The 72,089-nt window shown below is 43.5% G+C and overlaps 1 protein-coding gene and 1 long non-coding RNA gene across 2 annotated transcripts; one reads left to right on the forward strand and one right to left on the reverse strand.

Annotated features, from left to right (window-relative positions):
- Nucleotides 1-10,254: 10,254 nt before the first annotated feature.
- On the reverse strand, nt 10,255-32,372 carry LOC144273499 (uncharacterized). Its single transcript, XR_013347763.1, has 2 exons — nt 32,299-32,372; nt 10,255-19,453 (listed from the first exon to the last, which is right to left on the reverse strand). It is a non-coding gene; the product is annotated as an uncharacterized LOC144273499 (long non-coding RNA).
- A 160-nt stretch (nt 32,373-32,532) lies between these two features.
- On the forward strand, nt 32,533-59,519 carry EIF2S2 (eukaryotic translation initiation factor 2 subunit beta). The gene is made up of 9 exons (XM_077831784.1): nt 32,533-32,718; nt 46,686-46,866; nt 48,667-48,770; nt 50,033-50,168; nt 50,544-50,644; nt 52,876-53,024; nt 54,777-54,833; nt 56,385-56,470; nt 57,526-59,519. Exons 1-9 carry the CDS (start codon nt 32,704-32,706, stop codon nt 57,699-57,701), a joined length of 1,005 nt encoding a protein of 334 aa, XP_077687910.1. The 5' UTR covers nt 32,533-32,703; the 3' UTR covers nt 57,702-59,519.
- The last annotated feature ends 12,570 nt before the right edge of the window (nt 59,520-72,089 follow it).

The raw sequence follows: 72,089 nt of genomic DNA on the forward strand, positions 1-72,089 counted from the left end.
GAAGTTACTGTATCAAAATGGGACTCTTGACAGTTTTGAAACTTTTTCCCCAAATGTTTTTCAAAGTGAGAAATGGGCAGACCCCCAACCCTTTCTTACCAACAGTTTCAATTTTCACAAATCAGCATGCCGTATGAAAACACATTTAGCCAACAAATTCCTGACCAGCTCTATTCAGTAGTGACCTGTCTGGTCAGAGTTCTGAACTCTCCTGCCCAGGGGGTTGCAGTGACAAGAAACACACAACCCACTTCAGCCCCATCTGTTCCTGTCACCTGCTTCCAGCCTCACAAGTTCTGCATGCATAGCTCTGCCTGGTGCCGAGGGCTGTGGGGAGAGGAGCATGTGCAGGCATAACTACGGTACTCCCTAAGGTACAAAGATATATATGTCAACGTCAGGAAAGCACTGGCGAATCTGTGACAAACCAGAGACGGGGCCCATGCCAGGTAAAGGTGAAGGGACTGAGGCAAACTTACCAAAAGGTAGCAGAGCACAGTGTGAAATCTGGAGTTTGGGCAGGGCCACTGTGCTACCAGAACTCTTGCCAGTGCAACTTTCTAGTGGAGACATGCCCTAAAGATCAGCTTGGGACACCTTTGCTCGCATTGAGCAGAACATTGCTACGCAATTAAGACACTGGGGCAATTCGTGGAGGAAGATGCTACTCAACACAAGTAAGGGTGACAGACTGTACCCCCAAGGTCAGCATTTTTAGAAGGGCTCATCGGCTCCCGATTAATTACCAAGGTCAATGGCCAGCTTTTCAGAAAAGCTCATCACTTCTTTGGGTGCATCTTGTGTACTGGGTGCTTTTGAGAACAACAGCAGTATGCTGAGCTCTTTTGAGACTATGGCTCCTGTTTAAATGACTAAACGGACGCTGAGCACTTGAAAATCTGGCTTTGAAAGTATAGCTAGTTACTGGCAAATCCCAAACCTGCTGCATTATCACTTTTTCTAAGCATGTATGTTAATTGCTGCCTCCCCCCCACAGCCTATCAGAACATGAGAGGAAAAATAGGGGACCAGACTCTGATTTCTTCCCAGAGCATTGAGAACCCATTCAAAATGTCAGTTCAGCTGCTTGTTTCCAAAGAGTACATTTCCAGTCTGTTGAGAAATTCTATATGACAAGATATCCAGGCTTAGCAAAGGTGTTGCAATATTAAACATGCGCAGGTAACTGGAGGAAACAGAGTCGATATTGCACACCTGAGCCCAGTCTATTCTAGCATTTCCACCAGCTCTGGTGCAACCACACCCATGCAAGAGCAACAGGGAGGCAGTGTCACAAACACCTTTATGTAGACAAGGCCTGACAGGCCCTGGCTGGAGAGAACAAGGTAAGCCAATTACTTGGATGCTGGGGGGTGTAGTGATCCGCTGCAAAATGCTTGGCAATGGTGTTACCGAAATGATCAGAACAGGGATACCCTGGTCACAACGGCACTCAGCAGGCATTAGTCCTATGCCTCTATCTATCCATCCCTCCCCATAAATACCCTGCTATCTGTCTATCATTAGGGACCAGCCTGAAGCTATTTTCCTTGTTGAGCTGGCTGTGGGCAACTGTGGTCTCCTATATTCAGAAATCAGCCCCTCCGGTTCATTGCCAAAGAGCTGAACTTTCATGGCATGAGCAAGGGAGACAGGAAACCTCTGAAAATGTGAAAATGACTAATTTAAAAAACGCCTGGCCATGAAATTGACCAAAATGGCCTGTGAATTTGTTAGGGCCCTACCTATCACATATCCCACCTGCATCCCTAATCGCTGCAGTCCCCAGCAGTCACAGAGAAGAAGCAGCCACATGCTGCATCAGTGGCAAACGCAGACTGGAGGAGGAGAGAGGAAGGAGCACCTCGTGACTCTTTTCACTGCACCCAAGTTTCTTTTGTGGCCCTCCTTTGCCTGTTGTTGAACCCTGAGCCCTGCCAGTATGCTGGTGGGGCATTCCTAGCTGTCGTGCTCAAGGACAGAAAGTGTTGAGTGGGCAGTCAGTGGGCTTGAGGCTATAAGAAAACCCAGCATTTCCATCCTAATACCCCTCAGGAAGATAGTTTTGTTATATGCACTTCCAGTTCCATCTCCTGATGACACTTGCTTTTGTTTCAGAGAGCAGCCCTTTGTTGTGCCTGCCCTGGACTCTGGGATTGTTGCTAAATATAATTTATTTCACAGCACTGTCTCGTTCATGTGTATGGTTCCTGGAGATTCACTGTTACTGGCAGTCGCTTTGCTTTCTGGTTGGTTTGTTGGTGTAATTCTCTCATTAGATTCATCCCCATTGCTTGCCAAAGGGGAGCACACGTTTGGCTGTTAGCCAGGATGGACAGGGATGGTGTCCCTAGCTTCTGTTTGCCAGAAGCTGGGAATGGGCAACAGGGGATGGATCACTTGATGATTACCTGTTCTGTTCATTCTCTCTGGGGCACCTGGCACTGGCCACTGTCAGAAGACAGGATACTGGGCTAGATGGACCTTTGGTCTGACCCAGGATGGCCACTCTTATGTTCTTATGGTTAGCCAGGTTCACTAATGATATTCCGGTAAGTATCTCTGGGTAAGGGATGCCCGCCAAGATCATAGAATCAGACTAGGTGGGATATTGAGAAATCATCAAGTCCAACCCCCTGCACTGAGGCAGGACCAAGTAAACCTAGACCATCCCTGACAGGTTTTTTTCCCCAACCTGTTCTTAAAATCCTCCAGTGATGGGTATGCCACAACCTCTTTTGGAAGCCTGTTCCAGAGCTTAACTACCCTTATAGTTTAAACATTTTCCCTAATATCTAACCTAAATCTCACTTGCTGCAAATTAAACCCATTACTTCTTGTCCTACCTTGTGTGAACATGGAGAACAATGGATCCCCATCCTCTTTATAACCGCCCTTAACGTATTTGAGGATTGTCATTCGAGTTCTCCTGCCAGTCTTCTTTTGCCATTCATGGGTGCCCAAATGTGTCAGGGATGTGGCATTCTCATTAAATGTGGACACGGTTATTTATGCTGTTGCACTCTTGTCATAAACATACAGCTAAGGGTAGCATAAAATCCTGTAAGGGGTTAATAAGCTGGTTGGCACCTGACCAAAAGGACCAATAAGGGAAGAAGATTCTTTCAAATGGGTGGGGGGAGGTTTTTTGTTAACTTTGAACTGTACCCTAGAGTTCAGAGTGGGGAAGGAACCTTGACAACTCGACACTCTTCCAAGCCCTGAATTTCCCCCAAACTTGTGTTCTGAAATGTCCAGCCCTGTCCTTGGACAATCGGAGGAATGTTAAGGTTTGTTGCTCCTTTAAAGAGTTAAAATTCAATACTTTGTAACTTTAACTGGAGTTACCAAACAGTGCAGTTCATACACAGAACTGGATTGGTTCAGATTAAAAATAAAACAAGTTTATTTAATTCCAAAGAGACAGATTTTAAGTCAGTGCAAGTATACTAAGGATTAAAGTCAGAAATGATTACAAGAGAAATAAAGATAGAATGCTTTCCAGGAATTAAAACTTTACAAGCTAGACTTGTTTCAAGGTAAAATCCACACCATATGTTTCCTGCAAGATGGTTGACTGAACTCCTGGGTCAGGATCTGTCCCCCAGAGTCAGAGGTCAGGTGCCTTTCTCTTCTTAGGTGAAAGATAGATAACTTGGGATTTCTTTGCCCCCTCCTTTATATTCCAATGAATCGCTGAAATGGATTCTTCTGAGGGTTACCCCTAGATAAAGTTCATTCAAGCCTTGAGGAAGGCAACATGGAGTCTTCTAGTGAAGGAATTTTTTTGCTGGGGTTGTCTGCTAAAATGCAAATCATTGAGTTCCTGCCCCCCCCCCCGCCCGCCACAACTGAATGAATATTAGAAATGTGATTGTCTTTCTCCTCCCTGCTGTGATGGTGTGAAGTTTGCCTCCATCCCTTGTTAGCTTGATGGGTCTGTTTATGTGATATGTAAATGCATTCTCATTGTCTTTCAAAGTACTTTGGAAGTAACTCCCAGGTGCGGGAGACGATTTTCCTTTGTCTAGGGTGGGGTAACTCCTGCTGGGCTGGCAAACGCATTTTAAAAATGGTAACTTCAGTTGATGTCCATAACTTTGCATCAGTCGCTTGCACCTACATTACACAATGATATTGATAACCTGTGAGACATTTGTCCATTGATACCTTGCATGACAGTTGTCAGATACATTTCATGATATTGAAGATTTGGGCTACACTTGAACTGGTTAAGCCAGCTGCAATTCATCATCAGATATCTGGGTGCCCCTTGCCCTCTGACCTCGGGCTGTTCTTAATGTCACACATGCTATAGAGCTACCTTACACAGATATAGTTTTGGGAGAGAGGTGCACATCAAAAATAATTTTATACTTGGAACAAGCCTGTCACTTCAGTGTGAGTTGTTTATTTTGTAGGTTTCAGAGTAAGAGCTGTGTTAGTCTGTATTCGCAAAAAGAAAAGGAGTACTTGTGGCACCTTAGAGACTAACCAATTTATTTGAGCATAAGCTTTCGTGAGCTACAGCTCACTTTGCTCAAATAAATTGGTTAGTCTCTAAGGTGCCAAAAGTACTCCTCTTCTTTTTGTTTATTTTGTACTTCATCAACTTAAAGCTGTCTTGTGGACCCACCAAGGAAATGGTTGTTGCAAGCCATAATGGAATTTTTCATGTTTCTCCTTGGATTGGAAGCTGATACAGGGCTGAGAGTGACAAGGCAGCCCTTGAATGAGCAGTTTGCAGATGACTTCAACATCAGATGATATTTGATCTTTATTTTTAGAGATAGCTGATTAACAATGCACTGATCATGATTTAAGTCTGAGCCACTATCAATGGCATGTCTTGAAACAAGCCAGTAAATGTGTATATATCTGCGCAATATTTAATCCTTGGTTTTCTTACCTTTTGCTTGTTTGCCTTTATGTCTATGAAGCCTTGTTCAAGGATTAGTAATTTACATAAGCCTTGGTACAGTGCATAATTTTGTCCTACAGTCTCTGTTTTGCCTCTGGACTCTATTTTTTATTTGGATTGTCTTCTTTGATTTGTAACTGTTACACATTCTTAACAATTCAGTGTTGTAATATGGAGCTTGCCACACCTCTGTCCCCTCTTCTGCTCTCTCTGAGCATACCCATTCAGGGACAGGCCCTGAATCTTCACCTCATTCAAGGTGAAATCCGGCAATTCTCCCACTTTTACATAGGTCCTGGGCTGCAAGGTTCTGTGGATCCACCATGCTTACCCTTATCTGAGAGGATTTGGTACCTGCAGTTCTTCCCTTTGGGAGTTTATGACCAGTGGTGTTCACAGTGACCAGTGAGCCTTTCCAAAACTAAGTATTGTTTCATCTTAACAGTACGAAGAAAGCATAACATGAGAAAAAAGTCTTGTTTTTTATTTTAAATAAAAGGTGTATATGCACAACTCTGCCTAAGGTTCCAGGGGTTAGTAAGCCTTGGGAAGGTCTAACTTCTTCAGTTCCCAAAGCAGGTTGGTCTGCTCCTCACAAACAGCTCCCTGACAATTGCCTGACCTCTAGGCAGGGGGAGACTTTTTAGCTGTTTGTACTCCTTGTGATCCATTCCCAGCACTGGCAAAACAAGTTTTGCAACTTGGCTGGGGCCTGGCAGTAATAACCTCAGAGCTAATAGCTCAAGCATTGTCTCTTAGGGTGTGCTTCACTAGCAACATTAAAGTGCTGCCTTGGCTGTGTAGTCGCGGCATAGCGTTGGGTGGGAGAGAGCTCTCCCAGCACTGTAAAAAAACCACCTCCACAAGGGGAGTAGCTCCCAGCACTTGGAGTGTGGCTCCCAGTGCTGGGGCACTGTCTACACTGGCACTTTACAGCGCTGAAACTTTTAGCGCTCAGGGGTGTGTGTGTGTGTGTGTGTGTTTTCACACCCCTGAGCGAGAAAGTTGTAGCGCTGTAAAGTGGCGGTGTAGACAAGGCCTAAGTGAAGTGTCCTGTAGTTGTTTTATCTGGAGCCACTGTTTCGTTTTGGTTCCCAACCGTTTGCTATTAAATTAAACCAACATATGCATACTGTAAACATCTCCATAACCCAATAAAGCCATACAGTGACTATCCCACTAATCAGGTCACATATGGTATACATTACATTATAACAGAGCAGTATTCTTTTGTTACTGCATAGCAGCTCCACACTTATCACACATATATAGCAATCAAAGTGAAATATTGCAGTGTTTAATATTGGATTGATAATTTCTCCAGGGATTGTATCGTGAACTTTCTGAGAGGGGCTCAACAATTTAAAAGGTCTTTTCCTCTCTCTGATTACTAAAGCTGGGGTTTTCAAAGGAACCTACAAGTTAGGCACTGAATTCCTATTTCTTTCAATGGGATTTGGGCAGCTAATTCCTTTAGATCCCTTTGAAATATCCCTTTGCAAAATGGCTTGTTCAAGATAACACAGAATTGGAGGCAGAGGCAGAAGTAGAACCCAGGAGTTCTGATTGCCCATCCTCTGCTCTCACCAAGACAGAACGGCTACTCATTCACTCAGCAGTTAAGTTTTCCTTTCCAAATAATAGCTACCCAAATGTACATCTTTTCTTTAAATATTAATTGACAGATGATCAGTGAACTGGTGTATGTCCAAATTTCAACAACCTGGGGAAAAGCGATCTGACTAAACAACGCACTAAACAACAGCAGGGAACCACACAGCATTCATACCTGATGATGGAGACCTCTTGCTATGAACGGACTACAAGATTCCCCCTGAAAGCTTCCCACCTGAAAGCAACTGTGGGATCAACAGTGCAGCGAGGGTAGACATGCTGGCTCTGAATCCAAGCATTTTTTTTGACATTACTCTCATTCAGGATACATTGGTTGCATCTGAGGCCCCAGGCTTCAAATGTTCATTTGATTTTTGTTGACCAGGGGTTAAAAAAGGTCTCTGTTTGCAGGTTTCCAGGCTTTGTGATTTCACATACATTTATACCAAAGTTTAAAGTTTCTTATTATATATAAATTTTCCTAGTACAATTGAAGATTAATGGTGTCTTATGGCTGCCAGAACCTTATCCCAGGACAAAGAACAAGAGCTTAGCTGTGAGTTGAGATGCCTGGAGAGTGGATTTAAAACAACTTCTATCACACTTATGTGTCCTGTGACAGTGTTTGGAACCTGTGGATTTATCAGCACTGACTGAGCACTTTATCTGTGGTTCGAAGCCTGCAAAAGGCTGTTGAGTATCAGAAAACCTTTGCAAAGGTGTCCTCTGCCAGCAAGCACTGGGGAAAATGCCCAATGCCTGCTAAATGAAAGATAAAGGCCACCCCCACACTACAGACTTCTGCTTAGGGTGACCATATTTCCCAAAGTCAAAACAGGTCACCATGGCCCATGGCCCGAGCCCTCCCCTTCCCCTCCCTCCCTCCCTCCCTACTCAGGGCTGGCCCAAGCCATTCGCCTGAGCCCTTACACAAGGTTGGGATCGCTGTTCACTCAAACCCCTGATTAAGGGAGCAGCTGCAGCTGTGGCCAGCTCAATCCGCCCAGCTGGCTCCTATAAAAGGCTGTGAGCCAGGAGCCCAGTCAGTCTCCCTCTGGTTGTAGAGGGGGAAGGGCCTGGCTGCAAGGTGCTGAGTAGGACACCCAGATTGGTGCAGGGCTGGGGAAGGGCCAGAGGAGCTGGGAGCTCTGGCCTGGAAAGCCTCAGGGTGCAGGGTTGGAGAGGGCCAGCCCAAAGGTAGGTGGAGATAGCAGGTCCAAAACCCCCTTGCCTGTGATGAGTGGTATATACGCTACAGTCTGCCTCTGATACAAGGGGCTAAATGGGGATTGGCAGTAGCCCAGACTGAGGTAGGGTGAGGGTTCCCCTGGGTGGGGAGACCAAGAACCTGAGAGTGTGGGGGTACTGCCAGAGGGGCAACACCCCAGAGAAAGTGGCACTGTGTCCTGGGAGGGACATGAGGGCTGGTGGTAAGGTGGATCACTGGCCTGCAGAGGGTGCTCTGGTGGCTGGATGAGCTAATTCCTGATGACTACCAGCAGGAGGTGCTGCAGGGGTGAGTCTGAACCTTTACAAGGAGGCTCTGGGTGGAGAAGGAAATAGTGTAGTTAAAGGAAGCACTGTGCTTCTGGAGCAACTGCAGAGCCTAACACTGATCCATTTGCCCCAGGCCAGTGCACTTTAGGGTAAGCTGCTAGTTGATTTGTGGTGTCTTTGGGAGGTAATTGAGGCAGGGGCCTAGCAAGGGTATGAGTATTCCCTGGATCAAAACAAGGCCTTTGATTGAGTGTGGCTTGAGTATCTGTAGGCTGGCTATAGCACTAAAGGATCCTGAGCACTTTGCCTGGCTGCAGACCTCCTACAAGGGGGCTGTTAGCTACTCTTTGGTTGCTAGCCGGCTAGGGCGGAGGGCTATCTGGCTGAGGCCTGGGGTGAGGCAGGGCTGTCCTTTGAGCCCATTGCTCTGTGTTCTCAGTGGATCCCTGGGTAGTGGTTGGTCGAGATGGGGGGTGGGACGGGGCCATCTCAGTTTCCCTCAGGTAGTAGCTTTTGCAGATGATACATCGGTTATGGTCCCGAATCATGAGGAGAATGACAGGTTGAGGACTTGCCTCCGGTGATGTGAGCAAGTGTCGGGCCTAGTTTGACAAAGAGTAAGGCATTATGGCTGGGTGATGGGGAGTTCAATGGTCCAGCATTCCCCCTTTGCAAGGGCCTCAGAGTAGACAGCAGGAAGGTGTATTGAAGAGCTTGGGGACAGTCCTGCTTGGAAGGAGCGACTGTGAGACTGAATTGGGAAAGGATGATCCTGGAACAGGGGATTGGGTGGTGGAGGAGCTGGCATGCACCCTTCATATTCTACAGAGTGCAAATGATTCTTCAGTACCTATGTCTGCTCTTCCTTCACTGGGGCTAGAGTGCACATCCCACCCTCGGCCCAAGTGATGGGTTGCTTTTTCCTCTTTGGATGTGTCTTGTCCCCATAAATTCATTAAGAGGCCTCTGGTCTGTCAAGAGGTGGAACACTGGAGCTTGGGGATGAGACACCCAGAAGTGTTTTCTAGAACCTTGAATTTGCGTTTTTATCTGCAAAGGATGCAGCAGATCCTGAGTAACCAGCAGGGTCCTACCCAGAGTAGGATTCCAATCTGGGTTCAGTGCTGTCAGCAGAGGGATTGGGGGAGCACTGATGTGGGGGGGGGTAGGTGGGAAGGGAAGCTTGTGAAGTTGTGGCAAGGATGGAGAAGTCAGATGAGCAGAACCAACTCTCTGAACATCTTTTTGGAGTAGTCCAGTCCTTATGGACATGGTGGGGGGAGGACAGACCACATGGGGGATGTATCAACAGGTGTTGGAGGCTCAGGTATATGAGCTCTTGCAGTTGGACAGTTGCCCAGATGATAGTCATTTCAGGGGCTTTGAGACTTCTATGGTCCCATAGGGTTCCCTTTAAATATAAAGAGGAGAGGGTGTCCAGAAGACTTGGAAGCATCTGCTGGAGGAATGCCCATGGGCTCAGAAGGTGAGGGTGGGATTAGTGAGGGTACTGAAAGTGCTAGTTAAGTTAGGACAAGAGCCAAGCATATGGGCAATGGTTGGGGGGGAACCTCTCTCATCAGCATGCTCCCTTGTACCTTCCTCTGGAAGACAAGGTGTGAGGTGGTATTTCAGATGAACCCCCTTACAGGGGCTTCTCTGGAGAATTTCACACACACAATCTGGAAGTCGCTGAGGTATGCGGAAATGAAGAGCTGCCTGGAGAAGAAGAGGAAGTCGTGGAGGCACATCCAAGTTTAATATGGGTTGAGTTTGTCTGACTTCTCTTTGAGGGTTGGGGAGGAGCCCAGACTATAGGTCAAGACACCTTTCACAGCATGCTTGGGGATGAGAGAAGGAGTAAGAGGATGTTGGTGAATGTTTTTGTTCATGATATGGTGGGAATTGGAAAAAGATTGTGTTGGGTAGGGGGAATATGCTGGACCAAGAGTACGGTTCATTGTACTTACCCTAGATATCATAGAGACCAGTATGTCAGGAGCATGGGGTACCAGTATTGTGTAATGACTGAGGATTTTGCGATTGCTGTTGGCTATGATTGTTTTCCTGTCTTTTGTTTTCAGTGGAGGGATTCCTTTCTGTGTATTGTTACGAATTACACCTTGTAGGACAAGCACACCAATGCTACAAATTACACCTGATAGGTCACGCACAGTTCAAATCTAGGCTGAGGCACAGAAATAAAGTCAACAACTGCAGAGTTCCCAAAAGACACTAAGTTTATTATGCTCGAGCGTGGTGCCCCCCTGCTAGCCAGGAGGGGACCCTGAATGCAGATTATACAAAGGTTATACCTTTTAGCAAAGCATGTTGCCCTCGTGCATCAGAAACGTTAGCCAATAAACAAACCCTTGTCTTATCTACCACCTATCCCTGCTTGGTGCATTCCTCGTGCTATACCAGTATGTTAATTACACAGCATGGTCCTAAAGCCATGCATCAGTAACTTTTATTATCAGGATGGGAGGTCTCACAACAAGGCCAAGAGACAGGGAGTTAGAGACTGACAAAAACCCGATACTGGGAGTCAAGGCAGGCTGGAGACAAGGAGAAAGATTTTCACAGGGATTCAGTATTTAAGGATTACTCCTCCAGGTGTATGATGTGCTGGCATTTAAACAATGGTGGGCCCCAAACCAAAATGGAGTCACATGTGCTAACTTTTCCTTAACAGTCCTCCCTTTTTTTTTGTACGTCAGTAAGCTATACCGGGGCTGAGTAACCGTGCTGCAGGGTTAGCAACTGCCGACAGCACGTACTGCAGCATTGTAGGCATACAAAAAATAACGCAAAAACAATAACAATCAAAAAAAGTAAATACAAAATACGCCGTCCCCAAGTCCCCACATCCGGTAGCCATGAGGTGAACCAGTCCCAGACCTCCTGGAATCCAGCGCTGGTAGTGTCGAGGCTGATGTGGTGCAATAGGGCTGCCTGTTGCTTGAGGATGTGGATGTCAGTTTCCACCCTATGATGCTGATTTACAAAAACACAACAGCTTGAGTTGACCAGAGCACAAACCCCGCCTTGATTTGCAAGGAGATAATCCAGGGCTAGGCGGTTTTGCAATGTAGTTTGGGATAGCTGAGTGACTTCAATTTGAAGGGCAGATAGAGCATCTGCAGTAGCATTTGCCATTAATTCCAAAGCCGCTGAAATGTTAACTATAGCTTTTTCCAGCTCGCTTACTCCCAACCATGGCAGAAACCAACGCACAAAGGAGTGAAAGCCTTTGGGCCGATAAAGAAAGGGGGTTTAAAGGAATACTTTGTCGGTCCCTCCATACTAGATTGCGGATCTCTCCCCGGGTCAGGTTCTGGTGTACTGTCACGGCGGGTACTATAGCCCCTAAGGTACATGTACCACACCATCCTGCTGGAAGAACCTTATAGGCTGTGTGATTGCATAACCAATACCAGCCAGACCCCTTGGGGACTGGCCACAGGGTTCTGGAGCAGGTAGAGGGGCCTCCCGCACCAGAGCTGATTTGGGTGGTGGTCTTGCACCCTACAAAAACTGTATTTTCTATGCCCTTACGTTGTGACACACATAAAGCATAATTACTCTGGGCCACCATATTAATAGACCATATTTGGACTGTAACATTCCAGTTAAATGTAGTGTTTGCCCATAGCTTAGCTTGGAGTGTTCGATTAAGGGGGATAGGTACCCCTACCAACGGGATGCCCTGATCTAAATATGTGGGGGTACGAATACAAATCCAACACTGCGTTCGATTTACACCCTGTTTGATAGCACGGGTTAAATTCAAGAAGCTATTGCCCTCCCATCCTTGTACTGGACTTGGGAATAGGGAGAGAAACCCCCCCCAGGCAAACCATACCAATATCGACATCCTCCCCTGTGCTATACAAAAAACACTACCCCCAGTGTAAGTCCAATAAACAGGAACACAAAAAGTCCTGGTGGGCTATGAAGGTCCCAGTAGCTGGAAAGCTCAGTCCATGGGTTGGTTGTAGTGTTCATTCGTGAAGTGTCTCGTCTGCTGGCTTGTCAGGGTCAGGTGGGGGTCCCAGCGCCAACTTAACGTAGCTATGATGGATCCAGGAACCTTTACCTGCAAAGGAGTGGTGGCAGATGGTGGGAGTAATGTTCGTGGCTGTAAGGCATTTCTGGTATTTATACTTGCCTACAAGCACAGTTCCAGCCTCTGGAATAAACCCACCCCACCACTTTACTTCACATTCCCAAGAATACATTCTGCAACTTTCTCCCTGCCAATGTACAATGCTCCGTCTTTGCCATCAAGGCCAATTCTCAGTGTCTTTTGCAGTCAAGAATCCTTGGATTTTGGTGGTTTTAGCAGAGCAGGTGTTCCTTCTCTTTTGGAACAGGCATTGTTTTGCATTATACAGGGGAGAGGTTACTAGCACGTCACCCTGTAGTGCTTTGGTTTCTTTAGCAAATACTGAATGCAGGTTAGCTTTGTCAGTGGACAAGGGAGAGGTTACTAGCACTTCACCTTGGTTTTTTTTTTTTGCTGTTCAAAAGGAGGAAAGAAAAAAAAAAAACCCAGAAGGAGGGACAGGCTCATCAGTAGTCGAAGTGAAGTCACCTCGAGGTGGAGGGGTGGTCTTGCAGTAAGAAGCATGGGTCTAGGAAGTCAGTCCTTGGCACTTCACAGCGGTGTTGGTAGTTAGCAGGACTTAATAAGGGCCTTTTCAGCATGGGGCCAGAGTCGTCTTTTGTTGATGGACCTTTATGTAGACCCAGTCACCTGGTTTTAACAAATGGCAGGTTTGCTCAGGATTCTTGAAGCAGGACTTCTTTTACCTGTAAATATAGAGACCTAACACATTTCATTAATGTCTGGCAGTGTGTTGCAGATCTCACATTTAAGCCCCCCTCTTTCTTGGCTGTTAGCCAGATCCTAGCTGTGAGTAGTGTCCTTGGGCAGGCCAGTGTCTTATCTTTGGACCGAGCCTGCCAGCTACAGCGTTGAATTAGCTCGTCCTCCATTTTATTTTTTTTCCCCCTTCTTGGCTTTTATTAACCTGCAAAGGAAACTTTCACTTTTTACTTATACACCTTTGTTTAAAAAAGAACACATGTACATTGCCCATTATACAGCACTTTAGTCTTATTGTATAATGTATGCCACATATACCCTTCTAGGAAAATGACTTTATTACAGAGCTTTGGAGCAACAAGCCAGGACAAGCACACCCACTTTTGAGGAGTCCACTTGGTACAACTTCTGGTGTCTAATAGCTTTTTTTCCTTCCCAGCTCTCTGGCTAGAAATGTGAGGTAGCCAGAAGGATCTCATGTATAATATGGGGAGTGGGTTAACCTTTGATGTCCTTGCTTCCAAAGACTGTTGGTGTGCAAATTTTAACAACAATTTTTTTAATTAAAAGATCTGGCCAATGAAATTTTTTTATTTAAGCAAATGTATTAAACTTTAGTATATTACATTTTTTGATATTATTTAAACACTTTGTATTCCAAGTTGAATAAAACAAATATCTGCATTTTGATTTTATTTTTTTATTTAGTTTTAAATTAAACTGTTTTATGAAAAATTAAACACAGCAATTCTGGCCACAAGACAAACACCACAAGACAGGACATAGAACACAGAACAGAATTCCTAATGTGCCAGTAAATTCATGAGATGTTGAATTGCTTTTCAGCTGGCATTAATTTTTTTCTGATTTTTTTGAAAGAAAAAAACCCCACAGATTTACCCCTTTTGGGCAGTCAGTCATTGCTTAAAATATTTCCTTTTTAAACAAATACTTTTGTTAATTGCAGACAAAACGGAGGAATTACCCATATTTTCTTGTATTTGTTTTATAGGTTTCAGTGGCCTCTACCTTATTAGTTAGGTAATTTACATGAAAACAAATGCTTTCCGGCTTGCTTTTGGATTCACAGGTTAAAGATTCTTACTTTAAAAAGGGCACAATAAACTTTACCAGACTTTTGATTGCCTTTTAATTTTAACTCCTGCTGTTAAATACACAGCGACCTGAAAAGGAAGACACCACCTATTGTAGCCTCTTGGAACCTAATAAGATATTAATTAAGTAGCACTGTATAATTGCATTTTTTTTTTTTTTTTTTGGAAAAGGGCCCATTTTTTTCCAAAATGGCTGCAAAGAAACCAAGAATTCTTTTTTTCCAGTATTTCACAAAGTTTAACTGCTTAATTGTTTTCAGCAACTAAAGAGTTAACTTCTTACTTTTTTTTTTTTTAAATCACTTGCTTATTTCCCAAAACGACACCCAATTAACTTAGATTTTACCATTCCAAGTATTATTCCGGGATTTACGTTTTTCATTCCTGTAATTATTTACTCCTCTTTTTTCACTATGACCTTCAAGTTTCCAACCTGTTTTCCAATCTCTGTTGCCTGCCCGTTTGGGGCCGATCCTTTTTTTTTTTTCTCTGAACTGTCCCTTCCATGAGCACTAGCTTTGTTTCACTACCAAATTAACAAGGAGGGTGGGCTTCTTAACTAGCCCCCAGCCCTCCTGGTCTCTCTTTTAAAATATTTTTACTTACAAGAGCTACCCGAGTCCTCCCCACATGAGGCTTGTCACCTGGACAGAAAGCACGGCTAATTGGCAAGCAAGGAGGTGACGGGCATAAGTCAGAAAGCCGAGGGTAAGCCGGAGGAGGGGCAGAAGCAGGCATAGCACAGAGTGGGGCTGGAGACCCCTGAGATGAATAAGGAGAAGGAAAGAGGATGTCCTTTTGCATGCGCATAAGCCCAGTTGTCCCATACATACCAATAATTCATCTGGGCTGGAGCTTTGTCCTCCAGCCTCCTTCTAAGCACTGTTAATGTATCCCCAGCAAAGGACCCATCCGGTGGCCATTCAACAGATGTTTGAGTTGTTAGTGCTGGCCACTCAACCTTACATAAAATAACATCTTTTTTCCTGCCTAACCCATGGGTGCCAGAAATATTCCCCCAATTCTTGAGAATTTCAGCCAAAGGGGTCCCCTTACTTACACTCTGCCCAGAACCCATAATGGGCTACCAAAAGAACACAAAATGTGCCACCTTATTGCCTAAGCGACGGCTCACACCCCCCCTTCCTCGGAGTTCTCAAAGGTGAACTCACCCTGTGCCGGCTGGAGCTGTCCGAGAGGAGGAGTGTAGTCTCGCTTGTTGGGGCGAGCCTAGAGTCCCTTCGGGGTTGCCAAAACTGTTACGAATTACACCTTGTAGGACACGCACACAAGTGCTGCGAATTACACCTGATAGGTCACGCACAGTTCGAATCTAGGCTGAGGCACAGAAATAAAGTCAACAACTGCAGAGTTCCCAAAAGACACTAAGTTTATTATGCTCGAGCGTGGTGCCCCCCTGCTAGCCAGGAGGGGACCCTGAATGCAGATTATACAAAGGTTATATACCTTTTAGCAAAGCATGTTGCCCTTGTGCATCGGAAACCTTAGCCAATAAACAAACCCTTGTCTTATCTATCACCTATCCCTGCTTGGTGCATTCCTTGTGCTATACCAGTATGTTAATTACACAGCATGGTCCTAAAGCCATGTATCAGTAACTTTTATTATCAGGATGGGAGGCCTCACATCAAGGCCAAGAGACAGGGAGTTAGAGACTGACAAAAACCAGATACTGGGAGTCAAGGCAGGCTGGAGACAAGGAGGAAGATTTTCACAGGGATTCAGTATTTAAGGATTACTCCTCCTGGTGTATGATGTGCTGGCATTTAAACAATGGTGGGCCCCAAACCAAAATGGAGTCACATGTGCTAACTTTTCCTTAACAGTATCAAGGACCTGGGCTTGGGTCAGATTGGGAGGACCCCAAAAGCAGTATCTTGAGCACTAGGTAACGGACCCTATACAGAGGGATGGAGCATCTGTTATGGGACTGAGCCAAGACAATTAGTCATGGTTGACTTCTGCTTTGATTGGACTTTGGACACCAAGTAGACTGTGTTTGGAAGATGGAGTGAGTCATCAGTGTTGGGGCTCTCCTATCAACGGAGTTGTGAATGTTGGAAGGGAGGAGAAGGTTGCATTTTCTTGTATCAATTTGCTCTCTGCTTTTGACTTTTATCTGTTTTATGTATGTTTCTATTTTTGTTTTGTTGTCTGGGCTTCGTTATAGTGGCTGCTGTGTTTAATAAAAGATTTCAGAAGGCCAGCTACCCTCTAACACAGCTCACAGAAAGCTGTTGCAACTTGAAAGCAATTCTGGATGTCTATTTTTGTTTTGTTGTCTGAACTTCGTTATAGTGGCTGCTGTGTTTAATAAAAGATTTCAGAAGGCCACCTACCCTCTGACACAGCTCACAGAAAACTGTTGCAACTTGAAAGCAATTCTGGATGTCCTCTAAATTGTGCCAGTAGCTGAGTAGGATCCTGGCAGGGGCCAAAAGTAGGCAGGCATGCGCAGGAAAGGAGTAATACATAATATGGTCCAGTATTTTTCTGTATCTATGCTAAATATTCCTACTTTACTAACCCCAATGACCAGCCAGCCAGAGTAGTGGCAGGAGGCATTTACCTAAATACAACTTTATTTTAAATATACATTTTGTATGTCAAAACTCTTCAGAGAATTAAAGAGTGTGAGGGCAAGCATGAAACAGATGACAGAAAACAATGACTCAAGATATCTGGTGACACAGAAGTCAACCCACCCCAATGCCATGCTGGACACAGGTGCTGGTAAATGTCTTAAGATGGCAAGCCTGCCTCTTCCTCTTTGGATGGGCATTGACCTTCTTTCTTTGAGTGGGTCTAGAAGTCCCCACACCAAAACCCCCTTAAACACAGAGTTCTGAAATTACTTATATGTAAGAATATTAAGCAAGGGAATGGGTACAGGCCAATGGGCCAAAGTGGAGATGGGAGAGTGAAGGGAATTCAATAACAGTTAAACATTAGCACCATCCCTTCCCCTGCCTCTGGAGGTGCCCCAAACCTCTAGCCCCCTCTCCACACTGAGGCCTTTGCATAGAGCTGAGATGTGCTAGCCTGGTGGGGTACATTACTCAGCCGGGGGCTGCTCTGTCTGGACTCCCAGCCTGCTAAGATACATTGCTCTTTAGCTAATGGGCCTTCAGCTACCCCCGAGATGCTTGAGAGTCTGAGTCCACAGTGCTCACCACTAGCTCTGGTTTAGCAGCATCCATCACGGTTCTTTCCCCAGGCTCATGCACACCTACTCCCAGAGTAATATAGTCTGTCTTCCTCCTGTAGAGCACCCTTCCCTGCCCCCCACAGACACGCTATAGCCAAGGGGTCCTCATGGAATCCTCTGGCTTCTTGCCCTCTAGGACTTGGCTGCTTATGCTTAGGCTCCATCTTCTGGCTTACTACAAAACTATGTGTTTAGCTTTCAAGTCTATGAAGTGAGTGGGGCCACTTACATGCTGATAAATCACTTGTGCATGTACTTAAGTGCTCTGCAGGCTCAGGGCCAGAGTGCACAGCACCTGTCAGAATTGTGTCCTGGAATCAGAAGATTGGAGAACAATGTTTGGGTGAGTTTTCTCCCCCTCCTGCAGTTTACTTTGTGTGGTTAGCAGTGTTTTGGGTGCATTTTGCCCCTGGGGAGGGAGGGTCAGTGCAAGAAAAGAAATGCCCTTATGAAAACATGGTAGTGCTTATATGGATTTTATGATGAAAAGGGACCCCTACAAACATCTAGTCTGATCTCCTGCATTACACAGGCCAGAGAACTTCACACAGTAATTCTTGCATCAAGCCCATAATTTCTGGTAGAGCTAGAACAGGGGCCTCAAACTCAACTTAGGGCCAGTGCCAGTCCTCAAATCCTCCCAGCAGGCCAATAATGTCACTGAAGATGGTGTTCAGAAAAGAAAACATTTATATTGTATTTTTTATTTTGTATTTCTTAGAAATAATACTGTCATACAACTTTATATAATTCTTTGCCTGGCAGAGAGTTTTTAGTGTTTTGCCAGACAGCTGGCAACGCTTCAGTTCTGTCAGTTTGTTGATGTTTGGCTTCAGTGACTGAGCGGTTGAAACCTTCAGGATTGCAGGGAGGTGAGCATCAGATAGTTGTGTTCGGTATTTTGACTTGTTTATATTCATTGTGGGGAAAAAAGTGATGCTGCCTCCATGGCTGACTCTGCTTGGCGACTAGTGATGGTATCTCTGTCCCTCTCCCCCAGCCAATGGGAGCAGGGCCTGCAGCAGACATTGCCGGCAGCATGTCTGCTGCAGGGCCTGCAGCAGACATTGCCGGCAGCATGTCTGCATGAGTGTTTCTTCTGCGGGCCGCGGTGGGGAGGTTCTCAGGCTGCAGATGGCCTGTGGGCCAGGACTTTGAGATCCCTGAGCTAGAGCATCTGTCAGTTGAGGACATCTACACCTGTATTTCCCCTCAGTGGTTCAGCAAGGGCACCCACTCTCAGCTTCTGGCACCCACTCTCAGCTTCCAGCTCCTCAGATGTTGCTTTTCTGGCTGGAGAGGTGAGTCTACCTCCCTTCTGACTGGGCTATTCCCAGGCTGCACAGCTCACTGCCTTCACGGTGTATTTCCCAGCACAGAACCGTTACCCAAGGACACCTGCTTGCTTCCTCTTTGGAGATTGAGAACAGTTACAACTGTAGCAATTACACTATCACACAGCTCTAAGTAAGCCCACATTATTCTTAAGGTAAAAAGCAAACATATTAAAAACAATGCAAGTACCTACATACATGCTAATAAGCTTACCAGAATTAACCCCAACCCTAACACGACTTCTGGTAGAAGCAGTCCTTGAACCCCCTCCCCCACTCTAGACAGTCCTTGTGGTTACCAGTTCCACACAGCTTCAGCTCAGAACAAGCACACTCATGACAAGTTTAGTCTATGCAGGGTTGTCCACCCTTTCATACAGATTAGGAGTCTTTGATGTGGAGCTTCCAGAAGCAGGTAATTGGTACACAATGGGTTTCTCTCCCCAGGGTGTATCTTGGTTAGGTTGGCTTTGGAGGAAAGAATCTGCATTTGAGGTGAGCCTCAAATTACTTCATAGAAAATCCACTTCCCACACAGTTCCAAAAAGATCTCTGAACTCTCATACCTTCCAAAGATTGCACTGATCTTGTCTCCTTGATAAAGAAGTTCCATACAATCTCACATTAGTATATAAACATTTGCATTTCTAATACAATGTACTCCAAATGTATTAAACCTTATTAAATTAACCTTAACTTAATTCAACAAAGTTCATTCAGGATATTGTCAGTCTGTCTGTCACAGCATCTCTTGTAGAAAGACACCCCGTCTTGATTTAAAGTTTTTAAGAGACGGAGAATCCATCACATCCTTAAGTAAGTTGTTCCAATAGGTAATTGCCTTCAGTGCTAAAAAAATCGCACATTATTTTGCATCTGAATTCGTCTAACTTCAGCTTCCATCCATTGAACCTTTAAATTTAATTAAATTAAAATGAGTGTTGCTATTATGAAAAGTGAGCTGACTTAACAGAGACGGCAGAGGACTGAGGATGGAGGTAAAACAAACAAAAATTAATAAGACCAATGACAGAAAAGCACTTCTGTATAGGATACTAATGTGTACCTCTTTTAAAAAATGAATACACATTATTAACTGAGCTTTGTACTTTCCTCGCTTTCAGACATCATGATCACCATTGTCTTCAATAAGGTTGCACAAGTATAACTGTGAGCATAATTTAGCCATGGAAGTGGAATTTAACCATTCTGTTGAGCATGCAAAGCCAAAACAGAATCCAGCTCCCTCTCCAAAACTGTATTGGCTCTGCAGTGTTTCTAACTGGAGTAAAGAGTAGTATTAGATTATTTCCATCTTTAAAATCAACGTATCTGATTAACTAAATACAAGTAGCAGATCTGTTCATTAAGAAGATGGCATTTTTACATAGGCACCTCGCAGAGCACAATCACAATTTACCAGCATGAAGCAGCAGAAGGAACCTTAAACCTGACTGTAATTTTATGAGATAGCACATAATGTTCTGCGTTGATACAGGAATCACTGGTGAAATTCTATATCTTATGTTATATAGGTGGTCAGATTAAATTGTCATAATGGACCATTCTGGTCTTAAACACCTATGAATACCAGAGAGAGAGAGAGAGAGAGAGAGAGAATGAGACAAGTCGCTGGTGTGGGGATCACACAATCCACAATGCGTAAACAGGACTGAAGTAGTGCCTAACCCATGTGCCGACATTCTGCAGTGGGTGAATTTCACCCTGGATAGAGAGAGATGTTTGTATTCAGGATGCTCTTCCTCAGGTAATAGCCAATTTTTTTTTTTTTTTTGGTTGCTGGGAAAATCACACGAACACTCATCACTAATCCAATAATCCTGGGCTCTACACCTAATATTATCCATCTACAGCAGATGCCCGGCATCTTGAGATCTGTGGAACTCTCCAAGAATATACCATGCCTCAAAGACTGTCTGGGATATGGACCTGTGAATGACACAGCAGTAAGGAATGCTGGGAACGGGAGTAATATGGAAGGAAGGAAAACTTGACCACAGGCTCCCGTAAGAGAGTTCCAGAGTTTTAATGTCACGTGTCTTTCATAGCGTAACCTGATTGTCCAATTTGAAGTCCAATCTTCAAAAATTGCTCAATCTTCCTTTTGACATTTCACAGAAGCTTTGCAAACTTTGTTTTTCCTCACCAAGAGAGTGATGTTATGAAGGCAGTTCACTATTAGCAGAACACGTTTTATGATGCATTGCTCAGGGATGAGGGTAGTAGTGCATCCAACAGAAGCTGAAACCGCATAGATATATCATTGTCTCAGCAGTGCATTGTGTCCTGCAGTCCACCAATGGAGGACCTGTGAAAGGCATATTTGCATGACTTCACCCCTGGGGGAGAGTGACTTCACGGAGAGCCTCTAGATCCCCTGCAAGGTGCGGAAGGGGTCTCTGCCTGCACAGGCTGACCTACAGGGCAGAGTGGACATGGGCTGGAAGCAGGCTAAGGCAGACTTTGTAACCGTAGCAATCTGTGCACCCAGGGGAAGACCATATGCAGGTGAAGAGAATTTCAGTGTGTGCACCAAAGTTTGGTAAGATGTAGATGGTGAAAGGAACTGTCAGCAAAAGTTTGGAGAATGTTTCAGCTGAAATGTTAGTCTCCATCAGTGCTACAGAATACAGAGAAAGTGGCTTTGAGTGTACTATCTCTGAGACAGCTAAGCAGATGACTGAACCACCCGAGTTCCCACACAAACTCATTGACATAAGTGGTGGATAGCTGGAGACAGTGGTGTCTGTGTAAAATAATAATCATGTATTTAAGTTACAGATGTGGAAAAGCATTTTGCAAGAATGTCCCAAAATGTTAAAGCTGGCCCAATCCTTGTGGGGACTTCAAAAATTATCTGTGATCCATGAAGCGCTGATGGTCCTCAGGGCACTTCCCTATAGTGCACATGGTACTGGCTCGCCTTGTTTTCAGCTGATATAAAAAGTGGGAAGGGGAGATGAAGTAAAGGGCAAAGGGTGTGACTGGCTTTTTCACTTATTCACTTGTCCACTAAAGTCACGAAAAATTACATAAAGGATGTAGTCAACAGAACTATGTTGATTTACACCAGCCGTGAATCCGCTGTGGTTGCCACTGGGATGTTATGTAATTCCATATGGGAGTGGAAGCAGCCCGTGAGTATTGAGATACTGTCTACACTATGTAAAAGCTTCACTGACTTTGACCTGAAGGACTTTATCTGCTTGTTGGTTTTCTGTTTACACTTCAATAAAGCCAAAAGATTTTCAGTTCAGAATAGAATTGATTGGGAAATAGAATATCCAACCTGTGGGAAATTCCAATACTTCAACATTTTGTCTTGTCTAAAATTGAGATGAAACATATACATCTCAAATAATTTCAAAGTTCCAAAAAAATTATATTCAGAAATGTAAAAACAACAACAAAAAAAATCAACATTTTCTGTTGAATCAAAGTTTGTTGATAGTTAAGAGAAAATTTTATTTGACACTAAAATGACATTATAATAATGTCCATTAGAACTGTTTTGGTTTCAATTTTCCCAACAGTCCATATCAGTTTTGACAAAACCATGTTTTCCAAAGGGAAGATTTTTCAATAAAACAATTTCAAACAACCCTAATTCAGAAACACTGATATTTATTTTGCACGTATCAAAGACAGAGCAATGGTTTGATCATTAAAAATTACACATTCAGATAACTGTTTTAAGAAAGGTTATAATGATGCTGTCAAGCTTTGTAGACTTTATAGACAGAATACATCAGCCTTCATCCTGGGCCCGATTTTAAATTTGGTAGAGTGAGAGAGTTTCTGAACCAGTGCATTTTGTTTCCTGATTTTGGATATCATCATTATTCCCACAGAGCATAGTTTGCAAATCTGGAGAAAATGGCTTTCTTTTCACTGATGGAATTTGAGAAGAGCTCTGATCACCTATGGTATCATAGAATATCAGGGTTGGAAGGGACCCCTGAAGGTCATCTAGTCCAACCCCCTGCTCGAAGCAGGACCAATTCCCAGTTAAATGATCCCAGCCAGGGCTTTGTCAAGCCTGACCTTAAAAACCTCTAAGGAAGGAGATTCTACCACCTCCCTAGGTAACGCATTCCAGTGTTTCACCACCCTCTTAGTGAAAAAGTTTTTCCTAATATCCAATCTAAACCTCCCCCACTGCAACTTGAGACCATTACTCCTCGTTCTGTCATCTGCTACCATTGAGAACAGTCTAGAGCCATCCTCTTTGGAACCCCCTTTCAGGTAGTTGAAAGCAGCTATCAAATCCCCCCTCATTCTTCTCTTCTGCAGGCTAAACAATCCCAGCTCCCTCAGCCTCTCCTCATAAGTCATGTGTTCTAGACCCCTAATCATTTTTGTTGCCCTTCGCTGGACTCTCTCCAATTTATCCACATCCTTCTTGTAGTGCGGGGCCCAAAACTGGACACAGTACTCCAGATGAGGCCTCACCAATGTCGAATAGAGGGGAACGATCACGTCCCTCGATCTGCTCGCTATGCCCCTACTTATACATCCCAAAATGCCATTGGCCTTCTTGGCAACAAGGGCACACTGCTGACTCATATCCAGCTTCTCGTCCACTGTCACCCCTAGGTCCTTTTCTGCAGAACTGCTGCCTAGCCATTCGGTCCCTAGTCTGTAGCGGTGCATTGGATTCTTCCGTCCTAAGTGCAGGACCCTGCACTTATCCTTATTGAACCTCATCAGATTTCTTTTGGCCCAATCCTCCAATTTGTCTATGTCCTTCTGTATCCTATCCCTCCCCTCCAGCGTATCTACCACTCCTCCCAGTTTAGTATCGTCCGCAAATTTGCTGAGAGTGCAATCCACACCATCCTCCAGATCATTTATGAAGATATTGAACAAAACTGGCCCCAGGACCGACCCTTGGGGCACTCCACTTGATACCGGCTGCCAACTAGACATGGAGTCATTGATCACTACCCGTTGAGCCCGACAATCTAGCCAGCTTTCTACCCACCTTATAGTGCATTCATCCAGCCCATACTTCCTTAACTTGCTGACAAGAATACTGTGGGAGACCGTGTCAAAAGCTTTGCTAAAGTCAAGAAACAGTACATCCACTGCTTTCCCTTCATCCACAGAACCAGTAATCTCATCATAAAAGGCGATTAGATTAGTCAGGCATGACCTTCCCTTGGTGAATCCATGCTGGCTGTTCCTGATCACTTTCCTCTCATGCAAGTGCATCAGGATTGATTCTTTGAGGACCTGCTCCATGATTTTTCCGGGGACTGAGGTGAGGCTGACTGGCCTGTAGTTCCCAGGATCCTCCTTCTGGTACTAAATGGGAAACTACTAGTTAAATTAGGGAAGATGGGGATCAGTACAAGCATTGTAAGGTGGATAAGGAATTAGTTAAAGTGGAGAAGGCAATGGGTTGTGCAGTGCTGAAAGGTGAATTATTGGTCTGGAGGCAGGTTACCTGCGGAGTTCCTCAAGGATCAGTCTTGGGAAGTCTTATTCAATATTTTTATTAATGACCCTGGCACAAAAAGTAGAATGTGCTAATGAAATTTGCTGATGAGATAAAGTATACACCATCAATACAGAGAAGAATCAAAATATTACACCAGAAGATCTGGATGACCTTGATGACTGGAATGACAGAAATGGGATGAAATTCAATAGTCCAAAGTGTGAAGTTGTGCGTTTAGGGTTTAAGAAGAATTTTTGCTACAAACTGGGGTGTCAGTGAGACCTGGGTGTGCGGGTCAATCATAGGATGGCTATGAGCCACCAATGTGATGCAGTTGTGAAAAAAGCAAATGTGATTCTAAGATGTATCAGGCAAGGCATTTTCATTAGGGATAGAGAAATATTAATGCCATTGTACAAGGCACGGATAAGACCTCGCTTGGAATACTGTGTACAATTCTGCTCAACCATGTTTAAGAAAGATGAATTTAAACTGGACCAGGTGCAGAGAAGAGTCCCTACAGTGATCAGGGGAATGGAGGACCTATTTCATAAGAAGATACTTGAAGAGCTTGGTTTGTTTAGTCTAGCAAAAAGAAAGCTGAGGGAATATTATTGCTTTCTACAAATACGTTAGGACAGAAGTTCTCAAACTGTGGTCCGCGGACCACCAGCGGTCCGCAAGCTCCATTCAGGTGGTCTGCGGATAGTTCCCTCTGAGGTGTGCGCCTGGGCGGCCGCACACAACATAGTGAAGGGCCACCCACCTAATTAGTGGAGCCATGCAGGCATGGCTCCGCTAATTAGGTTCCTGGACCCTGGAGAAGACGCACATGTAAGGTGAGGTGGTGGCCTTAGGGGGAATAAGGAGTAGGTGGGAGGGGGTAATGGGGTACGAAGAGGAGGTGGAGGGAATTTGGGATGTGCAGGGCTGCGGCAGTCAGAGAAAGAGGCAACTTTCCCCAGCTCCAGGGCTGCGGGGAGAGATGGCCTTCCTTCCCAGCCTTAACTCTGTGGCGGGGGAGAGACCCCCCCCGCTCCTTCTCAGCCCCAGATCAGGGGCTGCTGCGGCAGGGGGGAGAGACCCCCCCCCCCTTCCCAGCCCCAGCTCGGGGGCTGCCGCAGCGGGGGAAAGAGGGCACATCCATCACATTAGGAAGGTAAGACTACTGATATTAAAATAACAGTTGTGTGCTTTTATTTGTAGAACAAAAAAAGTTAATTATTAAGGGTTTTTTATACAGCGCTTTTATCCAACGTGCTTTACAATAGTTAGCTAACGGTACAAACAACATTTGGAAAGATCATTAAGTGGTCCGCTGAGATCTTCAGCAATTTTCAAGTGGTCCACGAGAAAAAAAGTTTGAGAACCGCTGTATTAGGAGATAAATACGAAGGAGGGGGAAGAGCTATTTAACCTAAAGGACAATGCTGGCACAAGAATGAATTGAAATAAACTGGTCACAAACAAATTCAGGCTGTAAATTAGAAGGTTTCTAACCATCACAGGAATGAGGTTCTGGAACAGCCTCCCCGTAGGAATTGTGGGGGCAAACAACTTGATTAGTTAAGAGAGAGAGAAATTTATGAGTACAATTGTGTGATGGGGCTGCTTGTGATGGTAGGGATCAGGGCTCAACAGCCCTGCAGCTTATTTCCAGTTTGTCTTATGTTCCTAAAGCACCTACTTCAGGTTTCGGCTGGCCACCAGCAGAGGTCAGAAAGGAATCCTCCCTCCCCCCAAGTATTCTGGGAGGGGAGATAGGGCCACACTCTTTCTGGCTGCAAGTTATGACATTAACCTGCTTAGACATGGATAAAATATCATTATCTATTAAAATATCAACAGTACGTCCTAATACCTATAACAATATCTCCCTTAAAATCCTCACGCTCAAGGTGGACCTTAGCCAGAAGTACAGATAGAGGGAATTAAGCCAATCTATTTAAACCCTTACCAGGGAGACAGTCTTCCTCCCTTACCAAACTTTCCTTAACCAAAGTGACTTGGGATGCTATATCTATACCTTAGCATAGTTAACAACTTCTTTACTACCCTCCCAGGACTCGTCCTGATATAGTTCTTTGGTTCAAAAACCTGCTCGTCCACTGCCTCTGGGACAATGGTAGTGCCACTCGCTATGGCAAACTTGCAAACCCCTCTTTCCCTTCCCCTGGAATTCCCCCCATGAGCCCTTGAATCATATCCATCAGCAATTTCTACAGCCTATAAAACTGTGGAAGATTTGGTTTTGTTATAGATGGCTGTCTTTACCTCATTTGTAACTACCCATAACAATTACTCCTGGGCCCTCAGATCAGTTTTTCATAATCATTCTCAGCCGCTGCCCCATTATCCATTTTCTCAAAATTACACATTTTAGGTACATATTCAACATGAGTGATATTGTCAAATGTTTTGACAATACTTCAACTGACAGGTCTCAGGAGTAATCTTACATTTTTTCTGTACATTTTCTTTAAATTTCTTATACATTTTAGCATCACCTCTTCGATATCATTAAAAACTTGACTGTCTTTCCCAGTTAATCTGATTAGGAGGATAGGCACCGGCGTATCCTCTGGGATATCGTGTATCCCACATAGTCTCTAAAAGGTGGACAGGTACTCTTCCATACAGTCAGTTTCTTTAGAAATTAAGCAGATGTTCTCCCACTCCCTTGTGTTGTAGAGGGGTACGCTTGCTGGCTGGGGAAGCTCCTTTTGCTGCTCCAGTACTCTGTACTGCAATGTTTGAACTTCTGTTTGCCTCTTGTGTGCCCCCTCCTTCGCCTTCTCACTGGCTTCGACCGTTAGTTGTTCCATATGTCTTTGGTGGGATCTCTCCTCCTCCTAGGTCTTGACTGCAGCCAGGGCTGCCTCTGTCCCCCTGAGCTGCAGCTGTGATGCTTGTGTTCTTCCTGGGCTGCCAGGTCCTGCAATCAGGCCATTTCCAGTGCAGTGTTCCCCTCTGCGGTGCCTAGGGCAGGGAGGGTCCTTGGACAGCTGGTCAAAACTTATGAGCAAAGCGCTCAGCTCCTGAACTGGAGTTTTCTTTTTACAGGAGATTCCCCTCTCTTTACATAATGGCTCAAGTCTTTTCTGTCAAGACCATCATGTATGACTGTGGTTCACTCACTGTGTCTATTCTTTAACCTTTCAAACTCTCAGTATCAAGTCTCAACTTTAACCGTGCTGGGTTATGATCTATAAACCCAACTGAACTGTGGCATATGCATGCTTTTTGGAGTGGCTCAGTAGCGTGAGTACCAACCTCAGGGCAGACCGGTAAGAAGCAGGGCACAAACTCCAAACTATTTGTGAGTACTATACTTGGATTTCACCAACCAAGCATCAAGTGTACATAAGAACCTAAGAATGGCCATACTGGGTCAGACCAAAGGTCCATCCAGCCCAGTATCCTGTCTACTGACAGTGGCCAATGCCAGGTGCCCCAGAGGGAGTGAATCTAACAGGTAATGATCAAGTGATCGCTCTCCTGCCATTCATCTCCACCCTCTGACAAACAGAGGCTAGGGACACCATTCCTTACCCATCCTGCCTAATAGCCATTAATGGACTTAACCTCCATGAATTTATCCAGTTCTCTTTTAAACCCTGTTATAGTCCTAGCCTTCACAACCTTCTCAGGCAAGGAGTTCCACAGGTTGACTGTGCGCTGTGTGAAGAACTTAGTTTTATTTGTTTTAAACCTGGTGCCCATTAATTTCATTTGGTGGCTGTTATGGGGCTTATTCCTTCACCCGCTTATTTCCCTGGTCCTTCTCGCATGAACAGAGAGCAACAATACCCGAAAGGTGCAAACAATTCAATGTTTATTGGGATGAACTTCCAGCAACCATGATTCCCGTTTCCTTCCTTAGTATCCCCCTTCCCAGCTCTGACACCACAGAACCTTACCCGTGTCCCTGTTCCCATTTCCCCACTTAGCAAAACATGATTCCCATTCCCCCCCTTCTTGATTGACTGCCGACTATATAGTAAAACTTGAGTTCTGCTTAGCTATACCTTAAGCAATCATTTTACTGAAATTTAACTAACCAATCCTAACATATTGTAATATGATTATTTAACCAATTATATCCCACCACCTTAATTAGTTTACACCCAGCAAAGTTAATTATACAGCAGACAGAAAATCACAGAACCAGACAGAGGTTATACACACAAACAATAGGAAATGAGGATTTCACATCCCAGCTACTGATAAGTGAGTTCTTGCCAGACAGGAAGCTATCAAACTAAGTTTCCTTTTACATTTTCTCTGTGGGTGATAGGCATTATCAGGACAGGATTGTATTCCTAACGGCCCAATAGCACTTTATTTCAATGTGACTAGTGAGGATGTGACCATTTGCTTCCCAGCTTATGGCTGTCTCTGCTGCTTAGCGAGAGGCCTTAGCCTCAGACTGTCACAGTAAGAGAAGGCCCTTACACCAGCAGACAGTGATTTTGATTCTTTTATACCTCTATAATTAGCTAAGTGATAAGAATACACCTAAATTCTTAGAGTACAGGCCTTTACAGACAGGCCTGAATATCTATATCCTAACAGTGGCCTCTAGTTCTTATATTATGGAAACAAGTAAATAACTTTCCCTTATTCATTTTCTCCACTCCACTCATGATTTTATATACATCTATCATATCCCCCCTTAGTCTCCTCTTTTCCAAGCTGAAAAGTCCTAGCCTCTTTAATCTCTCCTCATATGGGACCCATTCCAAACCCCTAATCATTTTAGTTGTCCTTTTCTGAACTTTTTCTAATGCCAGTATATCTTTTTTGGGATGAGAAGACCACATCTGTACGCAGTATTTAAGATGTGGGCGTATCATGGATTTATATAAGGGCAATAAGATATTCTCCATCTTATTCTTTATCCCTTTTTTTAATGACTCCTAACATCCTGTTTGCTTTTTTGACTGCCACCGCACACTGCATGGACGTCTTCAGAGAACGATCCACGATGACTCCAAGATCTTTTTCCTGATTAGTTGTAGCTAAATTAGCCCCCATCATATTGTAAGTATAGTTGGGGATATTTTTTCCAATGCGCATTACTTTACATTTATCCACATAAATTTCAGTTGCCATTTTGTTGCCCAGTCACTTAGTTTTGTGAGATCTTTTTGAAGTTCTTCACAGTCTGCTTTGGTCTGAACTATCTTAAGCAGTTGAGTATCATCTGCAAACTTTGCCACCTCACTGTTTATCCCTTTCTCCAGATCATTTATGAATAAATTGAATAGGATTGATCCTAGGACTGACCCTTGGGGAACACCACTAATTACGCTTCTCCATTCTGAAAATTTACTATTTATTCCTACCTTTTGTTCCCTGTCTTTTAACCAGGTCTCAATCCATGTAACGATCTTCCCTCTTATCCCATGACAACTTAATTTACGTAAGAGCCTTTGGTGAGGGACCTTGTCAAAGGCTTTCTAGAAACCTTAAGTACACTATGTCCACTGGATCCCACTTGTCCACGTTTGTTGACCCCTTCAAAGAACTCTAATAGATTAGTAAGACATGATTTCCCTTTACAGAAACCATGATGACTTTTGCCCAACAATTTATGTTCTTCTATGTGTCTGACAGTTTTATTCTTTACTATTGTTTTAACTAATTTGCCCGCTACTGACGTTAGACTTACCGGTCTGTAATTGCTGGGGATCACTTCTAGAGCCCTTTTTAAATATTGGCGTTACATTAACTATCTTCCAGTGACTGGGGACAGAAGCTGATTTAAAGGACAGGTTACAAACCATAGTTAATAGTTCCGCAATTTCACATTTGAGTTCTTTCAGAACTCTTGGGTGAATGCCATCTGGTCCCGGTGACTTGTTACTGTTAAGTTTCTCAATTAATTCCAAAACCTCCTCTAGTGACACTTCAATCTATGACAATTCCTCAGATCTGTCACCTACAAAAGACGGCTCAGGTTGGGGAATCTCCCTAACATCCTCAGCTGTGGAGACTGAAGCAAAGAATTCATTTAGTTTCTCTGCAATGACTTTATCGTCTTTAAGTGCTCCTTTTGTATCTTGATCATCCAGGGGCCCCACTGGTTGTTTAGCAGGCTTCCAGCTTCTGATGTACTTAAAAAACATTTTGTTATTACCTTTTGAGTTTTTGGTTAGCTGTTCTTCAAACTCCTTTTTGGCTTTTCTTATTACATTTTTAACTTAATTTGGCAGTGTTTATCCTCCTTTCTATTTACCTCACTAGGATTTGACTTCCACTTTTTAAAAGATGCCTTTTTATCTCTCACTTCTTCTTTTTCATGGTTGTTAAGCCACAGTGGCTCTTTTTTAGTTCTTTTACTGTGTTTTTAAATTTGGGGTATACATTTAAGTTGAGCCTCTATTATGGTGTCTTTGAAAAGCGTCCATGCAGCTTGCAGGGATTTCACTCTAGTCACAGTACCTTTTAATTTCTGTTTAACTAACCTCCTCATTTTTGCATAGTTCCCCTTTCTGATATTACATGCCACGGGCTGGTGAGGTGTTCGTCCCACCACAGGAATGTTAAATGTTATTATATTATGGTCATTATTTCCAAGTGGTCCTGTTATAGTTACCTCTTGGACCAGATCCTGCACTCCACTCAGTACTAAATCAGGAGTTGCCTCTCCCCTTGTGGGTTCCTGTACCAGCTGCTCCAAGAAGCAGTCATTTAAAGTATCAAGAAATTTTGTCTCTGTATTTCGTCCTGAGGTGACATGTGCCCACTCAATATGGGGATAATTGATATCCCCCACTATTATTGAGTTCTTTATTTTTTGATAGCCTCTCTAATCTCCCTTAGCATTTCACTGTCATTATCGCTGTCCTGGTCAGGTGGTCAATAATAGAGCCCTACTATTATATTCTTATTAGAGCAAAGGTATTCTATGGAACATGTGAATTCATTTAAGATTTTTATTTCATTTGATTTTACATTTTCTTTCACATATAGCGCTACTCCCCCCCCCCCCCCGCCACGACCTGTTCTTATGTGTAAACTCCTCAGACATTTTAATAGCCTAATCATGGACTCACAGACAGTCCCCTTGAGTACTCCAGTCTATCTTGCCACCTAGGCAAGCTTGCCTGTGATAGATGATCCTTTACACCAAAAATCACAACAATATGCAGTAACTTCCAACTTATCTGTGTATGTGTGGTGTGTGTGTGTGTATACACACACACACACACACACCCCTTATTATAAATTCCATTCTATGCATTTGATGAAGTGGGCTGTAGCCCACAAAAGCTTACTCTCTAATAAATTTGTTAGTCTCTAAGGTGCCACAAGTACTCCTGTTCTTTTTGCGGATACAGACTAACACGACTGCTACTCTGAAACTTAACAATATTCAGATTACCCCCAGTCCCATAGGACCAGTCACTTACCCCAGGTCAATTGCACTTAAGATCTTACACCAAAAACAGTGCTTGTAGCCAATCCTATAATAAACTAACGACAGATCTATTAACTAAGAAAAAGTGAGAGTTATTTACAAGGTTAAAGCAAGTAAACATATGCACACAAATGAGTTACAGTCTCAGATTCCAAGAGATGGTAGAAACTTCTGCAATAAGAAAGCTCTATCTGTCTTTTACGGATACCCAGACAAATCACAGAGAATCTGTTGCTTTTGCTTAGTAATCATTTTCCCTCAGATCCAAGTAGCATAAAGATAAGTTTTTTTAATCAGGGATTTTTATTTCCTTGTTCCACGAGTTTGAGCTGTGGGGGCAGTCTATATGCATGTCTCCTCTTCACAGGTGTGTGGGGAGTAATCAACCAAGTCTTTTGTCCTCCAATGGTCTATAATAGTTTGTCTGGTATTTCACATTCGGTAATGCTTTTCTCCTGACTGGTGGTTTACAGTTGCAGAACAAACACTTGTACAGTTACAGAGCAAACACTTAAATGCTACTTTATAACACAGGCTACTGATATTATAAGTGAGATTAACGCATACAGCAATTTACGGGCATTTCACAGAGGTTAAAGATTAAACATTTGTATAAATCTAATACCTATTTTAGCAACACTAACACACAGGTCGCCAGCTCTGCCTTTGTTAGTGCTCAGCTGAGGCCTAGGGGCCTCAGCATGAGCTGGCACCGAGTCTGCCCCCATCACCCCGCCCCCCTACTGCCCCATCTCTGCCGGGGCGCCCAGGAGCCTCTCCCCCACCACAGCCCCAACTGTGCGGGGACCCCCCGCGGCCTCCCCAGCCGCCGCTACCCAGCTCTGCCGGGGAGCCCCGCGGCCTCACCTTTGCAGGGGCTGCCCAAAGCCTGTTCCCCGGCCAGGGGGTCACAGGAACTCCCCCTCCCACCTTGCCTGGCCCCGTCACCGGCCCAGCGACTCTCAGCCACACCCTTCCGCGCTGCGATGAGTCACTCACACGCGACCGCCTAGTCCCAGGCGCACGCGCACCACGAGAACTACAGCTCCCGAGAACCCTTGCGGCCGGGCTGGGGTGCCTGCTGCGCTTGCGTATATCCGGGGCTCGGCGGCTCTGCACGGTCGCTGATGCAAGAGAGCTGAGCGCGGCGGCTGCAGCACCTTCGGGAGGCGACGGACTGGCTCTGTGAGCGGCGTCGTAGTAGTGACCGGCTTCGGTGACTGACCCTTCTCCGTCTCCGTAGCGCGCGCTGTGCGAGCCCGGCCCTCAGCCATGTCGGGAGACGAGGTGAGGAGCTCCCAGCCTCAGGCCTGCGCCGCCGCCATGTGGGGAGCTGGGCCTGAGGCCTGCGCCGCCGCCATGTGGGGAGCCGGGCCCGGGGCCTGGGCCGGAGCAGGGAGGGGCTGGGCGCGGGTTGCTCCGCGCGGGGCTTGTCCCGGGGTTGTGAGGGAGCTGGAGCGGGGCTTGTATTTCTTCTCCCGGCCCCTGCTGGGCGTGTGGAGCGGGGCCTGGCGGGGTGGTGCCTGCCGCTCCGCGGGTGGGAGGGGGCTTGGCCTCCCCTGCTCGGGGGAGGGGGGATTGTGGCGGGGACTGCGCTTGTCTTCCTGTGCGGACGGCCCTCGTTTCTGCACGATGGGCTAGGGCCTCTGCTGGGAATGGAGGCTTCAGGCCTGCCCAGGAGGGGTGGGTGGGAGGGAGCCTGCCTGGGCGAGGGGGTGTCCCTTTTTGGAAAAAGGGGTTTGCTGTCTGGATCTCTGAGATACTAAAGAGAAATAGTTTCCTTTCCCAGAAAAAAAGGGAGGGGGGGGCGGAAGGAATTTTAAAAACTGGACTCCAGACCCTGGTTGGCTACTAGTCTTTGTAGATGAGATATGACCCGTTCATTGGATACCGTGCAGCAATTGACAAAGGTGTTTGCTCTGGTGCCAAGTGCTGCTTCCCTCCCACCCCAGTAGTTTGTCAGTGGGTGAGCTTTATAACATGGGTAATAGTGATTATATGTGGGGGCGAATGGCTACATTGTTTTGATATGGGCCAGACAAAGTTGGTTTCACTTGCTAAAAACCAACAACATTTCTTGACTGTTGATTGATGAAAACTGGAGCCTCGAACAATGTCGTGTTGCTCCTGCTTGCATCAGTTAATAACGGGAAATAATACTCAGTTTTTTGTAGTGTTTTTCCTGTTTTTTTTTTTTTTCTGGGAGGGAAGGAAGCCTTTATTTGCAGAGGAGTTGCAATGGTGTGGGTGGAATGGGGAGGGGTGCTTTCCTCTAGTCGATAGCACCTTAATCTTCTTCCTTTTTAATACTTAAAGAACACCTATTTAGGCCTGGTCTACACACAGTGTTTGTACTAGTATAATTATTTTGTGTATAGGTGTGAGTTTTTTTTGCCAGTATCATTACACCAGTTCAATTCCTTGTGTGGACACAGATATTATGGTATAAAGATGTGTTTAACTGATATGGCTTATTCCCATTCCTGTATGGGAATAAACTATACCGATATAAGGCACCTTTATACTGGTATCACTATCCATGCTGGGATGATGTATGTGTGCAACTCAGTTTGTTTCTCTTTAACTTCTTCAAAAAAATGAAGTTTAAGCTACTATTAATTGGAGGGTGAACCACACACATTGCAACCCCTGTTTCCAGGTCAAGGCTAGCTTCTCACTCCAAATACTCCAGAATTTACTGGCTTCTAACTGATGCAAGCAGGGGCCAAATGACCACTGAAGACCATGAGCTACATCAGTAGTTCAAATAGGGGCTAATTCCAAGTGTAGACAAGACTTAAGCTCACTAACTGGAAGTTAGATGTACTTTTTCAGTTGCTACCAAACATATCCCCTAGTTTCAGTTGAGTTCTCCTCCCTTGTGAACCGCTCCAGGGCTTGCCTCTACTGCTAGCTTTGTCAGTTTCAGTGCTCCCCACAGTATTCTGAATAGCACAAGTGTAAACAGACTTGCAGCTCTGGAGTTTTCACTTTGTTGCAGCTTGCAAAAGCTTTAAGCTACAGTACAGGCACTAAAACTGTCCTAGGCAGACATTACACTGGTTTACACTCGTCACATCTACCTAGACGCCAAGTTTCATGCAGCTTTGTGTAACACTATGTCAGTAATGACTTAATTTGCTTATTTACAGTGTTACATAAATAACTTTAAAATCCTGTTGATGAAAGGTACAGAACTATTTGATCTCTGATGAAGGGAGTCACCTTCATCTATAGGGCAGCAGCAGGGCAAGTTTCATGCACACTACTTTGCTATGGCTAACACGGACAGTTCATCTCCATCATGGATGCAGTTATGGCCTCTGTCAACCTGTTACTTAGTGCAAACCATGGTGGAAAATTTGTGATAGGAGAGGACCTCAATATGAAATGAGTATGAGCGTATCACATATACACTGGATGGGAACAATTTTTAGTGCCTGAGCTGGGCTGGATTCAAACTGGTGACGGGTTCTACAGTTCTTTGATAATGCTCTGGGTCATCCAGTCCCCAAATAAGAACTACTGACATACCTTCAAGAATGAAGCTTCCTTTCTTTGTCAGTGGGTCACAACTATTTGTGAGACAGCAGTGGAATGTTTAGCATCACGATTCTTGGGTCTTACTCCTGGCTTTGGGAGAAAACTGTGATCTAGTATCAGAGTAGCAGCAGTGTTAATCTGTATTCGCAAAAAGAAAAGGAGTACTTGTGGCACCTTAGAGACTAACAAATTTATTTGAGCATAAGCTTGCATCCGATGAAGTGAGCTCACAAAAGCTTATGCTCAAATAAATTTGTTAGTCTCTAAGGTGCCACAAGTACTCCTTTTTCTTTTTGTGATCTAGTAGGTAGAGCTGTGGTTACAGCCAGGCTAGCTAAGCATATAATTTGGTACATTGATTCTAAAAGGCAGAGTGGATAAGACTTAATTTTGTCATATTGGCGACCTGGGTTCTATTCCCAGCTGTGCTTGAAGTTACCTTGTGATGCTCCTCTTAGTCATCTTGTTTGTAAAATGAAGGGAATGATAGTTGCCTATCTCCCAGACTAAGGGAGTTAGGCCTTGGTCAGTAACAAGGGTTGTGAACCACACAGAAATATTAACAGCACTCAGTGGAAGAGGCAAGACCAAAACTCATTACCTCCTGGCTTCCATCCCAGTGCTCCTTCCCACAAGTCAAAACTTGAGATTCCCCTGCTTCCCTCTCCCCAAATTATGCAAGCAGGTGTGACAGGGCTGCCAAATGGATGTGGCCACTTGTCAATTCTGCATCTGGAAGATTCTCTTTGGAGCCCCTAGGACTAGATAGTTACATTTTCATAAACAATAGTTTAGGCTCTGCAAATGTGATGCATCTTATGAAAATTTCCTACATGATATAGGCAGCTAGAATTTTCAAACCTTGATATTTGAAACAATTAAACTGGCTAAACACATCAGAGTGATGTTAAAGGCCTAAAATACAAACTGAAAAAGTGCATCTAACTTCCAGTTAGTGAACTTAGGTCTTGCGTACACTTGGAGTTAGCCCCTGGTGTAGCTCATGGTCTTCAGTGGTCATTTGGCCCCTGCTTGCAGCAGTTAGAAGCCAGTAAATTCTGGAGTATTTTGGGTGGGAAGCTAGCCTTGACCTGGAAACAGGTTGCAATGTGGGTTGTTCACACTCCAATCAATAGTAGCTTAACCTTCATTTTTTTTAAAGCAGTCAGAGACACAAACCCAACTGAAACTAGGGAATAAGTAAGCCCCAGCTGAATCAGCCAGCATGTGATGAAATCATAGGGACTAGCCCACTCTTGCTGTGTTGAGAGGCTCTTAGTTGGGAGGAAGGAACAATAGTGTGTGGCAGAGGGTGGTCTTCATATTTATTAGCCAGACGGCATGGGATCCAGTGACAGCACTATCATAAGAATCTCAGTATGTTCTGCATTCCCTGCAATTTGGGAGTTGCATTGTCTTCTTACCTGAGTGTTGCCTTTGGACAGTGGGACCCTCACTTTTTCCTATTGTCTCTAAGTAGATTTAGTTTTCTTTGGCTATGAGGACTCTGAATTTGGGGGGGGGGTGTGTGTAGTAGGGGGAGTGGATATATGTGGGATTGAACAGGGGGGAGAGAGGGTCTGAATTAGGAAGGATTAATGTAGTTGAGAGACTTTGGCTATGTCTAAGCTACCGCTGGTTTGATGCATTGACGATTGATTTAGCAGGTCTAGTGAAAACCCACTAAATCGACTGCAGATCGCTCTCCAGTTTATCCCAGTACTCCACCATGAATGGGGAAGAGTAAGGTAAGTCGATGGGGGAGAGTCTCCCGTCGACCCAGTGCAGTGTAGACACCGCAGTAAATCGACCTAAGCTGTGTCGACTCCAGCTACATTATTAGGACAATTTACACGGTAGTGTAGACATAGCCTTTGGGGGAAAATGGGAGGAGAAATGGGGTAGAAAATAATAGAGGAGATGGTACGTAGAGCAGCATAGGGAAAGAATAATGTAAGTGGCTTTTAGGTTGTAAGCTCTGTGGGACAGGGACGGTTACTTTTTGTTTGTACAGTGCCTAGCACAATGGGACCAGCCTGGTTAAGATCTTTAGGTACTCATCATCATGGCAAATTCAAATAGGATGTTGCCTACTTGCAGATCAAGTGCCACTTGGATCAGTCTCTGGCTAGATCCTTAGTGTGGTCTGGCTGAATATTTAGTTAGATCCCTCACTGGAAATCTTATCATGCCATGTAATCTTGGCATCCCTGTGATTGCTGGGCTTGTAGTGGCATGCCTTGGTAAACAGGTTTTGGAAGTTGGCCATTTCTAATGAGGTCTCTAGGTGCTACTACTATTTAAATATAAAAATAGTGGGAGAGAGCAGGAAACAAGGAAGCTCTATAATCTTATTTAGTAAGTTTGCATGCTTCTTATTGCAATCCCTGATTGGAGCTCTTAGGTGATACAAATAATTATACTGCAAACAATACAGGAAAAGATGCATCATAAAGGAAAAAAAGTGCAGTGAAGCGTGGGGGGGAGGCGAAGAGAGAAAAGATTGAGGTACTTTTAAAAACGTGTATTCAATAGGAAGTTTAGGTGCAGGGGACTTTGCTTGGGAAAAAAGATGGCAGCACAGATAGCCAAGCAGTCAGGGTGACAGCTTAGGCTTTGTTTAAACAGGAAATTGCACTGGTTTCACTTAAATTAGTTTTTACACTCCTTTAATGCATGTAATAGATATGTAACTGTTGAGGCATAGGGCTAGTGTATTTCTGCGTGTGGGTTATCATTTCCTCACCTTCGGATATCCGCACATAGAATCATAGAATATCAGGGTTGGAAAGGACCTCAGGAGGTCATCTAGTTCAACCCCCTGCTCAAAGCAGGACCAGTCCCCAGTTTTTGCCCCAGATCTCAAATGGCCCCCCCAAGGATTGAACTCGCAACCCTGTATTTAGCAGGCCAATGCTCAAACCACTGAGCTATCCCTCCCCCACAATGATTCAGGCTACTTCTGAATTTTGTTTGTGGTCAAATCTACCTACAGATTATAATCATACCTTTCCTGCCCACAAATCTAGCATTATGTTTTTATTCTGGACAGAAATCTTAAGCTTCCTGCCTTTCTCTCATTCCATTTTGACTTGTGAGCTTCCCAGGTGCCTCTTTAGCAGCAGCACTTCCCAGCAGAATTTGAAACCTTGTATTATGCCATGAGTCTTCCCAATAAATTTTTTTATTGTACACATCTCTAGTGTTCGAGTGCTTTACAGAAGGGAGATGCAGCTGACTCCTTTTTAAATGACAAACTCCATTGCAATCTATTTAAGCCTCTTAGGCTGGATCTACATAAGCAAACTTTTGGTGACAAATGTCTAAATCTACAGTACATTTTCCACCGTTGGTACCACTAGTGGAGCTTGCTGAATTACAGCTGGGAAGTTTTAGTGCAAACAAGACATTAGTGATCAAAATCCAATAAGCTGACTTTTTATATAGGGTTTGACAGAGCTCTTAGTTACTTGGGAAATGCCTCTGAATGGGTGACTCTGTAGCCTAACTTGTATTTGATAGTAAAAGTCATAGTACACGATTGGGCTTCCCCTTATTCACGTAAACAAATCTGTGTCTTAAAAGAAATCGTGGAGGATTTCCTTTACAGATCCCCCAAAGGATGCTTTCCCACCTGGAGGCAGCCAGAGTGCAGTGTGCTTGGCTGTGCATGACTTTCGCTGCCATGATGCTCCACCTGCACACTTGGCTGAAGGAGTGGTGTCCTAAGAGCGGCCTATAGCAGCTTGATGCCTACTGCAGAATCTCCCAAATTATAGGAATCCCCAGGTAGGGAGATGTGGGGAATTTCTGGCAGGCAAAACAAACTATGGAACAGAACAGGGCTGAGTTTGGCCCTGTATTTATGTGAGAAGTTACAAAGGGTTTACTTCTGGTGTCTTACAACATATCCTCATTAAAATGAGTCATAAGTAGGGCTGTCAAGCAATTAAAAAAGTTAATCTCTATTAATCGCACTGTTAATAATAGAATATCATTTAAATATTTTTGGATGTTTTCTACATTGTCAAATATATTGATTTCAGTTACAACACAGAATACAAAGTGTGTAGTGCTCACTTATTTTTGATTACAAATATTTGCACTGTAAAAAATGAAAGAAATAGTATATTTCAATTAATCTAATACAAGTACTGTAATGCAATCTCTTTATAATGAAAGTTGAACTTACAAATGTAGAATTATGTACAAAAAACAACTGCATTCAAAAATAAAACCATGTAAAACCTTAAAACATATAAGTCCACTCAGTTCTACTTCAGTCAACTGCTCAGACAAACAAGTTTGGTTACAACTTGCAGGAGATAAAACGCTGCCCATGTCTTGTTTACAATGTTACCTGAAAGCGAGAACAGGCATTTGCATGGCACTGTTGTAGCCAGCATCGCAAGATATTTACGTGCCAGATGCGCTAAAGATTCATATGTCCCTTCATGCTTCAGCCGCCATTCCAGAATATATGCGTCCATGCTGATGATGGATTCTGCTTGATAATGATCCAAAGCAAAGTGGACTGACTCAATTTCATTTTCATCATCTGTGTCAGATGCCACCAGCAGAAGGTTGATTTTCTTTTTTGGTGGTTCAGGTTCTGTAGTTTCCACATCGGAGCGTTGGTCTTTTAAGACATCTGAAAGCATTCTCCACACTTTGTCCCTCTCAGATTTTGGAAGGCACTTCAGATTCTTCGAGCTTGGGTCGAGTGCTGTATCTGTCCTTAGAAATCACACGTTGGTAACTTCTTTGCGTTTTGTCAAATCTGCTGTGAAAGTGTACTTAAAACGAATGTGTGGTATGTCATCATCCGAGACTCATATAACATGAAATATATGGCAGAAAGTGGGTAAAACAGAAGAGGAGACGTACAATTCTCCCCCAAGGAGTTGAGTCACAAATTTAATTAACGCATTCTTTTAACGAGCATCATCAGCATGGAAGCATGTCCTCTGGGATGGTGGCCGAAGCATGTCCTCTGGGATGGTGGCCGAAGCATGAAGGGGCATGTGAATATTTAGCAAATATCGCACGTAAATACCTTGCAACGCCGGCTACAAAAGTGCCATGCGAACGCCTGTTCTCACTTTCAGGTGACATTATAAATAAGCAGTATCTCCCATAAATGTAAACAAACTTGTTTGTCTTGGCAATTGGCTGAGCAAGAAGTAGGACTGAGTGGACTTGCAGGCTCTAAAGTTTTACATTGTTTTGTTTTTGAGTGCAGTTATGTAACAAAAAGAAATCTACATTTGTAAGTTATACTTTCATGGTAAAGAGATGCACTACAGTACTTGTACGAGGTGAATTGAAAAATACTATTTCTTTTGGTTATCATTTTTACAGTGCTAATATTTGTAATAAAAATAATATAAAGTGATCACTGTACATCTTGTATTCTGTGTTGTAATAAAAATCAATACATTTGAAAATGTAGAAAAACATCCAAAATTTCTAATAAACAATAGAACACCAATTGAAATTTAGCAGTGCGATTAATTGCAGTTAATTTTTTTTAATCACAGTTAATTTTTTTGAGTTAATCGCAAGTTAACTGCGATTTAAGTGACAGCCCTAGTCAGAAGATATAATCCTGAAACTAGCATTATGTTTATATGCAGCCAACTCTAGAATTGTGGAATATGTTATCTATGCAGAATGTCTTCCCTCTTAGCTGATCATACAGTTGGTCAAAATTGAGGAAGCTGGGGCAAAATGTAACTTTCAAAGTTGATTCCAAATGATTGCGCACTTCAAGGCGGAGAGAATGATTCACAAGTGTGTATTGCTTAATAATATTACTAGAGGAGGAGTATAGTTTACAAGGGGTTGGAATGTGCAAACATCTTGTAAAAGACATTCAAGCACAGACTTTATCAGCTGGTTATACAGAAACACTTAAAAAGCTTATAGTTTGAGAACTTCAGTCCTCAGTCTCATGTACCTGCAGCACACATGCAGTATCTGTATATTGCTTATACTTCAGATTATAGCCAACATGTGAAGTCTGTCTTACTTCAGTAGCTTAGCACAGTGCTCTGTGAACTGGCCTGCATAATAAATGTGTTGAGACCCAGGCAATGAGGGATTGGGAAAAGTGTGGAACAGTGTAGAATTACAAGAGGTATGTCCATGAAAAGAAATCTTGTATAACCATTATCTTACTAGAATAACATAAGGAATGAGGTTAGTAGCTAAATACACAAGTGTAAAAATCTTAATTTGTAGATCTGTTGGATAACTAAGTTACAAGGCAACAAAAGTCACTAACATAACATGCTAGTGGTTCTGACAGTGCTACTTACTAGGGCAAGGCTGTGAATGAACTCTGTCCTGGTGGGTTGTTGCATCAGTGGCCTCAACCTGAATGTGATGCTGTCACATTTAATAATAGGGTAAAAAGAAAAGGAGTACTTGTGGCACCTTAGAGCAGCGAGCTGTAGCTTACGAAAGTTTATGCTCAAATAAATTGGTTATTCTCTAAGGTGCCACAGGTCCTCTTCTTTTTACAAATACAGACTAACACGGCTGCTACTCTGAAACCAATAATAGGGTAGATACCCATGTGGAACAAAATGACTGGCAGACCAAATAGGTCTATAATGTCAGGAGTAGGGTGGATAAAAATCAATGATTTAAAAAAAAAAAAAGGTGGGGGAGGATTTTTTTATTTAAATCAGATTTTTTTGATACAGTGCTTTTTGTGGAAAACTAAGATGCATTATAGCTCAAATATCTCATCATGGAATAGGGATTGTAGATTCTATAGTATGAGACAATATATTCATGTAATATTTAAGAAAAGTTTTCTAAATGATTTCCAATTGTTCATGGATTAGGGACTCAATTTTAAGGGGTTCCAGGGGCTTCTGTGTAGATTATTTAGGTTAATCTTTCTATCTACCCGGTGGGACTTGGTGATCCGGCTAGAACAGTGGTCTCCAAACTTCTTGACTTGCGCACCCCCAGGGCTAGCTCTGGGGAAGAAAAAAAAAACTGCTGCCGGCGTGCCGCCGAAGACGGAGCGGGGAGAGCCGAGCTGCCGCTGCCGGCACTCCTCCTGCCACGCACCCTCACGGATGGTCTTGTGCACCCCACTTTGGAGACCACTGGTCTAGAAGATACCATCAGAGATGCTTGTTTTTCACCGTTCTCAAACTGTGGATTTGTGCCTCCAGAGATAACGTGTTTGTTAACAGCAAAAATGTTTTAAAATAAATTAATGTATAGAGGTGAGAAAAAAACAAGACCTCAACCCTATAATCCATCTGCAAATTTGTGTACACAGAGTCAGTCCCTCACCTCTCTAAAAGTGCAAAGTTTCAAAAAGTTCAATGAATAGAAAATTGGTGGTGATGGAATAGATCTGGATAAGAAGAAGTCTGGAGATAAATGTGAGAAGGGAGGACAGGCAGTAGAAACAAAAGTTTGAGTAGGATATTCCAGAAGTTTTGAGGTCTTTCTGAGTGTAGCCTTCATTGATTTGAGATCTACCATACCATTCTCTCACTAGAAGGGAAAACCTGAAATGGCAGCAGGCCTTAAAGTCCTAGTTTGGGAATGAGAACCATTCAAGAAATATGTTTGCTTGTGATGTTTTAAAGAAAGTCATACCAGTGAACTGGTGAAAGTCATCACTTAAGTACTTGGATTCAGAGACTGTTGAATTGATGATCTCACTTTTAACAGCAGTAGCTGCTTCTGCTGGTGTAGAAAGAATATTTTCTTCCTTTGGACTAATTAATTCCAAATTGAGAAATCGTTTGGGACCTTAAAAAGCCGGAAAGCTTGTTTTTCTTTTCCAGATTATGAACAAATAAGAAAATGAAGGTGAAGATGACTGAGTTAGCTGCAGAAGCCAATATTTTAAGTTTCTTATGTTGACCTGGCTGACATAGTTGATTTGATTTTTGTGGGTTTTTGTAAATATTTCATTTAACTATTTTAGTTAAAAACAGTTTTAACAAAAACAAACCTGATTTTAAAAAACTTGATTGTTTAAATTCAAAAATTCATATGCTTGTTTTGTTGTATGTTTGCTGTTGAAGAAAAAAATCCAGAATACATAATGTTGTTTTAGTTAAATAAAACAATTTAACTGTCTGTCTGGTGATGTTCACCTCCTAATACAGCATGGCAAGAAAATCCTCCAAATATTAATGATAGTTCATCTCCCAGTGACTTCATAAATATCTGCTTCAATTACCTTTGGTAAATGAAATAACCAAACAATCATTCATTTTCTGATATAGCTGTAAAACTAATCTGAAAAGCTTTCAAAATAAATCACTTAAATGTATAGTGTGTACCTTCTAAAAATATCTTTGAGTTGTGAAGAATATGTATTAAGGTTATAACAACCTACAAGAATGCACTTTTATGTAGAAAACCATGATTAAATCGAGTCTTCCTGACTAGTGATTTAAATCATGGTTTAAATCAAATCTACCCTGGTCAGGACTAAACTGAGAGGCAAAATATTAAGGTACGATAGAAATTTAACAGCTTTCTAAAAGAAACAAACTGTGTGGTTATACCAAATGCTCATGTTCCTCAGATGCTGGAGTGGAAGGAGAAAAGGAGTACTTGTGGCACCTTAGAGACTAACCAATTTATTTGAGCATAAGCTTTCGTGAGCTACAGCTCACTTCATCGGATGCATACTGTGGAAAGTGTAGATGATCTTTTTATACACACAAAGCATGAAAAAATACCTCCCCCCACCCCACTCTCCTGCTGGTAATAGCTTATGTAAAGTGATCACTCTCCTTACAATGTGTATGATAATTAAGGTGGGCCATTTCCAGCACAAATCCAGGGTTTAACAAGAACGTCTGAGGAGGGGGAGGGAGGGTAGGAAAAAACAAGGGGAGATAGGTTACCTTGCATAATGACTTAGCCACTCCTAGTCTCTATTCAAGCCTAAGTTAATTGTATCCAATTTGCAAATGAATTCCAATTCAACAGTCTCTCGCTGGAATCTGGATTTGAAGTTTTTTTGTTGTAATATTGCAACTTTCATGTCTGTAATCGCGTGACCAGAGAGATTGAAGTGTTCTCCGACTGGTTTATGAATGTTATAATTCTTGACATCTGATTTGTGTCCATTTATTCTTTTACGTAGAGACTGTCCAGTTTGACCAATGTACATGGCAGAGGGGCATTGCTGGCACATGATGGCATAGATCACATTGGTGGATGTGCAGGTGAACGAGCCTCTGATAGTGTGGCTGATGTTATTAAGCCCTGTGATGGTGTCCCCTGAATAGATATGTAGGCACAGTTGGCAACTGGCTTTGTTGCAAGGATAGGTTCCTGGGTTAGTGGTTCTGTTGTGTGGTATGTGGTTGCTGGTGAGTATTTGCCTACAGACAGCCCCCCCAACCTGAAGCAAGGACTGGCCTGTCTCCCAAGATTTGTGAGAGTGTTGGGTCATCCTTCAGGATAGGTTGTAGATCCTTAATAATGCGTTGGAGGGGTTTTAGTTGGGGGCTGAAGGTGACGGCTAGTGGCGTTCTGTTATTTTCTTTGTTAGGCCTGTCCTGTAGTAGGTGACTTCTGGTTACTCTTCTGGCTCTGTCAATCTGTTTCTTCACTTCCGCAGGTGAGTATTGTAGTTGTAAGAATGCTTGATAGAGATCTTGTAGGTGTTTGTCTCTGTCTGAGGGGTTGGAGCAAATGTGGTTGTATCGTAGAGCTTGGCTGTAGACAATGGATCGTGTGGTGTGGTCTGGGTGAAAGCTGGAGGCATGTAGGTAGGAATAGCGGTCAGTAGGTTTCCAGTATAGGGTGGTGGTTATGTGACTATCGTTTATTAGCACTGTAGTGTCCAGGAAGTGGATCTCTTGTGTGGACTGGACCAGGCTGAGGTTGATGGTGGGATGGAAATTGTTGAAATCATGGTGGAATTCCTCAAGGGTTTCTTTTCCATGAGTCCAGATGATGATGTCATCAATATAGCGCAAGTAGAGTAGGGGCGTTAGGGGATGAGAGCTGAGGAAGCGTTGTTCTAAGTCAGCCATAAAAGTGTTGGCATACTGTGGGGCCATGCGGGTACCCATAGCAGTGCCGCTGATTTGAAGGTATACATTGTCCCCAAATGTAAAATAGTTATGAGTAAGGACAAAGTCACAAAGTTCAGCCACCAGGTTAGCTGTGATATTATCGGGGATAGTGTTCTTGACAGCTTGTAGTCCATCTTTGTGTGGAATGTTGGTGTAGAGGGCTTCTGCATCCATAGTGGCCAGGATGGTGTTATCAGGAAGATCACCGATGGATTGTAGTTTCCTCAGGAAGTCAGTGGTGTCTCGAAGGTAGCTGGGAGTGCTGGTAGCGTAGGGCCTGAGGAGGGAGTGGAAGGGTGGCTCAGTATTGAGGGGACTAGTCTGGAATGTGCAGGGCCAGATTTAGTTTCCTCTTCAGCCCCCGACTTCTTGTGTGACCTTGAGCAAACCACATAGTTTCTTTGTGCCTCAGTTCCCCATTTGTAAAATGAAAATAATCCTTTATTGTCTCACAAGGGTGGTGTTAGGATAAATACGCCAAAGAGCATCAGATGCCCCAGTACTGATTAATTGAGGTCACATAAATATTCTAGGTTGAGATCATCGTTTTGTACATGGAACAAACTGATAAAGTGCTGAAAATAGAAATGCAGCTGGAGACCAATCTACCCTAAGGCTCCCGACTCTAATACCTGTTCAGCTGAACTCAGGGTTGATAAAAATAGATTTTTTTTTATTTAAATCCAGATTTTTTATTTTGTTTAAAATTATAAGTTTTTCTCTTTAAAAATAAACTTGTTCAAAATGAAATTGGAATTTAAATCAAAATATGTTAAGGCCTAAACCATTTACAATCACAAAATGTTTAAATAAAAAATAAGTATGCTGAATCCATGAGCCTCTATTAAAAACTTTGAGTTAAAGGTTGCTTTTCTATATAAAGAGAGATGTTCTCCTGATTCTGACTTTTGAGGTCAAGCTCCAGAAATATGGCACAATAGGTCATGGGCCATATTAAGGGATTGGTCTGTGGGGGATATAGGGGCTGTGCTACTGGGTGCAAGAGACTGGCAAAGACATCAGAGGCATTGGGACCCAGTCTCTGACTCCAGGAGACCCCATCATGTACCTCGTCTCTAGGTAGCAAAAAGATGTACCAAATATAGTGTAAAGGCTTCATTTAGTTAGAAATCTACATATTCAGAGGCTATATCAGCCAATGACAATTCACTGTACTATGGAAAAGTTAATCAAAATCTGTTTAAGGCTTTCCACGTGTGTGATTTAAATCCTCATTTAACTCAATCCACCCTGGCTCAACTGATTTTTAAAATAGCTGGAAACGTTTGAAAAATTTCACTAAGTGTGGACAAAACCAAAGAGCCTTAGTACTAGAATAAAAGATTACTTTAGAGATGTGTCCTGGGACAAACATTCATCGTGCTTCTAAACAAGCACTTGCAGTCATGTTAACTTGGACTAGTTGTCAGCTAACTCAAGTTAAAACAGAACCATAAATTATAGTCTAGACAAACTCCCACTTGGGACCAAAGTTTAAGAACTACTGAGTTAGCTGAAAAGAGTAGTATACAATAGCCTCTTTCAGAGTAACCTGCATAAAGTCTGCTGGTGCTACTGTAACAAATTAAATGATGGTAAATAAGGTTGCTAATGAACACTTGACTTTTACAGATGATTTTTGATCCCACTATGAGCAAGAAGAAGAAGAAAAAGAAGAAGCCCTTCATGCTTGATGAAGAAGGAGGAGAGACACAAGCAGAAGAGACACAGTTGTCAGAAACAAAAGAAGTGGAACCAGAACCAACAGAGGACAAAGATATAGAAGCTGATGAAGAGGACAGTAGGAAGAAAGGTATAGTGAAACATTTCAGTTGGCAGTTTCAAAACACAGCTTCCATCTGTGTGTCTTCAGGGCAAGGGCTATGTATAAAGTACATGAAGACAGCTGACCACAGTGAGGCCCTGGTTCTGATTGGGCTTCTAGGTACTGCTGTAACACAAATATGTAAAAGTGTGATTTCTTCTCTCTCTTTCTTGAGCTTGTCTGCTGTACTCCTATAAGCAAAATGGTGTCTTAATTTACAAAAACTCTGCTTTCTCCACTGCAACTGAAGTCTTTGTCATGAACAAAATTGAGAGGTGCTCTAAAACTGCCAAAATTCTTGTGATGTGCTCTATTATAGTTCTAGTGCTTTGTATTCTGAGCCCATTTAATGTAGAGCTGGAAAGCAGTTGCAATAATTCCAGAGTAACCGTAAAAATTAGGATGGGAAATACTCAAAACCATTGCAAGACAAGTTTTTCTTGGTGCCCTGGTTGATGACAATAGCCAGTTAATCTAATATTGTACTCTTCAAGATCTTGCAAGAAATAGCTTGCAGATGTATTTGACTCACTTTAACTGAAGTTAGCCATATTGAGATGATCTGATAACATGAAGTAAACTGAAGGGACATTACTAACTTAAAATCACATTTGTGTGTAGAATTAACCTGTTGCTTTTAACACCTAAGATGATTGAAAAGGCAATTTTATCTCTTTTCCACATTAATTTTTTTGTGAAGTCAAGGTTCTCTATGAAAAGCACAAACTTTCCTTTCTGTGGTCAGTTTCCCCTTGTGTGAAGAACAGCAACAGGGAAGATGAGAAAATATTTAAAATAAATAGTATGCGACAAATATTGTCAAGGGGTATTCTGTGGCATGTGTAGCATTTGTAACTACTAAACTAGCTACTTTTTTTTTAACTTGACTAGTTTATCCTAGTGAGTAGGTGTCACAGGTATGTTTTTTAGAATTCATATCTGAACCAGAATACTTAGGGTATGTCTATACTGCAATTTAAGCGCAGGGTTAGTGGGACTTGAGTCAGCTGACCCATGTTAGGGAACCATGGGCTTGAGCATCCCCATTTTATTTTAACCCTATGTTAAGACTTTTTTCTAACAGGTGCTCAAATCTAGGGCTCTGGCATCCACACTGCGGTGCGCAGACCTGAGTCAAAGTAACCATATCCCAGAGTCCCTAGTACACACCTCCCTCCCCTTTCTTCTCCTTTCTTTCACCCCCACGTGGCTGCTCTAGTCCTAGGACTGTGGTGCACTGTGGGGAAAAATGTGTACTGCCTGCCCTGAATGTTACCAGTTGATCACTTTGCTCTCCATTACAAACCAAGGAGGCTCTCTGATAGTGTGCTTGCAGATTGGAGATCAGAAGATAGTCAGTTAACACTGACTTAAGCTGCTGCCATTGGCAAAGGTAGGGGGTGGTGGTGGTTCCTGTTTTCAGGACTGGATTGCAGATTGTTGGGATAGAGAGGACTAAGGAAATTGTCCCATGAAATGGTGGGATACTCCCAGCTGACTTCTGGGACCTGAGTCGTGTCCAACTGTGTCTAAACTGCAAAACAATATGGCTCGTACTCTGGGTCCTGGCTTAACTTAAAACTCAAGCTCAGACCTTCCAGCCCTACAGGGTCCTGGAACCATGGGTCCAAGCCCTGAGTTAGTGCAACTGTAGTGTAGATGTGGGGGGAGGTTAGGCTTGAATCCGGGTTCAAGCATGGGCTTGCGTTGCAATGTAGACATACCCTTAGTTTCTACACTGGTAACATGGTTACTAAGCCTGGTCTTTTCAACTTTCTGGTTTTTTAGATGCATCAGATGACCTGGATGACCTAAACTTCTTCAACCAAAAGAAAAAGAAGAAGAAAACAAAAAAGATGTTTGATATAGATGAAGCAGAAGAGGGTGTAAAGGTCAATTTATAAAGATATGACCTAGTTTGTATAATTAAATCCAGTTGGGCTTACTGAAAATTCCCCCTTTCCTCATCCACATGTGTCCTTGTCCTGTGCCTGCATCTCACCCTTCCATTCTTTTAAGATTGACAGTTCAGGAATTCCTTGGCAGTCTGTCATCTTAATTAGCCAATGGATCACTATTAAATGATATACAGTGTTCCCTTTATGTACACTTTGGGACTCTGTGTGTGTATATATATTTTACACACACACACACACCCCCCCAATCTGGTGTTCAGGGTTATAATTTCATTATTGTTTTTTGATTTGAGAAAAGTAACATGGATAACACCAGAAGCCACATGCATTAAGTTGCACTGAAGGTCAACTTTTCAAATGTAGGGCTAATAGTTTCTCCTGTAAAATCTTTGTTTCTGGTCCTCATGATTTCTTTAAACATTGGGTGCAATTCAGGGACTCCAGGGAGAGTGTTTGGTATTTTTACTCTTGACTCCTGTTTTTATAAATCTGACAAGTAAATGTATCACGTTTCAATATGGCTGATAAGCCTAAAGAGCAGCAGAGCAAGAATATATGCTACACAATTTGCACATTTTTCTGCCCTATACCCAAAGGGAAAAAACTTCACCTCTGACCTTCACAGCACATCTAAGCTCTGTTGTTCTGTGTTCTTTAGATGTTCAAGAATTTCTTTACGTGTAGCGAGAGCAGGATTGGAGGAAAACTTTGCCTTCAGTTTCTCTGACACATGAGGTCTCTTGCCTTCGTTGTGTGTCACGTTGTGTGTCAGTGTGGCTGGAAGCCTCTGATAAGTCAAAGGTATTATGTGACCCTGTACTGGTCAATAGTTCAAAAACTACTAATCGGCTGCAGTAGGGAATGGCCATAGTTGGTCACATGACCCCATGTTAGCTAAACTGTTCAGCAATCCAAGGAAATAAAATAAACCCTATTCTTAAAAAAATAAAGGCTAGACTTTTATATCCACAAACGCTGATTTGCACATGTGCACCAGAAGATGCACCCCAGCTGTGCATGCAAAGTTGTGCATTTAAAAATCTGGCCCCAAATTCCATCTCAATAGTGTAACTAGCAAGGGAAAGTTGGACACCTGCCTTTAGCATAACCTAGATCACTCCTTCAAACTTAAATCTGTCATATTTAAGAATTGCTAAGGATATTCTGTCTCACTTCCAGCATGCTATGTTGGTTGTCACTTTCTTATGTTCTGGCTGAATTTTTTTTTCTTTTTGTAGGATTTAAAAATCGAAGGTGATGTGCAAGAACCGGTGGAACCAGAAGATGACCTTGATATCATGCTTGGCAACAAAAAGAAAAAGAAGAAAAATGTGAAGTTTCCAGATGAAGAAGAAATATTGGAAAAGGATGAAGGTAAAAGTACAACCAACTTACCAAGAGTTTAAGTCCTGGCTTGTGCTGCTGCTGAAAGTGGGTAATCTTGCAAATAAAGTATACTTATTGCCTAAATAGGCAGTTTTTTAGTTAAAATGCCATCTCCTTGTTTTGGGATTTTCCATTTTAAGGTTTAGCAGCAAATAATATCTCAGTAGTGGAGCCATATGGTCCTTGTTTATATTCTGGTCATCTCCGTAAATGTGTGGAGGAAAACTTCGGCTCATAACACACATTTCTTGGGAATTTTCTTGGACACAGTGCTCATGCTTGTTTCTAGCAGCATGTACAAGAAGTCCACCTTTTTTAACAACTTGTGCTTCGTGAATCTCAAACAACTTTCCTTGTTCACAGCTCTGGAGGATGAAGACAGCAAAAAAGATGATGGAATTTCTTTTAGCTTTCATACTGGACCTGCATGGGCAGGTTCAGAAAGGGACTACACGTATGATGAGGTAAAGTTAAAAATGCTTTCCAAATTGTTTCCCAAATCCAGCTATACGAATGCTAATTAATTAATGTCCATGTATTCTGTTTCTAATTTAATCCTTAGGTATATATGATCAAAGATTTCTGGAAACATTAACAAAAATAACTAGAAACATAAAATTGCTTTAAAAATATAAAACAAGAACCTGATCCTGTAATCAGATCCATCTGGGAAGACCCCTGTGCTCCACCACTGACTTCATTAGGATTTGTGTGGATCAAATTATGGGATTTGTGCCCATGTGTGAAAAAGCTTGTGTGCTGCTTTAACTAATTTATAAAGTGTAAATGTTTCCCTCAAGAAAGGTCAATAATCATTTAAACAAATTTGTATTATGCATGCTAAAAGCAAGTTTTAGACCAAGATTCATAGATTCCAAAGCCAGAAGGTAACATTGTGATCATCTAGTCTGACCTATTGTATAACACGGGCCATAGAATTTCCCCAAAATAATTCCTAGAGCCGATCTTCTAGAAAAACATCTGATCTTGATTTAAAAATTGTCAGTGATGGTGACTCTATCATGACCTTGGTAAACTACTCCAGTGGTTAATTACTTTTTCTCTCAAAATTTATACATTATTTCCAGTCTGAATTTCTCCATTTTCAACTTCCAGCTATTGGATTGTGTTATACCTTTGTTTGCTAGATTGAAGAGCCCATTATTAAAAATGTGTTTCCCATGATAGTGGAAGATAAGTCATTTTGGGAAACAAAGTGCAAAAACTAAGTGTCAGAGGGCTTTTTATACGCAATGTTGCGGGCATGTTGGTTCCAGGATATTAGAGAGACAATGTGGGTGAGGACCAACTTCTGTTGATGAAAGAAACAAGCTTACGAGCTTATGCAGAGCTTTTCTTTAGGTCTGGGAAATGTACTGAGAGTGTAACAGCTAAATACAGATTGTTTTGAGTATAAGTAGTTAACACACATTTCCAGGGACCATTTGGGGGAAGTGGCCAGTTTACACCTCTTCAGTCATAGGGGGATGGGAAAAACTTGGGGGAGGAGGGAGGAGTGTGTTGGTTACAGATCGTTATAATAAACCATAAATCCAGTATCTATCAAAGTTATGAATTTAAGCTCCCAGGCTTGTCTTTTGAAGGTATTGTAAAGATGAGGACTGAGAGGCCAGAGAGTGATTGCTTTGTGTAGGACCCGTGGATCTTAAAAGATGTGTTTGTGGGAAGTGTTGATCATCTTATCAGTGGAGATATAGCTACAGGTTTTGCATCTGTTGTTCTGGCAGGGTCTGGTGCCACTTTTAGTTGGTGTATCCTTGTCTGTGGGGAGCTTACTTCTGATGAGCGTGGAGAAGTTGGGAGGGAGTTGGGGAGGGAGGAGAGACGGTTATTTGAAGGCCAGACGAGTGGTTTAGGAAAGATTTCTTTCAGGATTTGGTTGATTATGGGTTGTAACTGTTTAATACCCTGTATGGGATCCAGTGTAGGATGGTAGGTGACAACTAGGGATTGGTGGATGGAGGGGTTTTTATTTCCATATTGCAGCAGGTTCTGTTTGGGTGGTCTGTTCCATGATGTAATCTACTTCTGTGGTGGAGTGTATCCGAATGCCTGACTGTGGAGAACAGATTTCTTGGTGTGCTGGGGGTGGTTACTGGATCTGTGAAGGTAGGTGTGGCGATCTGGGTTGTCTGAAGCTGATCGTGGTGTCCAGGAAGTTGATGCAAGTGTTGGAGTGTGCTAGAGAGAGTTGAATGGATGGGTGGTGGTTGTTGAAGTTGCAGTGGAAATCAGAGGGAGTTTAGGGTCACTTGTCCAGAGGATGCAAATATCATTGAAGTACCTCAGGTATATCATTGGTTTCGTGGTGCATTTCTCCAGAAATTCTTCCTCAAGATGACCCATGAAGAGGTCATAGCATATTGGGGAGCCCTAATGGTACCATGTTTTGGACAAAGTGCATGTTGAATGTAAAATTGTAATGGATGAATTTAGTGGGGGGGTGTCTGGTGTTTTAAACATGTAGTTGAAAGTATGCTGGGGAAAAAAGTACATTGTTAGAAGTTCAGTCTGGCAGAAATATGGTTTTAAATGCTATACCACTTAGTTCCACGGTAGTGGGAAAATTATAAACATCTCTAGACATAAAATACAGCAGTATAAAACGTTTTGTGGACGGCAGGATAAATTGTTAAAGGTACGCGTATTGATGTAAACGTGTCTGTTCCTGCAGTTGCTGAATCGAGTATTTAACATAATGCGGGAAAAGAATCCGGACATGGTAGCTGGAGAAAAAAGAAAATTTGTCATGAAACCTCCACAGGTTGTAAGAGTAGGAACCAAGAAAACGTCATTTGTCAACTTTACAGATATCTGTAAACTGTAAGTTTGGCAGCTTTTAAGATCTCTTGGGGGCTCAAGGCAGGAAATACTGTAGCCTTCCTGTAGTCCATAGTTAGTGATTGTCTAACTGCATGGACTTGCAAAAAGCTATATTAAACTATTAATCACTAAAAGTTGTAAATGACACAATTGGACACAATACACCATTTGAGGCCTCACCAGTGCCAAGCAGAGTGGGACAGTTACGTTCTGTGTTTTATATACAGTAAAGCCTCAGAGTTACAAACACCAGAGTTACAAACTGATTAGTCAACCACACACCTCGTTTGGAACCAGAAGTACACAATCAGCATCAGAGACAAAAAAAAAAAGAAAATATAGTACTGTGTTAAATGAAAATTATTTAAAGGGGAAAGCAGCATTTTTATTCTGCATAGTAAAGTTTCAAAGCTGTTTTAAAGCAATATTCAGTTGTAAACTTTTGAAAAAACAACCATAATGTTTTGGGCAGATTTATGAACATTTCATAGTTAAGAATAACGTCCATTCCTGAGGTGTTTGTAACTCTGAGGTTCTACTGTACAACACTCCTGTTGATACACCTCAGAGCCTTTTGCAACTGCTTTACCTTGACTCTTACAAATTGTGGATCACAAATCGAAACTCCTCAGATCCATGTGAGGAGTATCACTGCTTAGCTAGTTATTCCCCATTTTGCTTTGTGCATTTGATTTTTTTCCTTTCTAAGTCTAGTACTTGAACTTGTCTCCATTGAATTTCATTTTGTTGATTTCAGACCAGTTCTCCAATTTGTCCAGGCCATTTTGAATGGGATGTACATAACATTTCAAACAGTAACCATGTAACCAATTAAAATTCTGTCAGCTACACAGTTGAATGTTTACCCGGAGAGCTTTTTGGGGGGGGAGGAGGGGAGCTGCAGCCCCTCCCCCCCACGTTTTACACAGAGCTCCGCTGCTGTCCCCGTGCCTGGGGCTATGATGCCTCCCGGCATCATGGCACGCTCGAGGTCCCGGCAGCCCGGAGGAACCCCGGACCCTGGGTGGAGTTTAACCATTAACAAAACCCAGGAAGTATCAAGCTTATTGGTTAATCGGTTGAACTCTTACATCCCTAATTCTAATCCTGTCCTCCAAAATGCTTGTAGCCTCTGCCAGCTTTGTGTCATTTATAAATTTTATAAGCATACTCTTTACTCCATTATCCAGGTCATTAATGAAACGATTAGGACCCAGGACTGACCCCTAGATGTGCTCTCCCAGTTGTACAGCAAACCAGGGATGACTATTTTTTAATAGTTTTTCAAGCAGTTGTGCACCCACCTTATAGTAACTTCATCTATACCACATTTCCCTAGTTTATATATGAAAATGTCATGTGGGAGGGTGTCAAAAGCCTTACTAAAATCACAATATATCACTTTTGCTGTTTCCTATCCACTAGGCCAGTAACGCTGTCAAAAAGGGGAATTAGGTTGGTTTGGCATAATTCATTCTTGACAGATCCATGCTGGCAATTCCCTATAACTCTGTTATCCTCTTGGTGCTTACGAATTGATTGTTTAATAATTTGTTACAGTATCTTTCCAGGTATTGAAGTTAGGCTGACTGGTCTATAATTCTTGCTATTCCAGAGATAAAATCAGAGCCCTGTTTGTGGCAACACCTTTTACAGGCTTGCCATTCTGAGAAGTTCTTATCTATTGTGATTCTTAAATATCAAGTTCTTCTGAAAGGTGGAGGTTAAAAATAACTTTACTTTTATTTTTAGATTGCATCGTCAGCCAAAACATCTCCTGGCATTTTTGTTGGCTGAATTGGGTACAAGGTAAGTAGCTTGTACTTACGCTTTTGAGTGCCTTCCTCCTCCCCACTCCTTTTTCTTATCCAAGTATGCCTTGGTTTAGCGGTCCTGATGTACATATTTGAGCATGCTTTCTTCCCTCTAATGGTGAGAGTGGAAATGCAACATGGTAACTCTCCTTTCCCTTCAAGAGCCTCTGTGGCAGGGGTTCTCACAACAAATTTTTTGGTGGCCTCAGAGTGCGGCCACCACCTCTTGCTGGTGGCTGCTCTGACAGTTTTTCCTAAAATACTTAATTAACGTTAGGAAAAACAAACATACATAGGTACATGTCCAAATCATTGTAATCTATCTATGTAGGGTGGTGGGGGTTTTTTGGGGTTTTTTTTTTTGTACAGACTCAATAATAATAGTATGCAGTTGTCTCTATCCTTTATTGGACCTAAACAGAATAGAAACGCAAATAAGGTGCTTTGAACGTTCTTGTCATTTTTCTTATTGTTTCTGTTGCTTTTTTTAGACTTGCTAGCTACTAAGTGTGCTATGAAAAGTAATATTAACAAGCATACAGATATCACTTTTCACAACAGACTTACTCAGCCCCAGTGAGCCTGGGGACAAATTAAGTCTTGGATGGGGAGGTAGGTACAGAGGCAGCAGGGGTCAGGAGTGATAGGGCACTGGGGGAGGCAGTGGGGGGCAGAGGTAATGGAGGGATGAGCTTGGGGCCAGAGCCCATCACCACGCAGCCAGGGAATGGAGCTCGAAGCCCCATGGCTGGTGGCCACATTTTGAGAAATGCTGCTCTATGCCGTGTGTGGTTAAGTTGGTCTGGTAGGTCAGGGAGGAGTTGTAACTAACAGGATAGTTCATAAACCATCTATCATTGTATAAAAGAACACTTTATGGATGGATTTTGTATTACCTGTTTTCAGATTGCACAGTAGTCACTAGCTGTCTACAAAAGACAAGCATGGGTAGACTTATGTGCTATTATCTGCAGATATACAGAGAACTGAATAGCCTAGATCACAAAATGCGTGACTAATTTTTAATGCCTATTAGTTCAGGGATTGAGCTCCCTTCACCTCAAACTAATCTTACACAAATGCTTCTAAAACTTGGTTTGAAAGATCACTGCTAACATTCTTTCTCGCTTGCATCAGCATGGCTAGAAAAATGGTTTGTTGTAATAGCAGCCACCACAGCACGGTTCAGAGGAAGTTGTTTGTCAGATCAGCAAAAGTACCACGTTCACCATACCATTGAAGAGCTTAAGTATTTTCTGGATTTGTGTGGTGTGCCAATTAAGCTGTCTTATTCACAATAATTATTGCATTGAGGATTTATGCTCAGATGAAGTTGTACTTTGAATCCCTGACCATTAGTGAAATTTTTCAGCAGTTTCTTTTGCACAGATTAAATCTTGCTGATTAGATTGCTTTTATTAAGCAGCTTTGTGCCCAACAGTGCATCAATTGACCTTATTGCATGTTTCAGATCTTGTCCCTTCTTTACAACTTGATATGTTGTTCTGATTTGCACATTACTGAATTCATTTTTCTTTTAAATTAGTGGCTCAATAGACGGTAACAACCAACTTGTAATCAAAGGACGATTCCAACAAAAACAGATAGAAAATGTTTTGAGAAGATACATCAGTAAGTACAATTCCCCCTTCTATAAGTTTCTCTTCCTAGCATCTCCGTTATCTTTAGAAAATTCCTTTTATCCTTACTCAGTCTTGTACATTTAAAGTTTACTCAGTTTCTTATGACCACTAAAATTCAGTACAGTGTCATTTACGTGGAAGTAATCGTTACACCTACATTGATTCATATCTCTCTTTATGATACATTTTGATACCTATTTTCAAGTTGTACATGAGAAGGCTGTCTTTAAACTAGGTCACTGGTATAAAGAAACGGATCATCCGAGCCCAGTTCTGGTCAGGATAAACCTACACAGCTGGAGATACTAAAGAATACATGACTTCTCACTGTGTTATAATGGAGTAATTATAGATTACTTGGTCCTGATAGCAATAAATAAGTGGACTGGAGGGAGGCATTAGTTCAGCTCTATCTGTGGACTGAAAACATGGCGAGAAAGCTAGTGATGATATTGTAGCATTGCTTCCTGCCAGTCTCAGTGACTTTTTTACTTCCTTGCCATGGCAAAGGGCTGATGGAGGGTACTGTAACAGTGACCTCTGAATAATGTATGTTGTACACATTAATCGTTTTACCAATAAAATGTGTGTACTGCTGTTCAAAGGAAGCTTCATGAGATCATCTCCTCTAGCTCTATAGTTGTTGTCATTCCTTTCTATGCAGATCTGACTTTTTTTAAAGCACTACTTTCCTAACGAGGTGTTGAGATCTGGAAATGCTGCCTCAGGAGGGAAGGCATCTGCAGATAGTAAAATATTTTGGTTAGAATCCACTTTTTATAGCATTGGTGTCAGTTGTCAAGGCAGGTAAAACGTACACCTTGTTAGCCCAGGAACTAATAATAATCAGTAGCTTGGCTCTGCTTTTGAAGTCCATGTACTAACCACATTCAACTTCTGCGACACTCCTTAACTGCAAAAGTTTGGTATAGTAGTCATGTTTTAAAAAAAAGATTGAAGTAGCATTTACTACTGAATTGATGCCTCTTCCAGTGATGTCTTAATGCAGTACCTTTCAATTACAACTTAATTTCTTTTCTCCAGAGGAGTATGTTACCTGTCATACGTGTCGGTCACCAGACACAATCCTACAGAAGGACACCAGATTATATTTCTTGCAGTGTGAGACCTGCCATTCTCGCTGCTCCGTTGCCAGCATCAAAACTGGTTTCCAGGCTGTCACAGGCAAGAGAGCACAGCTCCGTGCCAAAGCTAACTAGATTGCTAACTGACACTGGATTTTTGCAAAGTGTTCAGGGGAGATGTGACTGGACAGGTTTACAATCGGAGTGGATTTACCATTGTATTAAAAACAAGATTGTAAAAGATACCAAGATATTTGGCTTTTGATTGGTTGGCCTGTGAAATCCTTGCAAGATGCAGATCCTCAAGCTGTTCACATACATTTGCTCGTTGAATATATTTTACCAACTGTCAGAGAAACGTGATGGGAAAGGAGGTGCTTTTTAATCCATTCATAGACTTCTGTAAAATGCAAGATAAATTAAAGTTATTATAACAGTGACGGTCTTTCATTTGAATTTTTCCTCCAGTTTTTCTCTTAAGTTGTACCTGACAATTGCCATGAACACAATTTTACTATGACTACATGCAGACTATGTTAATGAATTATGTGCAAAGAGCAGGATAAGACTTAAGCACACACTTCAGAGTGTGTTTTTTTTCATCTAGCAAGCTCCTTTTTAGGGAGCCTATAGCTAGAACAGATGAACTAGTTGTTATACAAAAGGGATGCTGGCTGATTCCCAATGGCTATAATAGTCATGTCCATGTGAAAACTGTTCTTTTTCTAATACATGTAAGGATTCCTGGTTACTTTCCCTCACTGCTCTTGTAGTTTCATCCTTTGCTACTATGAGAACTAGCTTATGAAGTGATAAGCTGTTCAGTGTCCGCTTCCCTTAATGTTTGTGTTCATAACCGCTATTAAGGACACTTTATCAATGCAGCTGAACAGTTTAGTACAGTTTATTAAGGAGAAAACATAACCCTTAGGTAGTTCAGAAGATCAGCTCTGGATACCATGTTGGTCCTGAACGTACACCTAGTGAGTTGGTAAACCATTGTAAACGTTCAGTATCACTGTACTAAATTTACAGATTCTGCTACATGAATTTATCTATCTCTTCTTGCTTAGCTCTGTGCTTTTCACCACTTTAAATAACTAATCAAGTTAAATGAAGCAAAAATGAAAAGGGTATCAGTAACTTTTTATTGCGAACTAGCTCCAGTACAATGGAAATGTAAAAATAGTAACTTGAGTTAAAATGTGACACTAGCAGGTATTTTGGGTTCCAGATTTAATATACAAAAGCTGTGTAGTGTAAAACATGCACCTTTCTCCACTAGCAGAAGGTCTTTTTAGAAAAGAGAATTCTGACACTTAAAGAAAAACAAAACAAAAAAAAACCCACTGAACTTAGTGTAGGTCCTACACACATCTGTACACTCATATCTTAATGTCTGGTACATGCAGTAAATGCGGCTGCCTCTTCAGCTTTCTTGTCTAGGAATCTAGTTAAAACTGTTTAAACACTAGCTGGGAATAGGAAGGCATGCTTTCCATTATAGTACTGTCACGTAAAAAATGTGGTTTCTATTTGAATAACTGATCTCTAAAATTGAAGTGTAGTGCCAGTCTAGGGAGTAATTCGGTAGCAGGTTGGTGGCTTGATGGGAGTTGAATGGCTTCCCTGCATGTAACCATAGTATCTATGCACCTAGTGAATGAAGTGTGGATGACCATATTACTGACTCATTTTAAGGCTGAAATTGAAGGGTTTCTGTTCTGAGTTTTTTAATCTTTATTTGTATATATACTAATATACAATCCAGTTTTGCTGGTAAACCATTTTTATTTGCTATTTGAAAACTACTTGACAATACAGTGCAGTTAAAGTCAAGGTTTTATAGCTCGTTTCTTAAAAGCATTTTGAATTTGAAGAGTGAGCTGTAACCAATGTTGGATGTGTCTTTAAGTGAATAAAACCAGGATCAGTGCCTCTTGTGTAACATAAGACTTGTATTGTAGTCTTGTTTTCTTTAACAAATAGTACGGGGCATTCTTCTATTGGAAATGAGGCTGGGGAGTGGGGGCGGCACAGAGCTGTTGGGGTGCACTGAAGTAGTCTTTAAACTGATTTACATTGAAAACAAGCTTGCTTTGTCATAGGTATGAAACCTTTAAAGACTCCTTTGAAATCCAGTAAAAGGAATGAGCTTGGTCTTGAGTTGGTGACATTGTAATGCATTAAACAAGCATGTTTCACCTCCAGGTCCCCAGTGTGGATGCATTTAGAATACCATGTTGCTACTGAATTATCAGTCAATTACGGTATCCGTCAATGGTTTGCATACTTCTATTGTGTGATATTACCAGGTCAGTCTTTGGGGAAAATTCAGAGAGGTTAAGTTGCTGTAGCTTTTTCCTGGCATTGCCCTCCGCCCTTGTCTTGATCCAGTGCACAGTCTTTGGCTTAACTCCTCTCTGCCCCCTTATGACTTAATTCATGGAGAGGAGTTTCTTAAACTAGGATATGTGCATGTTACATGCTCCTGGCAGTGCTGTTTCCTGCTGTGCCTTGTCTTCCAGCCTCTAGCCAACTGTACAGACTTCCTCCTGTTGGCTCATTGGATGAAACCCAGGAGGATGGGTAAGAAGGTGTGGTCACTGAGTGAGATTTTAAAGAGATGAAATCAATGTAACTTACAATCGAAGGGTACCAGGATGTGAATTACACCAGCTTCTGTTTGCCTCAGAATTTGACCCTTTTAAGAGTAGGTTCACTTTGTTTGTCTTCCTATCATTACGTTTGGAGCTCTGTACTTTGTTTAGTCACTAAACCCTGAGCAGATGCAATAGTCACTGTCCCCATGAAAAGAGTTTCCTCTGCATTTAGGAGTATATGGGATCTGAATGAGGGGGAGATATGTCTATTGTAATGAGCATGATAAAGCCAGTATAGGCAAAATGTATATGTACAATTCGAAGTCTGTTATGGTATCTCCTGGGACACCTCTCAGGCTGGTGTACACTGGTGCATTCAGATTTCCAGATGCAAAGAAATGTACTTCCGTGGGAGTTGCACATTCATGCAGGATGAGTGAAATAGGAGGAGGAGAAGTACGATACTGTTCATGCAGGAGAAGAGTAAGATACTCATTAGACTGAATAGGGGAACCTTAGATGGGGCAGACCTTTGCTTGCCTTAGGATAAATTCACACTCACATAGTGCATGGGAGTTTCCCTGGATAAGAGACAAATTTGCTATGTGATTTCTCAGAGGTGTCAGGCTTTCCATTTTCTCCCATCCTAAATTTAAACTATGGGCAAAGTTCAGCTGTAGCCCCACCCCCCAAAAAAGTGCCAAGTGCTCTGCAAGCAGTCTCATTTGGGGGAATATTGATGATTAACACTGAAGCAATCTTTCATCTCGGGGAGTATTCTCAATGGATGGCTGTGGTGATGAGGTGGGAGCCAAGCCTCCAAGCTCTTGTTGAGCAGTCTAGTCCTGCCACCTCAGCTGCACAGCAAAGGTGAAACCCACCATAGTCATGGTGAAGTTGGGAACTAAAAAGTTTTGGCAAAATACAAGGGTTAGCTCCAGCCCACACATGTGGTGCGTAGGCTTCTCTAAAAGCAGTTAGGATATGTCTGTACAGCAGTAAACCCCCACACCTGGTCCAGGTCAGCTGATTCGGCCTGCGGGGCTGTAAAATTGCTGTGTAGACGTTGGAGCTGGATCCCGGGCTCTAGGACCCTGTGAGGTGGGAGGGTCCCAGAGCTCAAGCTGCAGCCTGAGCCCAAACATCTACACAGCCATCAAATAGCCTCTTAACCTGAGTCAGCTGGCACAGGCCCGCTGTGGATTTTTATTTGTGGTGTAGACAGACCCTAAGGGACTTGCCCAAGGTTACAAAGGAAGTGGTGAAGCAGGGAATTGAACCAAAGTCCCAGACTAGCACCCTCATCTGAGCCATCTGTCCTATCTGAGCACATCCATGAGTACCTTCTGGCTGTTCAAGGCTCTACTCTGAAATAACCATCCACACCAGTGTACCAATAGCTTAGAAGCAGTACTTAAGGGTGGGATAAACCTTCACCAAAAGAGTCTCTAAAATACCTAGCCTGGGCGTGGGGCCAAACCTCTTTTCTAGCTTGCCAGAGCAAGGATGACACTGCTTAAAGAATGTCTTTGAATTCTTCCACTGTGGTGGATAGGTCTGTAGATAGTGGATCTTGATTCCATGACTGGAAGATGCATCTAGCAGTACTCCCGTGAGGACAATGGCTTCTCACACAGTGGGCTGTGGCCCAAATTATTCTGTCCAAGTATTTATACTCCATCCCCAAACCGTCATCTATGTAAATTAAGGGCCTGGTTGCTTACACAGTAGGAACCATGCAAACTCTGTGCAATTAGCATTTGCTTCTCCTGGCCCTAATAGAACATATATGATTGCTGTACTTTGGGGATCTAGAATCGAGGACGCTGCCTGCGTAGTCAGAAGCCTGTAGAGGTGTTATCAATCATTGGCCAAACTGCTGCAGGCAGCCAAAGCCCTGGTCTACACCAGTGGTTCTCAACGAGGGGCTGTGAGCAGGCTTCAGAGGGTCCATGAAGCAGGGATGGCCTTAGACCAGTGGTCCCCAACCTTGCTTGTGGCAATAGCATATTGCTATTCCCAGAAAACTTGCGGGCGCCAGACACCATGCCGCTGGCGAGGAGCGACAGCAGCAAGAAGCGTTGCTGCCAAAATGCCGCTGAGCAACGGCCACGCTTTTCGGCGGCGGGTTGTGCTGTGGGCACCTCATTGGGGACCCCTGCCTTAGACTTTCTTGGGCCAAGGGTAAGAGGCCAAAGTCCCGCTGCCTGGGACCCCGAGCCCTGCCGCCCAGGACTGAAGTTGAAGCTTGAGCAACTTTGCTTCAGAGGGCCCCTTGTGGCATGATGCCCCAGGCAGGTGCCCTGCTTGCTACCCACTAATGCTCAGCCTGGCTTTTATGTGCAGAAAACCGGTTGTTGTAGCATAAGTAGGCTGTGGAGTTTTTATAGCGTGGGGGGGGGCCCAGAAAGAAAAAGGTTGAGAACCCTGCTCTATGCTACCCGGCGAGGTCAACATAAGGCAGCTTATACACTACAGCCTTGCTCCTGCTGATGAAGGGCCCCACTATACAGACATCCTAACTCAAGCCCTGTGCCTCTCAGGGGGATATCATCAGTGTAGTTAGGGTGTTGCAGTGTCAATGTAGACACGGTGGTTGACGTGCGGGGGCCAGCGCAGTCAGAGGGGAAGGTGAGAAAGCTGCCAGGTTGCTAGCTCAGCAGGCAGCAGAGCAGCTGCAGGGGCAGCCAGGCTAAACTGCAGCCCAGCCACTCCTGCAGGCCACGAGCGCTGCTGGGTGTGTGGCATTCAGGCTGTGCTGTGGGAATGCACAGGGGGCCCTGGTGTGCGTGGGACACTGAGGTGAGTGACACCTGCCATGTGACGCAGACACACACGCACGCAGGCCGCGGTGTGTAGGGGACACCTGGCAGGTCACATGGAGTTATTGCAACCTCTTAGTAAACTGGCCAACCCAGAGGTGGCTGTCACCTAGGGCCAGGCCATTTAGCCATGTGGCTGCGAGGGGGGAAAAGCTGTGGCCTAGTCTACACCTAAAACAGAGGCTGATCTCTGTCATTCTGGGGTGTGAAGAATTCACACCTCTGATAAACATAGTTAAACTGACCTAAACCCCCATACAGACATCTCTAGGTCAGTGGAAGAATTAGTCTGTCAATCTAGCTACCGCCTCTTGCAGGGGTGGATTTACTACAGTGACAGAAAACTCTTCCCTTGTTGTTGCAAGTGTCTACGTTACAGCAGCATAACTGCAGCACTGCAATTGTGTTGCTTGGTGTAGTGTAGATATACCCAGGGCCCCTGCAAGCAGCCCTCATGTTCATGGCATTCACACAGAAAGGTTAGATAAAACCATTTAAAAAAACCCAAACAAGAACACGTTGCTGGATGGTTGCAACGTGACATGACTTTAGTTTTTAGAATTCAGAATGATCAAACACAAGAACCCAATCCAGAGAGAGACAAAGCAGGCTGCTCCCTGAAACAGAAAGGCACAATTCGCCCCCACCTTACTCTAGGCTGGCTGGCTGCAAACTGACTCATTGCATGCTTCCCTACAGAGCCCCCTACCCTGCAAGAGGTCTAGGAAAACACCTGAGAAGTTAGAGAGAGAGATCATAATTTTAACACAGTTCTCAATACACCACAAGCCTCCCTTCACCCCTACAGGGAAGTTACTGTGTCTCCAGCTGGACATCTCCCTGTTAGCTACGTTCCCCTTTCCCATGCATGGCAGCCAGTTCATGGAAGCAGAAGGGGCTAAAGAATGGGGACTTTCCTGTCGCTTCAAAGAGCAGGCCAGTGGGTGTCATTGCAGGCAGCTCAAGACTCTACTTTCTCTGTGATAGGGGATTGGAGGCTACTGAGGGCTGGGAAGCTGATTATGAAGAGGAAGGAAAGGCTATTGGATTAGAGCAGGGGCAAGGCCAGGGCTGGGCAAACTTTTTGGCCCGAGGGCCACACCGGGGAATAGAAATTGTATGGCTGGCCATGAATGATCACAAATTTGGAGGGGGTGCAGGCTCTGGGGTGGGGCTTGGGATGAGGAGTTTGGGTTGTAGGAGGGTGCTCTGGGCTGGAACCGAGGGGTTTGGAGAGCAGCAGGGGGATCGAGGCTGGGACAGGGGTGTGGGAAGGGGTGCAGATTCCAGCTGGGGGTGAGAGGTTTGGGGTGCAGGAGGGTGAGCCAGGCTGGAATCGAGGGGTTTGGAGAGTGGGAGGAGGATCAGGGCTGGGGGAGGGGATTGGGGCATGGGAAGAGGCTTAGGGGATGCAGGCTCTGAGCGGCGGTTACCTCAAGTGGCTCCTGGAAGCCATGGCATGTCCCTTCTCTGGCTCCTACGCAGAGGCGTGGCCAGGCAGCTCTGAAACGCTGCCCCATCTGCAGGCACCACCCCTGCAGCTCCCATTGGAGTGCATAGGAGCTGGAGTGGGACCATGCCGCGGCTTCCAGGAGCCACACGGTGCGGCTTTGGAGTGCGCCTCGGCCAGAGCGGGGCCGAGCCGCGTGGTCCGGCCCCCGACCCAGTGCCCTGGCCAGAGCATCAGAGTGGGGCCGAGCTGCGTGGTGTGGCTCGCGGGCTGTAGTTCACCCACCCCTGAGCTAGGCCCTGCGTAGAGAGCGGAACTCAGGCTCCTCACAGTTAAAGGTATATTTTTCCTTCTGCCAGGATCTCTCTGTTCCTGGGGTTCTCAAACTTCATTGCACCGCAACCCCCTTCTGACAACAAGAATTACTGCACAACCCCAGGAGGGGGAATTGAAGCCTGAGCTCACCCAAACCTGGCCACCCCGTCTTGGGGGCCCAAAGCCGAAGGCCAAGGGCTTCAGCCGCAGGCAGGGGGCCTGTAACAAGAGCTCTGCCACTCAGGGCTGAAGCCCTTGGCAGTGGGCCTTGGGCTGTGGCCCCAGGTCCCAGCAAGCCTAAGCCAGCCCTGGCAATGCCATTTTAATGGGGATCCTGACCCACAGTTTGAGAACTGCTGCTGGTCTGTTTCTGGTGAAGGGAGCATGACTATTGCTAACCGAGGTTAAGGATGGGCACAGCCATATGGACAGCTAAAGTTCTCACCTTGTCCCCAGCCTTTGCACTGAATTAGGGGCAGCCTAGCTGAGCCTGAGAAGGAGCCAGAATTTACCAATGTACATTGCCAAAGAGCCACAATACTATGTCAAAAAGAAAAGGAGTACTTGTGGCACCTTAGAGACTAACCAATTTATTTGAGCATGAGCTTTCGTGAGCTACAGCTCACTTCATCAGATGTATACCGTGGAAACTGCAGCAGACTTTATATATACACAGAGAATATGAAACAATACCTCCTCCCACCCCACTGTCCTGCTGGTAATAGCTTATCTAAAGTAATCGTCAGGTTAGGCCATTTCCAGCACAAATCCAGGTTTTCTCACCCTCCACCCCCCCACACAAATTCACTCTCCTGCTGGTGATAGCCCATCCAAAGTGACAACTCTTTACACAATGTGCATGATAATGAAGTTAGGCCATTTCCTGCACAAATCCAGGTTCTCTCACTCCCTCACCCCCCTCCAAAAACCACCCCCATACACACACAGACTCACTCTCCTGCTGGTAATAGCTCGTCCAAACTGACCACTCTCCCAAGTTTAAATCCAAGTTAAACCAGCACATCTGGGGGGAGGGGGGGGGTAGGAAAAAACAAGAGGAAATAGGCTACCTTGCATAATGACTTAGCCACTCCCAGTCTCTATTTAAGCCTAAATTAATAGTATCCAATTTGCAAATGAATTCCAATTCAGCAGTTTCTCGCTGGAGTCTGGATTTGAAGTTTTTTTGTTTTAAGATAGCGACCTTCATGTCTGTGATTGCGTGACCAGAGAGATTGAAGTGTTCTCCGACTGGTTTATGAATGTTATAATTCTTGACATCTGATTTGTGTCCATTTATTCTTTTACGTAGAGACTGTCCAGTTTGACCAATGTACGTGGCAGAGGGGCATTGCTGGCACATGATGGCATAAATCACATTGGTGGATGTGCAGTTGAACGAGCCTCTGATAGTGTGGCTGATGTTATTAGGCCCTGTGATGGTGTCCCCTGAATAGATATGTGGGCACAATTGGCAACGGGCTTTGTTGCAAGGATAAGTTCCTGGGTTAGTGGTTCTGTTGTGTGGTATGTGGTTGTTGGTGAGTATTTGCTTCAGGTTGCGGGGCTGTCTGTAGGCAAGGACTGGCCTGTCTCCCAAGATTTGTGAGAGTGTTGGGTCATCCTTTAGGATAGGTTGTAGATCCTTAATAATGCGTTGGAGGGGTTTTAGTTGGGGGCTGAAGGTGACGGCTAGTGGCGTTCTGTTATTTTCTTTGTTAGGCCTGTCCTGTAGTAGGTAACTTCTGGGAACTCTTCTGGCCCTATCAATCTGTTTCTTTACTTCCGCAGGTGGGTATTGTAGTTGTAAGAAAGCTTGACAGAGATCTTGTAGGTGTTTGTCTCTGTCTGAGGGGTTGGAGCAAATGCGGTTGTATCGCAGAGCTTGGCTGTAGACGATGGATCGTGTGGTGTGGTCAGGGTGAAAGCTGGAGGCATGCAGGTAGGAATAGCGGTCAGTAGGTTTCCGGTATAGGGTGGTGTTTATGTGACCATTGTTTATTAGCACTGTAGTGTCCAGGAAGTGGATCTCTTGTGTGGACTGGACCAGGCTGAGGTTGATGGTGGGATGGAAATTGTTGAAATCATGGTGGAATTCCTCAAGGGCTTCTTTTCCATGGGTCCAGATGATGAAGATGTCATCAATATAGCGCAAGTAGAGTAGGGGCTTTAGGGGATGAGAGCTGAGGAAGCGTTGTTCTAAATCAGCCATAAAAATGTTGGCATATTGTGGGGCCATGCGGGTACCCATAGCAGTGCAAACCCCTCCAACGCATTATTAAGGATCTACAACCTATCCTAAAGGATGACCCAACACTCTCACAAATCTTGGGAGACAGGCCAGTCCTTGCCTACAGACAGCCCCGCAACCTGAAGCAAATACTCACCAACAACCACATACCACACAACAGAACCACTAACCCAGGAACTTATCCTTGCAACAAAGCCCGTTGCCAATTGTGCCCACATATCTATTCAGGGGACACCATCACAGGGCCTAATAACATCAGCCACACTATCAGAGGCTCGTTCACCTGCACATCCACCAATGTGATATATGCCATCATGTGCCAGCAATGCCCCTCTGCCATGTACATTGGTCAAACTGGACAGTCTCTACGTAAAAGAATAAATGGACACAAATCAGATGTCAAGAATTATAACATTCATAAACCAGTCGGAGAACCCTTCAATCTCTCTGGTCACGCAATCACAGACATGAAGGTCGCTATCTTAAAACAAAAACACTTCAAATCCAGACTCCAGCGAGAAACTGCTGAATTGGAATTCATTTGCAAATTGGATACTATTAATTTAGGCTTAAATAGAGACTGGGAGTGGCTAAGTCATTATGCAAGGTAGCCTATTTCCTCTTGTTTTTTCCTACCCCCCCCCTCCCCCCAGATGTGCTGGTTTAACTTGGATTTAAACTTGGAGAGTGGTCAGTTTGGACGAGCTATTACCAGCAGGAGAGTGAGTCTGTGTGTGTATGGGGGTGGTTTTTGGAGGGGGGTGAGGGAGTGAGAGAACCTGGATTTGTGCAGGAAATGGCCTAACTTCATTATCATGCACATTGTGTAAAGAGTTGTCACTTTGGATGGGCTATCACCAGCAGGAGAGTGAATTTGTGTGGGGGGGTGGAGGGTGAGAAAACCTGGATTTGTGCTGGAAATGGCCTAACCTGACGATTACTTTAGATAAGCTATTACCAGCAGGACAGTGGGGTGGGAGGAGGTATTGTTTCATATTCTCTGTGTATATATAAAGTCTGCTGCAGTTTCCACGGTATACATCTGATGAAGTGAGCTGTAGCTCACGAAAGCTCATGCTCAAATAAATTGGTTAGTCTCTAAGGTGCCACAAGTACTCCTTTTCTTTTTGCGAATACAGACTAACATGGCTGTTACTCTGAATACTATGTCAGCAGCCCATCAGCTCCCCCGACTCCAACCTGTAGTGTGTCCCACCCTCTGTCAGGCTCGGCAATCAGCGCCTCCCCCACCCTCCCCATGCCTCCCGCCTGCTGCGACCAACTGTTTCATGGTGCACAGGAAGCTCTGGTGGGGAGGGGGGAGGAGTGGGGGCAGGGCCTGGGGCAACGCAGGGGGTTGAGCACTGAGCACCCCCCAGCACATTGGAAAGTCAGCACCTGTAGCTCCAGCCCCAGAGTCACCCCAGTGCAAGGAGCCGCATATTAACCTACGAAGAGCCCCATGCGGGTGCAGAGCGACAGGTTGGCCACCCCTGCACGAAATGCTAGCTGCACCCTTTTCTTAATGCTCAGAAGAGTTTCTTCCATTAACAGCAAGGGAACCAAATGTTGATTTTCATGCCCGTGCTCTCTCTTTTGCTGTTAGCCAGGTCAGAAGTAGCCAAAACACTTGGTGCAGGGCTTGCCTTGCAGTATTCCCACACGCTAGCCATGCACTTAGGCTCCTGAAGGAATGTAGACGCTGTCCCACACCCAAAGCGTGCTCCTTTCAAGTCAAAAAAATGCCTTTGGCTGGAAATAAAAATAAAAAAGCGAGGCAAAAAATTAGAAACCAGATGTCTGCGCTGAAAGCCATTCCAAGCAGCCTGCAGTTCACGTGTGAATTTCTATAATGGCAACTGCAACCCAAATCCTCAATAATTAGTTCAACAAAATCAAAGAGATCTCCACCACAGTTTGCGAGGGAGACAGGGAAAGCATTAGTCATGCTCGCTGGCTAAGCCTTGGATGGAACTTCACAAGATAATACCCCCATTATTCAAGGGTGCTGGACAATGCATGTGACAATGGAACAAAGTGAGAGAAGATTTAACATTGCCCTTGAAATGGGTTCAGACCCCTAAGTCTGGATTTATTCATAATAGCAAACCAAATATTTGTACGTAAGCTAAATTATGACTTAACTGGAGTCACACGCACTTGGTGGGCTAAAACTCATGACTGGAATATTGGCATAGACGTGCATAGCTTGCTCAGAAAGGACAGGCAGATGTTGTGCATCAAGAATATATACACTTGTTCTGAAAGGTGAGAGGAAGACCAGTTGAAAGTCTCTAGGTAAAGATGCGGGGGCAGAGCAAAAACAATAGAGATATCATGGTAGCGGGTCTACTGTAGACCTCTAAACCAGGCAGAGGATGTGGATGAGGTAATTCTGGAACAAACAAATACCCAACCATCCCTGGTAGTAATGGGAACTGTAACTATCCAGACATCTGCTGGAAAAGTAATGTGGCAAAACAATGTTTTCAGTTAAGTTTGTGGAATTTATGGGGAACAACTTTTTGTTTCTCAAAGCGGAGGAAGTAACTAGAGAGAGAGCCATTTTAGACTTGCTTCTGACCAACAGGGAGGTTGCGAATCTGAAAGTGGAAGGCAATTTGGGTGAAAGTTATCATGAAATGATAGATTTCACGGAATCTAAGAAAAGGAAGGAGTGAGAGCGGCAGAATAAGTTACTTTACTCAAAAGAGTTACTCAAAAGAGTAACTTTAATAAACTCAGGTTTCAGAGTAGCAGCTGTATCTGCAAAAAGAACAGGAGTACTTGTGGCACCTTAGAGACTAACAAATTTGTTAGTCTCTAAGGTGCCACAAGTACTCCTGTTCTTTTTAATAAACTCAAAACTGGTAGATAAGGTCCCATGGGTAAGGAAGTCTAAGGGCTAAAAGGAGTTCAATAGAATTGGCAGTTTCTCAAGGAGACAATATTGAAGGCAAACCTACAAATTATCCTGATGTGAAGGAAAGATGTGCCTCTTTACTATTCATCCTATATGGCTCCACCAGGAGCTCTTAAATGTCCTGGAAAGTAAAAAGCACCAACATGGATGAATTGCTAAGGAAGAGTACAGAAGAATAGCATAAGCATGTAGGGAAAAATTAGGCTAAGGCACAAAATGAGTTACACCTAGCAAGGGATTTAAAAGGCAATAAGAAGAGGTTCTTTTTATACATTAGGAGCAAAGAGAAAGACGAAGGAAAGTATAGGTTCTCTGCTTAGCAGGGAAGAAGAGCTAACAACTGCTAACATCAAGAAGGCTGAGGTGTTTAATGCCTCTATTGCTTCAGTCTTCAATAAAAAGGCTAATGGTGACAAAATACTCAACACAAATTTATATTAAAACAAGGGGAAAGGAGTGCAAGCCAAATTAGAAAAAGAACATGAGTCAGATGTATTCAAGTAGGCAGGGCCTGATGGAATTCATCCTGTGGTATTTAAGGTAGTAGCTGAAGCAATCTCAGAACCGTGATCAATTGTCTTCAAGACCTCATGGAAGACGGGTGAAATCCCCAAGGACTGGAGAAGGGCAAACATAGTAGCCATCTTTAAAAAGGGAACAAAGAGGACCCAGGGAATTATAGACCAGTCAGCTTAACTTCAGTACCAGGAAAGGTACAGGAACAAATTATTAAAAATCAGTTTGTAGGCACCTAGAGGATAATAGGAGCCAGCGTGGATTTGTCAAGAACAAATCATGCCAAACCAGCCTAATTTACTTCTTTGCCAGGGTTATTGTCCTAGTAGATGGGAGGCAGGGGGAAAGCAGTAGATCTGATATAGCTTGACTTTAGTAAGGCTTTTGATACAGTCCCACATGACATGTGCATAAGGAAATGTCTAGATAAAATTACTAAAAGGTTGAAATACTGTAGTCAAAGAGCAGTTATTAATGTTTCACTGTCTAACTGGGAGGGCCTATCGAGAGGGGCCCCATAGGGTACGATTCATTATTTTCATTAGTGACTTGGGTAGTGGAGGGGTGAGTATGCTTATAAAATTTGTGATCATACCAAGCTAGGAGGTGTTGCTATGACTTTGGAAGATAGGATTAGATTTCACAATGACTTCAACAAATTTGTGAACTGGTCTGAAATCAACAAGATGAAATTCAATAATGACAAGTGCAAAATAGACTTAGGAAGGAAAAATCAAATGCACAACTACAAAATGGGGAATACCTGGGTCTTAGTACTGCTGAAGAGGATCTGAGGATTATAGTGAATTCCAAATTAACATCAGCCAACAATGTGCAGCGCTTGCAAAAAAGGCTGATACCGTGCTTGGCTGTATTAAGAGGAGTTTTGTATGTCAAACAAAGGCGGTAATTTGTCCTGCCCTACACAACACTGAGCTGGAGTACTGTGTCTGATTCGGGATGCCACACTTTAGGACAGCTGTGGACAAATTGGAGAGAGAGAGAGTGCAGAGGAGAGCAGGAAAAATGATAAAAAGTTTAGACAGCCTAACCTCTGAGGAAAGGTTAGAAAACCTGAGCATGTTTAGTCCTGTGAAAAGGAGATTTGGGGAGGAGGGGTGCTGATAAAAGTCTTCAAATATGTTAAGGGCTGTTATGAAGAGATCAGTGATCAAGGGCTTAGTCTGCAGCAAGGGAGATTTAGGCTATGTCTACACTACAGCGTTAAGTCGACACACATTACGCCAACGATCATAAAGTGCTATAATTACAGTGCGTGTGCATATTCACACATTGCTCCTTGTGTCGGCGGAGCGAGTCTACAGTTGGTGATTTAGCTTCAACAGAGAGAGCAGTGCACTGTGGGTAGCTATCCCACTGTGCAACTAGCTACCTTCTGCGAGAATGGATCACAGTGCATCAGGGGTGCGAGCTCACCATCCCATGATGCATTTTTCTCTATCCCAGCATTCCATGGGCTACATTTTGTGCTGTTTTTCAACAGCCTGTAAACTGTGCGCCCACCATCTCTGCCTGAAAGCATGGATCCTGCACTGCTCTCTAGTCTTGTGATAAGTGCTATGAACACAACGCGGCGGATCATGCAGTACTTCATGAGCTGCAAATCCGTGGCACCTGCCCCT

The sequence above is a fragment of the Eretmochelys imbricata genome, chromosome 13 (assembly GCF_965152235.1).
Source record: "Eretmochelys imbricata isolate rEreImb1 chromosome 13, rEreImb1.hap1, whole genome shotgun sequence".
Taxonomy (NCBI): Eukaryota; Metazoa; Chordata; order Testudines; family Cheloniidae; genus Eretmochelys; species Eretmochelys imbricata.

Coding starts and splice junctions, on each gene's coding strand:
- EIF2S2 (XM_077831784.1), top strand. Junction 46,867..48,666: donor AGAGGACAGTAGGAAGAAAG/GTATAGTGAAAC, acceptor CTGGTTTTTTAG/ATGCATCAGATGACCTGGAT. Junction 53,025..54,776: donor TTTACAGATATCTGTAAACT/GTAAGTTTGGCA, acceptor TTTTATTTTTAG/ATTGCATCGTCAGCCAAAAC.